This window comes from Silurus meridionalis, chromosome 21 (assembly GCF_014805685.1).
Source record: "Silurus meridionalis isolate SWU-2019-XX chromosome 21, ASM1480568v1, whole genome shotgun sequence".
Classification (NCBI taxonomy): Eukaryota; Metazoa; Chordata; class Actinopteri; order Siluriformes; family Siluridae; genus Silurus; species Silurus meridionalis.
Genome location: NC_060904.1, coordinates 15,673,204 through 15,734,151, shown reverse-complemented (window position 1 = coordinate 15,734,151; position 60,948 = coordinate 15,673,204). Strand labels below are relative to the sequence as shown.

At 37.3% G+C, this 60,948-nt stretch overlaps 3 protein-coding genes across 3 annotated transcripts; 2 read left to right on the top strand and 1 right to left on the bottom strand.

Moving 5' to 3' along the window:
- Positions 1 to 1,792: 1,792 nt before the first annotated feature.
- etfb (electron transfer flavoprotein subunit beta) lies at positions 1,793 to 7,957 on the bottom strand. The gene is made up of 7 exons (XM_046834216.1): positions 7,801 to 7,957; positions 6,419 to 6,577; positions 5,808 to 5,966; positions 5,050 to 5,112; positions 4,088 to 4,246; positions 3,331 to 3,542; positions 1,793 to 2,501 (listed from the first exon to the last, which is right to left on the bottom strand). Exons 1-6 carry the CDS (start codon positions 7,852 to 7,854, stop codon positions 3,372 to 3,374), a joined length of 765 nt encoding a protein of 254 aa, XP_046690172.1. The 5' UTR covers positions 7,855 to 7,957; the 3' UTR covers positions 1,793 to 2,501; positions 3,331 to 3,371.
- A 1,858-nt stretch (positions 7,958 to 9,815) lies between these two features.
- On the top strand, positions 9,816 to 29,245 carry LOC124375404 (upstream stimulatory factor 2). Its single transcript, XM_046833722.1, has 10 exons — positions 9,816 to 10,037; positions 12,024 to 12,067; positions 12,714 to 12,814; positions 13,900 to 13,992; positions 14,454 to 14,595; positions 15,414 to 15,501; positions 21,824 to 21,882; positions 26,002 to 26,096; positions 27,030 to 27,158; positions 28,747 to 29,245. The coding sequence occupies exons 1-10, from the start codon at positions 10,000 to 10,002 to the stop codon at positions 28,837 to 28,839; spliced, it is 882 nt and encodes a 293-aa protein (XP_046689678.1). The 5' UTR covers positions 9,816 to 9,999; the 3' UTR covers positions 28,840 to 29,245.
- An 11,330-nt stretch (positions 29,246 to 40,575) lies between these two features.
- Positions 40,576 to 42,849, top strand: LOC124375429 (hepcidin antimicrobial peptide). The gene is made up of 3 exons (XM_046833766.1): positions 40,576 to 40,852; positions 41,727 to 41,819; positions 41,917 to 42,849. The coding sequence occupies exons 1-3, from the start codon at positions 40,760 to 40,762 to the stop codon at positions 42,013 to 42,015; spliced, it is 285 nt and encodes a 94-aa protein (XP_046689722.1). The 5' UTR covers positions 40,576 to 40,759; the 3' UTR covers positions 42,016 to 42,849.
- The last annotated feature ends 18,099 nt before the right edge of the window (positions 42,850 to 60,948 follow it).

The following is a 60,948-nucleotide window of genomic DNA, read 5'->3' as shown; positions in this document are numbered from 1 at the left end:
GACCAGCTGTTTCTAAATTACTCAAAATAACCTGTGTAGCAGCAACAATCATAGTACAGACAAAAAAACAATGACCCATCCAATGCTGATGTTAAATGTAAACATGATTGAGTCTGGATAACTGCTTGAATGTGCACAGGTACATATATAAACACTTACATTTTACTCATGTTGCCTTGTATTGTCCGTATGCTAGTGTCATGTCATTTAAATGCCACTGATAGAGGAAATGATCCTCTCCCTCACTTGTAAGTAAAACCATTTTCAAATAAATAAGTCATCAGAAAGCAGAGTTACAGACCTCTGACATCAGATAATGTCATGTGCTATATTTAACCTGCCATTCACACATTGGTTTGACTCTTCCATTGGTTTTGACAGTGCCTGGAAGGTGTTTTTAATTTTTTTTAGTTTGGTCAAAATGGTAACATTAAAGAGGCTTTCGAAAGTCTATAGCCATAAACAGTATAGAGCTCTACTGAAAATGATTATTTTATTGGTTTTATGGATTTATATCACTGTACATGTCTATATACATATGTAAAAGACAGGAGGTGGAGCTAGAGGTAGCAGAGCTGAAGATGTTGAGGTTTTCGTTGGGAGTGACGATGATGGACAGGATTAGAACCGTGTTTATTAGAGGGACAGCGCATGTAGGACGTTTTGGAGACAAGGTGAGGGAGGTGAGATTGAGATGGTTTGGACATGTGCAGAGGAGGGACATGGGGTATATCAGTAGGAGGATGCTGAGGATGGAGCCACCAGGTAGGAGGAAAAGAGGAAGGCCAAGGAGGAGGTTTATGGAAGTGGTGAGGGAAGACATGCAGGTGGTTGGGGTGAAAGAGTCAGATGTAGAGGGCAGGGGGGTATGGAGAAGGATGATCCGCTGTGGCGCCCCCTAATGGGAGAAGCCGAAAGAAGAAGAAGACATGTCTATATGCATACAAATATTCATTAAAGTTTTACTAATCAGACATTACAGTCAAAATGAAATGAAAAAACAGAACATATACACTGCCAATGGTTTTTGTACTATTTATTCCTCACTATGGTCCTCACACATTTCTCATTATAGATGTTGGTAACTATAGACTTTTCAAAAGTCTCTCTGATGTCACCGTTTTGACCAAACTCTCATGTTGACTCATCTGTGTGTGTGTATGTACAGTACAGACCAAAAGTTTGGACACACCTTCTCATTCAAAGAGTTTTCTTTATTTTCATGGCTATGAAAATTGTAGAGTCACACTGAAGGCATCAAAACTATGAATTAACACGTGGAATTATATACATAACAAAAAAGTGTGAAACAACTGAAAATATGTCATATTGTAGGTTCTTCAAAGTAGCCACCTTTTGCTTAGATTACTGCTTTGCACACTCTTGGCATTCTCTTGATGCCTACTTTGAAGAATCTACAATATGACATTTTCAGTTCACTTTTTTGTTATGTATATAATTCCACATGTTAATTCATAGTTTTGATGCCTTCAGTGACTACAATTTTCATAGTCATGAAAATAAAGAAAACTCTTTGAATGAGCAGGTGTCCAAACTTTTGGTCTGTACTGTATATATAATAAATATAAACTTTTGGTCTGTACTGTGTGTGTGTATATATATATATATATATATATATATATATATATATATATATATATATATATATATATATATATATATATACACACACACACACACACACACACACACACACACACGCACACGCGCACACACGCACACGCACACGCACACGCACACAAATATATACAGAGGAAACGTGAAACACAACTGAAACGGACAGAATATTTTTTTATTTTCAGTTAGACACTGTACAATCAAAACTCAAAAGCAGATGCACACATATAAAGAGTTCATCTCTCCCGTTCTGGTCCATGCTGAGAGACCTAGTGGGCCTGTACAACCTCAAACAGTTCTTATGTGGTTTATCTACAGTTCCGAAGAGTATTTTTAGAGTTTATTTATTGGTTAGAAATGCCTATTATTTATAAAGAATGTAGGACCCAAGGCACACCCTTGTTTCGTAAAAGTCTGAACTTTCGAACATAAATGGCAGCAGGAGGGACAAATTAACGGAGAATGCGCTTCAAACTCACGTGAGAAAGGTTTCAAGTTGATTAAATTAGGATTATGCACAAAGCAACACTTCCTACATCAGCATCCTACATTTCAGCCTGAGAAATCACCCAATCATCTATTAATAATATGAAGCAAAAACTGATCGTAGATCAGAACTGTACTCTTCAACATGAGAATGTGTCCCTCAGCATTAATCTACACCAGATCGTGTAGCACAACTAGATGGACTAGAGCAGAAAATGTCCTTTAATGAACAGTGTGAAGGTTTTAAGGACCAGGAATAGAAACAGAACGGAGCAAACTCTGCTGCAGTCAGCTGGTCTGAGAATCGAAGGTTGAGATGCTGCAAGAATGTGCATGGAGTTTGAGTCTGGGTTTGTATCAATGGAAAAAAAAAGGCTCTGAAAAAGAAAGAGAGTGTCATGATCAGTTTGCCGTGTAAAAAAAAGCAACAATTTGCTTTCATACATACAACACGATCTATTACTTTATATACTTTCAAAGTAGAGATCGACCAATACATCGGTTTTTGCCGATAAATCGGTACAGTCAGTTGATTGATTGAACTATCAGCCCAAAACTCCATACCGGTAGTTTTTCCGGGTTGCGTTATAAGGTACGAAAGCGGCCTCTAGAGGCGAATTACTGACACAACATGCTGCTTATTTAAAGCGTCTACCTTATTTATTTTCTATGTAAATGTTTTAATTTATTTGGAGTGTTACTATTTGTTTCAGTTGGAATGAATCATTAATTTTCCTCAATATTTATTAATATATTCATATTTATTTTATTTAGCATATTTGAATGATTCAGTTTTTTTTGGAATAAAGTTCAATATGATTTTACATGGAGTGTTATGTTTGTTTGTCCATTTAAAAAAAAAAACGGTTGATAAATCGGTTATCGGCGATTATGATCCAACCCAGCTATCGTTAAAATCGGTCGAGCTCTACCTCAAAAGCACTGAATAAGACCCAACCACATGGACGGACTTGAACCTGAAGATTGAACCCAAGTCACTGACATCCTTACAAGATTTCCCAATGCAAAAGCTTCACATTAACACGATCAAATGATCAGTCTACATAACTTAATTTTGTATAAACAATGGAATCAATTATCTCCAACCGCCCACATATTTAGTTATAATCCCCCACACACACACACACACCCCAACACGACAATGTTGCTGCTGTAATTCTAACTTCTCCCCACACCAGCTCTTACCCCAGTGATTTTGTGCACTGCTCCACCTGCCACTGAATCCTTTATATCCTTCCTGCCTCCTTCAGTTTGCCCACCAGCTCTTCCACTGACTCCACCTTCATTCCAGCCTGCCTCTGTGGAGGCTCGTCCACCCTCAGCACCTCCACTCGGGAGCTCATGTCCACTCCCAGGTCACCAGGCTTCATGGTGGCAATCTTCTTTTTCTTTGCTTTCTATATATATATATATATCAAACATTTTAGGAACAATACAGTACTTTCAAGACACTATAATGCTTCAGTAAATAGTTACATAGCTGTCTCATAGCTTCACCGACAACATACACACCATTTTTTCTGCTTCTAACATCAACTTTGACGACAAAATGGTCACTTGCTGCCTAATAAATATATCACACCCACTAACAGGTGCTATGATGAAGAGATCGGTGTTATTCACTTCACCGCTCATAATGCTATAATGTCATAATTTTATGCCTAGACAGTGTATATGTAAAATAAATTAAAAATTATGATCGTACTCAAGTTTCTATTGTTTTAAAACAAAGTTTCCAAAAAGTCTCCTGCCCATCATACATATCTTGCGTAAGTTCTAAGAAGGGCCTGAGCCAGGAATCCCCCACACCTTATAATAACGATGTCACTTCGAAAAGTGACCCCTGATCTTTATTATATACCGGTACCCGAGGCTCCAGTGAAGCCGGGTGGTGTCATTCCCTGTAAAGTGTTAGAAGTAAGTATTAACAGAGCTCCTGTACCATGATGTTGGGCAGCGTGGCGTATCGGGGTGTGTTGAGGCGAAGGTCAGCGGTCACGACTGCAGGCGTGTTGATTTTGATCGTTTCCAGTCCTCCGTCGACCTCTCGCACCACTTTTAGTTTATCTCCCTCGAACGTCACCTCGGAGGCGAAAGTGCCCTGTGGTAAAGTCAACAGATACGCGCTTACTTTTATTTGATCGGCAGACGAGTTTGATCCCATTACTTTTCAAAACTCTGTACATTACTGAGACGACATTTACAATTTATCTCATTTACACAACTGGCCAGTTGAGGATTGAGGGCCTTGTTTAAGGGCCCCATAGTGGCAACTTTGCTGGGAACTGAACTCACAAATGTCTTGACCGCTTCCCATTTGATCTAAACAACGTTTATCTCGGTGCTTGTAAAACACTTGGGAAGCTCTACTCTGACCTCTGCTGGATGAGATGAGGAAATGCACAGGGACTTCTCTACATATGCTGATATTTGTGTCCTCAAAATCCTTACGCTTTACTGACTCGTAACGAGGAGGAAAAAAAAAATAATTCTTGCATTAACCCGTAGCAAGTGATCTTTGTACTAAACCAAAGTTTTCTGTAAAATCGTCCTGGACACTGCAGGGTGATACAGTATGGTCATCTCTGGGAAACTTCTACATTATATTTCATTACATTATATAAACATATCTACATTATATTTAAACACACAATTTATTCTTTAATACTGTCTGTGTCTAAATGATCAAATCTGATTGGTCAGAAGATGTGCAGCATTCTCCTATAAGAGCACAGGGGATTTGAGCTGTAACATGAACAATATGTTCCTACTGGAAAATACATGAGACATGCACCACAAACAAAAACAAATGTGGGTGTATGTGATCAAATTTGAGAAAATAACACACACACACACAAACACACACACACACACACACACACACACACACACACACAAACACACCTGGGGCCAGTCCAACTGAGCGGCCGTCATCTGACCCGTCTGATTACAGTCGTCATCAATAGCCTGTTACACAACAAAAACACAAAGGACGTGTTCACTTAACATTCACGCAATTCATAAAAACCTGAGAAAAACCAAAACGAGGTCATAAGCGCATTGAAAGACATAAATGACGTTCATGATCTCTTGGCCGAATTCATTCAACATGCGCACGCTGTAAAGATAAAAGTCTCCACAAAACTCTATGTCAACTCATATACCTGACGGCAGAATTCCCAGGAATTGTGTTATTTGCTATAAAGCTGTGTGCATGCACCAAAAAGTAATACCTTTATCTAATAAACCCTTATAGGTTACAAGCCATAAAACCACTTACGATTATTATTTTATCGCACATGAAGCCTTTGACCTGTCCGTCTCTAGAACTTGTGTTATCATCATTGTGTCATGAGATTCTTTTATATATACTATGAAGATGTGTTTTACTTGCCCTCAATGGGGGGATGGGAGGTTTATACAATTATTAAATAACAACCAATATATAATAAATCATAAAATAATATTCTAATTAATGCTTCGCAATTTTCAGCACCTTAAACGTCGCCTTACAGTTCGACCACGAAACCAGATGATCCAGGGTTTTGAAGCAAATGCGCCATCTGGTGGACGACACCTGGTATTATCCAGTCTACCAGTAGCTTTTGCTCTACGTCTCTCGTCACTTCCAGATTTTTCTGGAAGCCCCTTCGAAACGCTACCTGTTTCCCGAGGATGATGAGGGAGGCGTCCTCTTTCTTGGCCAATGCGGCGAGGATCTTAGATACTTGCAGGGGGCCGAGAGACTCGTAGTCCTTTCCGGAAACCTCGACGTGAATGCCGCGGTCTGCCCCCATAGCCAGAGCTGTGCGGATCGTCTCCTGAGGATAGGATTAGTTTTAAATATTAAACGAATACAACTGGCACTGAAACGTGTGAACATGATGAGCCTTGTTCATCAAACATCCCTTAATTCACATTTTGCTCCACATAATGGGTTCGGGTGAAACCCTCCAGAAAGCATTGCACAAAAGTTATAAACATTTTTGTTCGTTCATTGTGGATCACACAACCACAGTCATAACAGTTAAAACTCTGGGTTCCCAATTGGAAGGCTGGAGGTTCAAACACCAGTATAGCCAAGCTGCCACTGTCGGGCCCTTGAGCAAGGCCCCTAACCCTCTCTGCTCCAACAATGCCTAATCACAACTGACCCTTGACACCAAATAGATGTCCTTTACTAAAGCACTCATTTAATGCTTTACTGGTCCTTAGATCCAAAATGTTCATGGATTCGATTAAATGTTTGGTAGATACCCTGAATGCTTGTTACCTGCACTTGCTGAGGTCCACAGCTCACAGCCACAACCTCATTCACCAGCTTCTTCTCCTTCAGCCTCACAGCCTCCTCCACTGCGATCTCGCAGAAAGGGTTCATCGAGTGCTTCACGCCATCTGTAGCCACGCCAGTGTTGTCCGGCTTCACACGGATCTAAGAGAGAGAGAGAGAAAGAGAAAATGAAAAACGCAGTTTTCAAGTGCTCTGATTTCATTACTATTGTGGATTTCTGAAAAATGTGTACTTGGGGATTTTCTCAAGTTTCTGCGATACATTTTGAATGTAATCATTTCTCTATCTCGTCATCAAGCAGGACTGATCGACTCAGACAGTGGCAGATTGGTCGGATTGTTTTTTTTTCTATTTCCTTGTTTAAATCTTTATTCTGATTGGTCAGAAGGCATTGATTCACTTTCTTTAATTCGGATCAACTCTGATAGTGGATATTAGTGCAGGGCAAGTAGTATTAGTATTAGTACTCATTCGTAATGACGCTGTTACTACATGCTTTATGATGGGAATTAATACGTGTAATAATTGAGTGTGCAAGGAGATCAAATTGGTATAAATCAACCTGCATTAAAAAGCCGTTTCGCTGATTACCATCATAAAACCGTAAACCAGGAGCTCTTTTTATTCCTCAAATAATCACAACATGGCAGATGTATTGAATTATCTACTCTATAGTAAACACGAAAAAAATTACTATACAGCTTGAAAACAATTTTAAAATAATTGTTGCCAGGTAAACAGGAATCCCCGTCTAACAGGGACTGCTTGTGTAACAGTCTACAAAAAAATATAAATATGTATTAGTATACATAAGACCTAAGATAGACATTTTAGAATATAAATAATATAAATGAATAGGTAAGAGTTTGGCTTCACGATAAAATCGAAAGATGTTACCCGGATTATAAATCTCAATCTGGCAACTCTGCCCTAATGAACCACCTCAGCTAGTAACACTTGCTAGCTTAATGTCAGAAGTATGACATCTGAATGACAGTAAATATGAAATGCTTCTTTATGAAAGTATTAATGTTAATAACACTATATACACTATATACATTATAAGTTTAGTTCTCTTTAGTCCACTCAGTATCCGCGCTGACCTTGGTTTTAGGTTTATCTTGCCTGTGTCCGGGCAAATATAGGTTAAGCTCCAATCCCAAATAACTACCTATATGCCAAAGAAGTGCACTTCTTACACACGCGTTTAAATAGCGGAGTCTGCACACTTTGTAGTGCACTGAGCTGCTTTTGGGGATTTAACCTCTTTATAAAGCTGTTCGTCGTCTGAAAAATACTAATAATACATTCATTTTTGCTCTGACCTCTTTTAAAAAAGGTGTTAAAAATGAGAAAGCGTGTACCTTCACAGCATAATCAATAACCCGCTTAACTCCGACTAGAACCCGGCCGGTCATTGTGGCTATCTCAGGAATCACAAACGGTCCGGAACGAACGTTAGACGCGGTCGGAGGAGTATCGGTGCGACACCACAAGGGGTGGAACTACAAGAGAAGCACGCCTACCTGTCTGGCCAATCAAATATCAGGAAACAGAAAGTTCGCCAATCATGTCACGTTACCTGGTGTTGCAGACTACTGAGTTTAAAGGGAAACAACGATCTGATTTTAGTTCCGGTTTGCTATTTGGGTTAAAGGTTACTACTGAAACTTTTGTGATGTCATACAAGAAAGTGCTGATTGTATAACTGGAATAAATAAATTAAAAAAAAAAATTATTCCTGATTGCAGCCTTTTTTAAAAAAAAATAGGTAGTTCTTCTCAACAAATGTACGTTTTCTTTAATGTTAGCATTATGGTCACTTTTGGTTAATTATCTCATTAGATCATTTCATAATGGAATTGTTTAAATTTCATTTACACTTCAAATGAATGTTTTTTCAATGTAAATTATGTCTAATTGATAGTAATAAAATATATCAGGCATCTATAAACTCTATACCACCAAATGCTTATGGTTACCGGCCCATTACACTCAAATATTCATGTTGAACATCACATTCCAAACTGAATCCCTGTTTACTGTTATAATAAGCTCCAATCGTCTGCTTTCCTATAGACTTTGGAGTGTAGCAGTGTGGATGTGTGTTTATTCATTCACAAGAGCATTAGGGACTTAATGAGGTCAGGCTGATGATTCTGAGAAGTCTTCACTTCTGATTTAACCTATTTTGCTCAATATGGTTGAGGTCATGCTTCTGTAATAATGTGTTGATGAAGTTTGCTTTGTGTACAGGGACATTGTCATTTCTGGAAGTCTTTGCGCTTCCTATTGTCAGTGAAGGAAAAGCATCACATGACAGCATACGACGATGTTTACAATTGTGTGCTTTCAGTCTTATTTGGGGAAGAAGGACACATTGGGGCGTGATGGTCAGGTGATCACAAACGTTTTGGGTGTAACATTAACATTATGTTTACTTGTTATAAAAATATTATAAAATGGACAAGATTTTTGTGTTTATTTTGTTTGAACAAGTGAAGTAACACTTTCCTGGTTGATTTCCTATAATCACATGCTTTACATGTGAAAAACAGGCATAAGGAAATCATTCCTGGGTTACAGGAGCTTTCATACAAGTCTCAAATACACTCTTTCCAAAAGAAGAGCATTATCATTATAATAATGATTATAATGATGATGATGATGATGATGATGATGATTATGATTATAATAATGATGATAATAATAATAATGATTATAATGATGATGATGATGATGATGATGATGATGATGAGGATGATGATGATGATGATGATAATGATGATGATGATGAGGAGGATGACGATGATGATGATGATAATGATGATAATGATGATGCTGGTAATGATTATAATGATGATGATGATGATGATAATGATGATGATGATAATGATGATGATGATGAGGAGGATGATGATGATGATGATGATGATGATGATGATAATGATGATGATGAGGATGATGATGATGAGGATGATGATGATGATGATGATGGTAATGATGATGATTATGATGATAAAGAATATTATTATTATAATGCTGAATTATTATTGATGATTATATTATTATTATTATTATTATTTTTATTATAATGATGATGATTATTATTATTATTATTATTATTTTTATTATTATATATGATTATTATATATGATAATTATTATTATTATAATGCTGAATTATTATTGATGATTATATTATTATTATTATTATTATAATGATGATAATTATTATTATTATAATGATGATGATGATGATGATTATTATTATTATTATTATTATTATTATTATTATTATTATAATATTCGAAAGGTTGAACACTGCGCATGCGCACTATTTTCTGCATTAGGGCTGAAAACCCGGAGCCCAAATGAGCGGCTTCTTGTGCACTAAATGTGAATCAGGAAGCGAGTTGGTACACCGCCAGGGCTCCTGTGTGTGTGTGTGTGTGTGTGTGTGTGTGTGTGTGTGTGTGTCTCCGCCCTCGAGTCTCACATGACCCGAGTGTTTGTTCCCGTGATCATCATTTCCATAACACCGAGCTGTGAAGTTGAGAGCAGATGGATGTGCTGCAGCAGAGTTTGGAGTCTTCCATGAGGTACAGCATTAGTGCACTACAGAGGCACCTGCTTCTTATATCTCATAAAAAACTTATACTAACAGGATCTCAGATTTACAGGCGAGATACTGGAGCTAAACAGGTCCTTATTATTATTATTATTATTATTATTATTATTATTATTATTATCATTATTATTATTGCATTAGTTATTTGTGGAATCATTTCTGGTTTTAGTTTGTTTAGTTTGTTTTTAGCAAAACTTAATTTCTTAAATTCTGAGGAAGCAGTAAAGCTGCACTAAGATGTTGTTGATCTGAGGTTGTATTTAACTAATTTTAAGACCTAAAAAGGATAGAAGAAAAATGAATAGAGGGTGTACTTTCTTTTTCACATAACTATACACATACACACCACACACACACACACACACACACACACACACACACACACACATCTGTCAATCGATTAAAACATTCAATCAGAATTAATTGCATAATTGTCATGAGTTAACTCGTGATTAATCGCACATAATTATCTGTTCTAAATTAATACTTTTCAAGTTTTTAATACTCTAATCAATATGGACATGTGCAAATATTGATGATTTATGCAAATGTATGTTTATTATTAGTGAAACCAAACTAAACATTGAGCATGAAGACAATATATTTGTGTAAATGGTCTAAAGTAATTGTGGTGGTTTAAATTATTTAAATCATCAGGACACCAAACAGAACTTTTGCTATGTTTTGACCAGTGGTGGGTCGTGCATTTGGTACCTGGGCCTTCAGTGGGGACTTACACGACTTAATCCACCTCTTAATACAATCACGATCACGTCGCAATTATAGAAACCATCAATACTATACAAACACGCAATATAACAACACGTGGCATTACAGAGAGAGAAGAATTTCACATATGGAGGGTGAAAACCATTTTACTAAAGCAAGAAACCCAGTTAAGCCTCCAAACCTCTACACTACAACCACAACTGTGCATCTACAACATCTGGAGCAGTTCAGAATCAACATTTGTCTTATAACATGACAAAAACATTAAAATGTAAAAAAAAATACAACCTACTCAGCAGAGATGCAGACTCATAATGTGCACCGCTCCTCAGAGTCTGTAATCCAGTGGTATTCACTGGTCTGGAAGTGGAGAACAAACCCTTTCCTGGGCTGAGACAAGATAGCTAGCTTCAGGGTTGGCCGTTCTCCTCACGATTTCTAGCTTTTCTTTAAAATGTATTTTTAAGTATGTCCGAGACCAAATACATTTCTCTTCCTCCGTAGGCATAAAAAAGTCTCAGATGTATTAATATGTGCAGAGCTACACACATGTTTGACCAATTAAACTTGGCTGTAACAGTTTCCCTCTGACCAACCAATCAGAGGACGGAAAAATGCTGACGCTATTCTGGGCCAGCTAGCTGCCCTGTGAGGCGAATATGAAATCTGATTGGTTAAAGAAACAGGTTCATTGCTAATATTCTCTATGGTAAAAAGGCCAGCAGTACTGACTGTGAAGGCCCTGAGCAGATTAGACTGACATGGCAGCACATAGAGGCTGAAATCTGATTGGACAAAAAAGTCGAACATCCACATGCACGTACTGGAAACAGTGCAGCCGAGAGAAACACTACGAAATGAGAATAAACTGTTGGGAATAAATTAATACAATTTCATGAAACAAATATTAGAATTTAGGTTGTAAATGTAGGTCAGTGCTTCTGATAGTGTTTGGGCCAGCAGAGATGCTTTGCGGGCCCTGACAGCCCAACACTGGTTTCCACACGGACGGTTTTAATTGCCGGATGTGTGCATCATGGTGGATTTTGGTGCTTTTGGTGCCTCTGGACAAGGGCGTTTGCTTAATTCCACAAATGTAAATGTATATATTTGCACACTTGGGACATTCTGATTAGATCTAAATAAATTATTATAGATAAAATATATATATTTTTGAGAATAAAAGTATTATATTTATTTTAGATTTTCTATTCTCAATGGCTTTCAGGCAACCAAAAGAAGAAGAAAGGGACACATTACAGATAACTGAAGGTTTGAAAAGATCACATTACATTGACTGTTTTTTTAATGCATGAATTAGTTTCTTATATATAAAATCTATATGTAACAAAATATCAGCTTTAATGCGAGCGGTGAGGATGTGGTTAGAAACATGCCTTCCAATAAATTCGAATGGAATATAAAAAATGATAACAAAAATTAAACAAATAAAATAAATTGAATAATTCTTCTGTAATCAGAAATCATGCTGGTTTTATTTTCAGTTGCATGGATTTGCATTTTTAGTTGGTGGATTGTGAAAAAAAGATTTTATACAAAAAAGCATGCATATATACAGTAAGTACAGTATTAACATCTGGCATAAATAATATAAAAACTACTAGTAAAAATGTTGAACAAATAGTTTTTCATAAAATTAGGCAGCTGAATTAATAAATCTTATCCTAGCTTCCATGATTTAATCAGTTTTGTAAATATTTTGCAGCAAATCTAATTTGTTGTCTATCTTATATAATACGATTTCACATTTCTATTTATTATTAAAAAAAAAACAAGCTTTATGGAAGGTGTTCTTATGTAGAAAAATGTAATAAAAATCCCTCTCAGACTTTATCCTCTTGTGAGATATAAACTCAGACTGTTTTAAATTACTCATCATACTACCCTTGTGATCCAGATGCTTCAAGAGGAGGAGAAGCATCTGCACTCCCTCACACTTCAGCTTTCAATGACCAGAGCATCCAGTATCAGTTTCTCCCTGATAGCACCGGCAGGCAGGTATTTATTTTATTTATTTTTCTTAAACGTGCGCTTTGGGTCTTAAATTACCTCAGAAACGATCAGTCAGCAAAGACAGGGTACGTGTCCCGCATTGGTCTGCTCTAAAGAATAACTTTCACCACACACTTTTCATGATACAGTTAAAAAGCTGGAGTTTCTGTGTTCTTGTTCAACTCGAGGTTCTGTGTTTTTTTCCCCTCCACCTCCCTGCATAAATACTTCACAAATCTAACTATGAAAAACACGATAATATGATGGGAAGAGTGTTTAGATGCTGAAGAAAAGGATGCAGTCACTGTTGCAGTTATTGCAGGTCATGTGACCGTGTTTTCTCACTGAGACTGGAACTGAGTCACATGTCAGTCAGAAAGAAAGTCACATGATACTGTCAGACGGAAAGGAGGAGGTCGGGGGAAGGAGGGATGCTCGTGTAAAGACACTTACAAATACGTATTCTTCAGAGTGAACAGCTAGGGCTATTATTGAGCCGTAGATTCAATTATCTCACAACACACTATCAGCAGAGTTAAAGGATGACCGCGGACCCCTGACCGCACGGCACGACGCTTTGGTTTTACTCGAGTGGCTTGGCAATTGTTGTCTTTCTTGTTATATATTTTATATTTGAATATATTTTACTACTTTTTTACTAAGTCAATTTCTTTAGCATCCCGATATCTTTGAAATATAAACAAGTCCCAATGGATTTTTATCCCATTATGTAGAATTCATGCTTAGCCTTCCCTGTCATACACAAATCCCATTTCATTTCATCCAGACATACTTTTGACAGCAGGTTTTGGCAGCACAATTCAAGCCCACATGCAAATTCCACATCGTTACTTCCACGTGGCTCTTGACCAGCAGAATGTTCATGCTGCAACTGAATAGAGCTTTAGTTTTAACTGAGTTTCAGCACAAACATTAGATAGATTGAGAAGCCCTCCTTTTTCTACAGTGGAAAAAGTCGAACCATTCAGGTTTAGACATCACATGTTGTGTTGAGTGTTTAGTGTATAACATCCTGACATTGGCATACAGTTAAGTGTCTTTAAATATGTTTACCTCTTTTTTTTCTTCAGGTAACCTATCAGGTGGTCCAGTTGACTAATCAGCCACTGGTTGGTGGGGCGGTTGGCGTGGTCTCTGCTGCTTCATTTACTGGAGCCCAGCAGGTATAGAGTCAACTAACACCCTCTAACACTTCTTCTTGAATATCTTGAATGACAGGTGTCTCGTCCAATGATCGGTAAGTGTTCCAGTCTACCTTTTCTGGTTTGTCTGAATTGTCGTTGTTTTGTTTTCAGATTTATTTTGTTTTCAGATTTGTTAATGTGTTTTGCACTTCACGGCCACCGTACAATTACCCAAAGATACATAATGATTATATTATAATCATTATATATATATAAGGGATCTTATATATATGATTATATATATAAGGGATCAGGGATAATGAGTACAGACTTGATTTATTGTAATTGACCGGATGCCTATACTTTTCACAGAAGCATTGCTGATTCAGCAGATCTGTTTATACTGCCTATGCTTACGATGAAGAAGTGAAAATGTGCCTGCTTTGTGTGTGTCGGCTCAGAAAGTATAGTAATAAAATCATGGTGTGTGTGAACGTTAGGCTGTGATCCAGAGTCCCTTCAGTAATGGAGGCAGTCCTGCAGCAGAGACGATCAGCTACATCCAACCAGCTGCTGTAAGCGATGCAACAGCCGCCGGAGTTTCAGCTCATCCGGGTGAACTTACACGCTCTCACACAGCAGGTGAGACAGACAGTGTGAAGACTTATGCCAAGAAAAATAAGATCAAAAACAGGAAAATCATAAAAACAGGACAGAGTCCTCAACACATCACACACATAACAGACACATTTACTATGTTTCACGCTTATTGTTGCCAATATTCTCCTTAGCTATTTATTTATTTATTTATTTTTTTTATGATTTCATTCTTCATTGCTACAGTAACTCTTATATCTGGATGTGAGGATGCCAACAGTTTTAAAGCTGCACCCTCGAGAACTTTCTTTGGGCTGAACAGACTGCATGTGGCTCCTCAAATTAAAAAAAAAGTGGAATGATGTATGAGATTGTTCTTACCCAGCTTGCAAAGTTCTTTAATCTTGTTGGCGGTCCCGAACAAAAAAAAGCATCCGACAGCACTTTTTTTAACATTTTTTGGCTGCGATCCCCTCCCATCTTTCTGTGAAGAATCTTTTTGCTATTAATTATATTAATATTGCAGTAATAAGTGGTAATTTGTTGTACTTTTTGGTAATTATATATATATATATATATATATATGTATATATATATATATATATATATATATATATAATCTGTCTGTCTGTCTGTCTGTCTGTCTGTCTGTCTGTCTGTCTGTCTGTCTGTCTGTCCATCTGTCCGTCCGTGCGTCCGTCCATCCATCTGTCCGTCCGTCCATCCATCCATATATACAGATATATAGATATATATAGGGATGTATGGATGGATGGATAGATATATGGATAGATAAATGGATAGATAGATAGACAGATGGACAGATAAAAAAACCACAATGATTTTGTTTATTTCTCTGTCAGGTCAGTTCTACGTGATGAGCACGCCGGAGGCCCTTCAGCCAGGCGCACCATGTACTATAGCTCCCCGCACTCTTCCATATGCAGTGACGTGAGTATCTGCCACACAGGGGCGCTGTTTGTATACACGCTCGGCTTTTCCAAACCCAGCAACAGATAGAGTTTGTAAAAAAAAACAACTTACTGTAAAATGACCTATTTGTAACCCAGCCATTAGGGTTGCACAAGCCAGTGCACTCTTAGTGCCGGTCCCAAGCCCGGATAAATGGGGAGGGTTGAAGGGCATCCAGCGTAAAACGTGTGCTAAATCAAATATGCGGATCACAAATATTAATACCGGATCGGTTGAGGCCCGGGTTACCAACGACCGCCACAGGTATCGTTAGCCTACAGGGTACCGGTGGAACTTGGGCTACTGTTGGCCGAAGGAGGAGAAGGAGAGGAGGAAGACGTCTACAGAGACGGCAGAGAACGGAGAAGTGTAGGAGAGTGGAGGTTCGGTTGGGTACTTTAAATGTTGGTACTATGACGGGTAAAGGGAGAGAGGTAGCTGATATGATGGAGAAGAGAAAGGTAGATATGTTGTGTGTTCAGGAGACCAAGTAGAAAGGGAGTAAGACCAGGAACATTAAAGGTGGGTTTAAACTGTTCTATCATGGTGTGGATGGAAAGAGAAATGGTGTAGAGGTGATTCTGAAGGGAGCGTGTAGAGGAGGTGAAGAGAGTTTCTGATAGGATGATGAACATAAAGCTGGAAGTTGAAGGGGTGATGATAAATGTCATCAGTGCTTATGCTCCACAAGTGGGCTGTGAGATGGAGGTTAAGGGGTGAGTTAGATAAAGTGGTAGATGGTGTACCTAGGAATGAAAGATTGGTGATTGGGGCAGATTTCAATGGTCATGTTGGTGAAGAAAACAGAGGTGTTGAGTAGGTGATCACTGCATTGGGGAAAGGTCAGGGGTTCAAGCTCCAGCACCACCAATGGCACTGTTGGGCCCTTGAGTGTGACCCTTAACAATCTCTTATCATGGCTGATCATGAATGTCATATCAGTACACATTTTTCCCAGAACCTTCTTGCCAACCTCCAGTCTTCCAAAACCTGGTCCTGGGTCTCGACCTCTCATGTGGTAGTTTGGTGGCAGAGATGAGTTTTCAGTAGTACAAAGTCTTCCACTCTAATTTAGCTGATGTGAACTTGTACACGTGATGTCAATGATAATGATGTCACTGCAGCGGTTTGTCATCTTATAACAAATATGAGTTCAGTTTTTATTTACATCAATAAAACAACAATGAAACTATGAAACGTTTTCTGTGGAAAGGAGTCTCCAGTGTAAGTGACAGTTTTTCCACCATGGGAAAGTTATGCTGTGGCATGTAAACATAATCTTTAGACACTCTTTAAGAGAGAGAAGAGAATAGAGAGAAATAGAAAGAGAGGAGAGGAACACACTGTTATAGCTGCTATAATGGAAGTGATAAGAGGAACTAAATATTTTCATATCCTGTAACTGGATTGGATGCGGATGCCTGCAATGTGGCGTCACTGCAATTCCCAGAAATCAGCTCTCCCCCCTCCATGCTGAGTTTTTTGATATGCCACATGTCACATGTTGCTGGAATTTTCTAAAATACAAAAGCAAACAAAACACGAAGCAACGAGACAAAAAAACCAAAAATAAGCGGATCCTTGAAATCAATTAACAACAATGAAAAGACAAGCGTGAGACAAAGATGCAGATGCATCGACATAACATATAATATATAATATTTATATAAAAATATAAAATGTTTTAGGATTTTCCTTCTTGGGTAACCTTTTGCATCCGAGAATTAAATATAGATTTAATAATGAAATGTTAAATGGTAATGCTGGTGTTTGGCAGTTTTGTGTTTGGACGAGGTTCCATTTCTTTTACGTTTTTTCAATTGATTTTTTCTTCAATTCTTCATTGAAGGATGAATAGTTAAAGACCAGAGACAGACCCGAGTCAAAATTATTCATGTCGAAGTTAATTATTCATTATGTTTGTACTTGAGGGAATATACAAAGCTCGGTTTTAGTTAAAGTTGCACTCCAGCCAAACATCCTGACACGGATTTACAAAAGCCGATAAGGACCTAAGAGACCTGCGGGAGTCTACAAGTATTTAGCATATTGCTTTAATGTTAAAAAGGATCTTCTGATCACATTTTTTCTTTCAGTTCTTATCGCTAAGTTGTGGAAGCTCAAGACCAAATTGCAAAACAATCGAGATATTGTAGCTGAGTTTTTTACTTAAAAAAGCAAAAAAATTTATATAGTTGTTTACTATAAAATTTAGAAAATGTATTTTATAATTTAGTGTCTGTGAATTTTAAAATTCACTGAAAAATTAAAGCTGATATGTTTATATATTTTAAAATAAAAAATAATAAATACAATTAAAATAATGATATACAGTACAGACCAAAAGTTTGGACACACCTTCTCATTCAAAGAGTTTTCTTTATTTTCATGACTATGAAAATTGTAGAGTCACACTGAAGGCATCAAGGGCTATTTGACCAAGAAGGAGAGTGATGGGGTGCTGCGCCAGATGACCTGGCCTCCACAGTCACCGGACCTGAACCCAATCGAGATGGTTTAGGGGTGAGCTGGACCGCAGAGTGAAGGCAAAAGGGTCAACAAGTGCCAAGCATCTCTCAGGGAACTCCTTCAAGACTGTTGGAAGACCATTTCAGGTGACTACCTCTTGAAGCTCATCAAGAGAATGCCAAGAGTGTGCAAAGCAGTAATCAAAGCAAAAGGTGGCTACTTTGAAGAACCTAGAATATGACATTTTTCAGTTGTTTCACACTTTTTTGTTATGTATATAATTCCATATATAATTCCACGTGTTAATTCATAGTTTTGATGCCTTCAGTGTGAATCTACAATTTTCATAGTCATGAAAATAAAGAAAACTCTTTGAATGAGAAGGTGTGTCCAAACTTTTGGTCTGTACTGTATAAATATATATATATATATATATATATATATATATATATATATATATATATATATATATATATATATATATAAAAGATAAGTCAAAGGATGGGCATATTTCTAATTATAAAAAAAATAATAAATAATATTCAGAAATGAAAATATGCTGTTTAACCATTTATTTGTATATTATATTATTCATGGTCATGAAGGAGTAAACTAAATATCTTGGTATAAATTGCATTTCTTTACTTTTCTTGGGTGTGCAAACTTTTGCAGCACTGTATTATTACTGTATTATTACTTATTTGCAACAAAGCTAAAAATATAAAGCACCCATGAGGATGGTAAAGAATATTTTATATTTATAAGCAATTAAATAGGCACAAAAGATTTCTCTTCTTCCACGTTTCTATTCAAAGCACAATAAAGAATTTATTTAACTTGGACCTCCGATCGCAAATTATCGGCTCGGTGAAAATGTCTAAACAGCCGTTGTCATTCCGTTTGCTGGAAATGCCTGCAGGTTGAAAGCCTCGTAACACCCGATAAATCAATCCAACATAAAAGCACTGTAATTTTCCTTCAGAAAAACGAGTGAGCATTATACAAGGGTCGGACTACGTTACTACCAGCGGTCTTATTAAATCGGACGGAAAATAGTTTTGGGTGAAACTTTCAATTAGTCTTTTCTGATTCTTTAGAAATTTTGAATGCATTATTTCGAGTGAGATCAAGAGTTTGTTGGTTGGGAGAAATCCTCATGCAGTCTTAAAAATTGTAGGTGTAGGTTGTGTAAGGAACATTTAACATCTACGCTACATGAGGAACCTTTAGGTATTTCGGTATAGTGTATATAAGTTTTAGTATATTGTAAAAAAATAATTTAAAAGAGTAAAAAATAGGTATTTTGTAGAAGCAGAACCTGAAATGTGAAACAGAAATGTGGAAAATGCGTATAGATCTGACATTGTATTTTTATTCTGTGTTTTGCTCAAAGATCCAGTGTCCCAATGTACATTTACAATTTCCCAATTTTTTATTTTTATTTCGATAATTGAATGATTCGGTTTTTTTTTTTTTCGATTAATGGATTAATCGGAACTAAAAATTTATAAATAATTTTTTTAGTTGATATTTTGCTTATTATAACTATATAACACCCTAATTCAGGGTATTTATGTATAAAAGTGCACTTAAAAAAATGTTTATTTACGTTAATTCAATTCAATTATTTTATTTAATTCAAAATCTGCTTGAACAAATTCACTTATGTTGGGTTGCTTCTTTTTGTAAAAAAATAAATAAATAAATAATAAACACATTTGCGTATGCAAGGTGAAGCAATTTGTGTAAATCAACATTTGTATTGTTTTTAATAATAAGTGCAGATGGCAAGTTGACCACCATGTTTAAAAAAATAAATATAAAAAATAATACAGCATGGTTTTGACAATTTGTTTAAAAAAATACACATTTGGTAATTTGTAAAGATATAAGCATCTAGAATATAATTTAATTAATTTTGTATAATAATTAAATGATATATGCATAAATTAAATATGCAAACATTGAAAACAAGCATTTGAACCCAGTAAAGTGACGTTTAAAACGTAGTTTAGTGGACAAATGCTATAAAATCAGAATGGAATGGAGAAACGCAGTAAGCTAACAGGCTTGATAAAAAAATAAAAAAAGGAAATAATTCACATTGGTGTACAAATGCATAAGTATTCGCTCAAAATCCACAACAGTGACTAAAAGTGTCATTGTTACAAATAGTTTACACAATAGCACTTTAATAAACTCGATCCATTTTCACATGCTACAGCATCTCATTAGGATTCAGGTCAGGACTTTGACTAGGTCACTCCAAAGTCTTCATTTTGTTTTTCTTCAGCCGTTCAGAGGTCGACTTGCTGGTGTGTTTTGCATCATTGTCCTGCTGCAGAACCCAAGTTCGCTTCAGCTTGAGGTTACGAGCAGATGGCCAAACATTCTGCTTCAGGTTTTCTGAAAACAGCAGAATTCATGGTTCCATTTATCACAGCAAGTCTTCCAGGTCCTGAAGCAGCAAAACAGCCCCAGACCATCACACTACCACCACCATATTTTACTGTTGGTATGATGTTCTTTTTCAGAAATGCGGTGGTACTTTTACACCAGATGTAAAATAACACACCTTCCAAAAAGTTCAACATTTGTCTCGTCAGTCCACAGAGTATTTTCCCAAAAGTCTTGGGGATCATCAATCAGCGTGGTGCAGGGAAATGAGAAATTTGGCATAGGAGTTGTGGAACCTAGGGCGTCAGCAAATGTTCGGAACCAGTGCGAGCTGGTGCTCAAAGCGAATTTCGGCATCATTAACAGTTAGGACGTGAAAAGAAACACTTAAAGAAACACCAACACATCGATGATGTGTGTTGTGGAACGGTGCGATGAGGCTCCTCATGGTGGCAGCTCGAACAGCCTCAATATTCTCTGTTGTGCAGGCCATTTGAACACCACCTGGGACTTTTTTAAGGTTGAACTTGTTTCTTTCCCTTCCCTTCGCGCAGCACTCACACCATCACCATACTTATAAGAAGGTTTCACAGTGAAGGCTCGGTGCACACCTCCACTGCTCCATTAGGACTAGTGGCAAGGGGGCTATAAATCAGGTCACACTGGTTCCAAACTATTGCCCCGTCCCAGGGTGGCCAACTCCTAGCTTTAAAATTTCCCTTTTCCCTGCACCACCGTATATATTAAGGCAGGTATGAAGTAGTGAGTAGAGACCAGCTCAGTGCAGATCTTTGTCTCAGGTCTAGTTTAGATTTCCACCTCTGTCGCTGATAAAACTACACCGGACTTCATTGAGATGTTCTTCCTGGACTTTCACCCTTCTATACACAAACATTTCTGAAATCTGAGTGTTTATGTCCGCCGTTAAATCCTCCCTTTTTTACTCCGTCCTTGTACTTGTCCTCCCATCGAATTTAATTAAAGCGTACCTGAAAGGAGATTGCACGCCTAGAACATTCGTGTCATTAGAGCGGATCAGGGCCTCGGGCGCTGCAGTTTATTACGGGACGATTCGGCTGACACGAAAGGGCGAGGCGATATTTTCCCTCGTTCGAATGTGAAGCCACAGTCAAAAGGCTGCCATGCTGGTCTGCATATGGATCATTCCCTCTGAAGTCTCATAAACCCCCTCATATCCACCTGTGCTTTAAAGTCGGCACCCCTGTTAGCCCCAGAGCGGATGGTGGGCTTTTCGAAAAGCCCTCTGTAAGCACCGAGCTGTGCGCGCCAGCTTGTGAATCGGGGGGTGAACAGCTCGGGGATTTCGCGTTCTGATTTCTTTGATTCCGAATAAAACACGTGTGTGCATTCGGATGGAGAAAAAGGTCACGGCTGTGTTTTTGTTTTTCGTCATCCTTTCGTGTCCTTTTTGCAGGAAGATGGAAGGGCTGTGTACGCCGAGAGACGAACGCAGGAGGGCGCAACACAACGAAGGTGAGTGTATATGTGTTTTTTTAGGAGGGGTTTTATGCTGCAGATATACTTGGATGTTGTATTTGGAGCATTCCACCAAATATGGATCCAATCTAAAGGGGATTAAAGTTGCTTTTTGATGTCTCACTCAGCAATGACACAAGTCTACCACTAGAGAGCGGTATGGATTGCCTAGAATATTTGTGTTTGTGTGTGTGTTTGTGTGTGTGTGTGTGTGTCTGTTTTTTTTTTTCTTCTTTTAGCAAAACACTGCATTTCAGTATTGTATACTGCATTCTTCTTGAGTTCATGTCGCCATCTTAAAGGACTAGTCCTGGGTTGTTCAACCTAATCTATGTACCAGTGTATAGATGTACCAAAGGCAAGAATTTAAATACTTTCATGGCTTAGGATATAATAATTGACTTAGGAGGCTTAGGAGATATAATACAAATAAATGAGAAAGTCTAAGCAAAGCTATTTCAATGGAATTTTGTTCCAGCTTTCCAACACAAATGAAACACATAAACAAAGAAATCTGGAAATAATGTCCACTCATGCGCAGTGACAAAAATATAGATATATATGTACACTATATAGCTAAAAATCCCTCCACTCTTCTGGGAAGATGTTCCACTAGATTTTGGAGTGCGCTTATGGATATTTGTGCTCATTCAGACACGAGTGTTAGTGAAGGTACTGATGTAGGTGAGGTGAGGAGGCCTGGTGTGCAGTCAGCGTTCACATTCATCCCAAAGGTGTTCAACAGGTTTGAGATCTGTGATCCATAGCAGAAGATCTTTCACTCCAACCCATGCAAAGCATATCTTCATGGATTTTGCTTTGTGCACACAGGCATTGTCATGCTGGAACAGGTTTGGGTCTCCAAGTTCAAGTAAATGGAAAATCTTATGCTTCCACGTCCATAGACATTCTGCAGAATTGTGTGCCTTCAGCTTTGTGATAACAAAGAACCATATATAGCATCTATCTATCTATCTATCTATCTATCTATCTATCTATCTATCTATCTATCTATCTATCTATCTGGCTGGCTATCTATCTGGCTGTCTATCTATCTGGCTGTCTGGCTGTCTGTCTGTACATAATTATTGTACAGCATGTGTATTGTATATTCCAAGGCTCTTCCACTGGCTTTTAAAGAGAAAAAAAGCATTTTAGCAAAATAAACCTCATAGAAAATATAATATAATGACTATTATTGAAGAAAAAAAAAAAAAAAAAGCTTTATTTCATAAGCTTTTTTTTTCCGGATGATTTTTTTTTTCTGGATCTGAATTGAACACTGACTCATTACTGAGGTTATTTATTTATTTATTAGATGATGAACAGAATATTTAAAGACAAATGTACCATGAAATACCATTGCGAATCAGTTCGGATTGGCAAATGTTTTATAGCTATAACTGATGAAAAATTGGTAGTCATTTTAAGCTTTCAGCTTTCAGCTTCATTTACACGTCAGAACTTTCACTCGAATACTACTGCTATACATTTTGACTGAATGTAACAGTCAGTTCTGTTTCCTTTACACAAAGAAAAGATTACCGTAATTTCCGGACTATTAAGCCGCACCCATATATAAGCCGCACCCACTGAATTTGACAAAGATTTTTATTTTGAACATAAATAAGCCGCACCTGTCTAAACTGAAACTAATGAACTTTACACAGGCGTTAACGAAAGACAGTGTCTGTTACACGGCTTGTATCTAAACAGTAGCCTACCAAGAAAGTCATTGTTCACTGTCTTCCTCCTTCCTTTCACAACAATTTCTCTCGGGAGTTTATCTTTTGGCATTGTCGTGCGTTTAAAAATCACCATCGGTGAATCTTTTCTCCCGATGCCGTGCAGCTCAGAACACAGGTGAAGTGTGTTTTTTCATGCCCGGTTGTTTTCAGTGTGACGAATGATTCGCATTTCCTGTAGACAGCCCGAGTGAGCGGCAGGTCAAACGTCAGAGGAACATCATCCATATTAATGATGTGCTGCGACCCGATTCAGTGGGAGCGCATCTGATTTAATATAAAGAGTTTCATTGGTTCACCTGAACCCGTTCGGCATTTTCATTGGTCTAATGTTATGGGGCTCAGTTTTTTGGCTTGAAGTTTGTGAAACCGGGAAAAACCCAGGAAAAATCCATAAATCAGCCGCTTCGTTGTTTAAGCCGCGGAGTTCAAAGCGTGGGAAAAAAGTAGCGGCTTATAGTCCGAAAAATACGGTATTATTATTTTTTTGTTTGTTTGCTTGTTTTCAGGGATTCTCTCAACATGTAGATGTTACAAACCAGTGACCTTGAAGACAATACATTCAATCTATACATCCCAACCTTCCTCATACGAACATAATCATTTTTAGGAAGCTATCTACAGGTTTCCTTATTTCCACATGCTGCTATTTGCTAGTATTTTTCAATAGTGAAAATGTGTTCCAAGCACAGCTCACCTCATCCCACGCTCTAATAATGTCTATCTACTTCTCGGGAGTGTGGGTCTTTTCAGGCCTCTTGGCTTTCTTTTCAATGGATTGCACCAATTTGCAAACCTTTTTTGGGGCCTATTTTGCAAAATTGCGACCATTCATCACAATAGGATGTGAAAAGAAAAAAAAAGAAAAAACATGACCATTTGTGTAAACGGCCCGGACGCTCTACACATTATTTGCGGATGATGCCGGGAGACCAACATCGCCTAGAATTAGTCTAGTTAACTTATGCCTGTTGTTTCGTTTTGTATTTCTTTGCTCCTCTCCAAACCCCTGATGTCGTATGAAATGACTGCTTGGATAGCGAGAAATTGATTGTTTCAACATCAGAAGTTAGAAATGTATTAAGTATACACTTGTTCCATCTGATATGACTTTATTGCTAGTTAACAAGCTTGTATGACTTTGTACAAAGCTCAAAGGAAATGGATCAAATCATTTGCCACAGGAAACACTTGAGCTACATTGCTCCCAAGGTCAGACGTGTTCTGACTGAAAAAGAAAAAAAAAAGATTTGCGGTACAAGTAGTCACCTGAATAACCTAATGTTTTTTTTAAAAAGGCACCTTGTTACTGGGGTGGTACCGCTTTTTTTTTTTATCAATTCTATGTTTCACCAGGAAATGTGTATATTGTTAAATAGATATAGATTATAGCTAGATAGATCTAGATTTTGGAGGGTACTTGTGGAGATTTGTGCTCATTCAGCCATAAGGGTGTTAATAAAGTCAGGTACTGATGTAGGTGAGGTGCAGTCAGCATTCCAATTAATACCTAAGGTGTTCAATACAGTTGAGGTCAGAGCTCTGTAGCAGGCCATTCATGATCTTCCATTCTGACTTATACACTATATTGCCAAACCTATTGGGTCACCTGACCTTTCCTGCTATATGTGGTTCTTTTCCAAACTGTTACCACAAAGCTGAAGGAACAGGAGTCATTCAAACATTCACTTGAACTTGGAAACCCAAACTTTTTCCAGCATGGCGATGCCCCTGTGCACAAAGTGAGCTTTTGAAGATCCGGTTTACATGCTTTGGAGAGGAAGATCTTGAGTAGCCTGATATAAAGCTCTGATCTCATCCCTATTGAACACATTTGGGATGAATGTGAACGCTGACTGCGCCCCAGGCCTCCTTACCTACATCAGTACGTGCCTTTCATAACACCCTTGTGGCTGATTAACACAAATTACCACAAGCACACTTCAAAATCTGGAGGAACATCTTCCCAGAAGAGTGGAGGGAATTATGAGTGAATTGGGACTAAACGTGGAATGCAATGCTCAAAAATCACATACCGTACTTATGACCAGGTGACACAATACTTTTGGCAGTATAGTGTATTTTTTTTATGGAGCTGGCTTTGTGCACAGGGGCATTGCCATACTTGAACAGGTTTGCAAACACTAGTTCAAGTGAAGGGAAAATCCTTCATGCTACCACAAACAAAGACATCTGAAAGAAATTGTCCATCTTTGACTTTGTAGATTAACCACATATGGCTGGAAAAGTCAGGTGTCCCAATACTTTTGTAAATATTTTGTACTTAATAAAGGTACAGGTCAGCGACAAGCAAATGGGCCAGAACCACATTGCTAATTCATCCTTACAGCTGTTTTGAACGTTTTTGCAGTGGAGCGACGAAGGAGAGACAAAATTAACAACTGGATCGTGACGCTGTCTAAAATCATCCCAGAATGCAGCATGGACGGCACTAAAACCGGAGCGGTGAGGAGCTTCTGTCAATCTTGTCATTCTGGTCTATGATCTAGCACAACGAAATCTGTCCCATCCTAATGTCTTTTTCATTGATGTCACTCAGGGCTGCTGTTGTGCTTTAGGACACTGTGTGAATCGCTGTATCATCGTATTAACATGAACACCATGTAGCTGAACAGTACAACCGTATGAGGGAGGCAAAATGTATCAATTATTTGCCTTCATAAAAAGGAACATTGAAATTCATAGTGTGTATCGTTCATACATTAAAAAGGTGGATAACTTTAAAAAATTTTTATATTAAAAATGTCTTTAAATGCAATACAATTTGGAGCAAGTATATAAAAATTCAGATTTATTTTAATAAAAAGTCAAATAAAAGATTTGGGTGAGATAGTCCAACGTTAGCAACATTAGATTATTTAAAATAAGTAAAAATAATTGTGCATTGTTGTTTTTTTCTACCACATTATTATTGAAATTTGAATTAAAACAGCAGTTCTGACTGTAGTTCAAATTTATACAGATTGTAGTCTAATAATTCTTTATATTTAATGCTTTTTAAAGGAAAAACAGTCAAATTAATGATATAGTTAAATATAAGGAGATGTTTATATATTAACACTTTTGGAAGGAGTCTCCAGTGTCAGAGATTTTACTGTAACTTTACATTTTTGGGATGGGAAATCTTTTTTTAGGTGCTTACAGCTGCTGTAATAAAAGTGATAACAGGAACTTAATCTGAGATGTTATACAAATCCAAAAATTACTGTAAATCGCAAAAAATGTACAGTGTGTTTTTACTGAAAGTAAAAAAAAAAATAACTAAGCGGTGCAAATTTGCCCTGGTATATTTTATATTATATAAAGCTTTAGGATTAGATTGATTAGAGAAACATCCAGAATGAATTTTAGTTGATTTTTACTCACTTTCTATGTCAGAGTAAAGGAGGCATCCTATCTAAGGCCTGCGATTACATCCAGGAGCTGCGTCAGAGCAACCACAGGCTCCATGTGAGTCTCCAAGAAGTGAAGATGGTCCAGATGGACAACGAGATCCTCCGACAGCAGGTAAGCCCACCTGTCACGAGCCTGGCCCTGCCAAAAAAACACGGCCTCGCCAAGATCATGACATTCTGATGGAAGAATTACTTAAAGGAAGCAAAATCCTTGAGTACTACACAAAACATAATTAGCACTATCCAGAAATAGAGCAAAGAGTGTGTGAAGTGTTAGGTAGGATAATTAATCTCATGAGGGTAAAGCTCTTGTAGGTCTTCTATAATTACACTACTTTATAGAACATTGTCTCATGGCATCACATATTTTTTTACAGTTGTTTTTAGTTGCAATGTGATCAGAGCAATGAGGTCACAATCTGAAAAAGAAATGTCATTTTGGAGATTGGAGTACTATTTTTAGGATTAGCTTTAAAATGCTCTGTCTGCCAAGATGTTCACTTTTGTAGCATTTGCTTCTTTAGTTCTGCACCAGAGCTTACATTATTTCAATAAAAGCATCTCACTCATGCTTTTGCTTTAACCACAAAAGTGGAAAAGTGGTCATCCAAAATGGCTGCTGCAAAATGTGTTCCAGTCTTTAGATACACTGGGATGTTCGATCAAATGTATTTGTACATTACAGACTAAATCAAGTCAAACCAACAAGTCCTGCTATTGTTACTGAGAGGCTGAATGCATTAAAAGGTGGGATTTTGGTAGTTTATTTTTATTTTTTTGTGCCAATACTAGTTAAAGAAAATATAAAAAAAAAAAAATTATCTGAAGTTGTCTTGAATGACTGAAAAAATGTGTGAAATTTTTATTTTATTTTTTATCATTTATGGATTGGGAAATGTGCCACCAAGTTATGTTTTTTTTATTGTTTAAAATTAAATTTTAAATCTAGGACACCATTTCCAATAAGACAGCCAGACAGACAGATAGACAGATAGTTAGGCCAATTAATTTGTACATTTTAAATGTATATTATATTTCTGAATTTCCTAATTCCATATTGGATTCCATAAGATGGACCTCAGTTAGTTAACTTGAAACCAAGTACATTGTTTTTTAAAAGAAAAAACAATAACAAAAGCAAAAAGCACACATTATACTTATGTTGATGATTCTCACACTTTACAGATTTACTCCTCACCACAATTTCAGGTTAATATAATGTTAGCCTAACTGTAAAACTGAATTTTTAGTGCTAATCAGGATACTTTGGATGTTTAGAAACAGTTTGTCACTGACACCTGAGGTAAAAAAAATAACAGTTTAGTAAATATCATGCTTTCAGAGGAGAAATCATCATATGATGGTCAAATTGAAACTCTGTTGGCATATCAAAGAACGAGGGAGATATGTGTGCTGATATGCTAGCATACAATTGTGCTAACTAAATTGTGAATCTGAGGAAGGTTTGCCTGAAAAACTGTAATGTACTGTGTAATGAAAAAAAAATGAATAAATTATAATTGTTTCTTTTTTTTATCTTAACACTGTGTGCTGAAATGTGCAAATGTGTACTATTTGCTGCTAACACTGAGGTGAACTTGTACTTTATAAGCAGAAGTAAACAGGCAGCATTTACCTTATTAAAATCAGCAGTTTTTTGGATTCGAACTCCTGAAGTAATTGACACCTGCTGGTTTCAGGTGGAAGAGCTGAAGAATGAAAACGCTTTGCTCCGAGCTGAGCTCCAACAGTGCCGAGCCCAGGCACAAGTCACGGACGTGTCATCGCATTGAGCCTGAGGACACTCTTTAACAAATAAAGGACGCATTTTTTCACGGTAGCGAATTTTGTATATAAACGTGGACCGAACGAGAAACAGGACAGCATTTCAGACTGATGTTCCGAATTAAGAAAGAGCTCCTTGATAAATATTGAAGAAGTGAAAGACTGGGTGAGCTGTAGAAACTGGACACCTGCTTTGGTTTATTTTTGTCTATTTATTAAGCTTTTCTGTGAGAAATGTTGTGATTTCTCAGTCTTTAGTGACCTTTTTTACTTGTTGCAGCATTTTCTTTTTTTTTTATATAACTTTGTTCACTATTTTCATTTTACTTATGATCTACCAATAGCTTTGTCCACTCTTTGTTATAGCACTTTTTTGGTTAACATACTTACATTAAATTTGTTCAGTATACTATATTACAATTAGAAATCATTTTGAAATATATATGTCTATTACAGGAAATCTATCTATCTATCTATCTATCTATCTATCTATCTATCTATCTATCTATCTATCTATCTATCTATCTATCTATCTATCTATCTATCTATCTATCTATCTATCTATCTATCCATCTATCTATCCATCCATCCATCCATCCATCCATCCATCCATCCATCCATCCATCCATCCATCCATCCATCCATCCATCCATCCATCCATCCATCCAAAGCCAGCTCTATGAACATATGGTTTACATGTGTTGGTGTAAAGAATTTTGAGTGGCCTGCAATAAACAACTTTGGGATTATTTGGAACCCTGACTGCACCCCAGGCCTCTCACCCTGTACCTGACTTTACTAACTCCATGAGCATTTACGTAATTTGTTTTGTTTGTTTGTAGTAGGGCAGAAGAAATTTGTGGACATTTTGTTCTGTGCACATAACACCCATGATACAAACACAGTAGATAGAAATCAGGTTAAATCTTTGAAGTAAATCTCAGTGGACCAAGACGCACAAACAACAGAAGCAATAATAAAAAAATAAAATGAATTCTTTAGAGGTAAACTCCATGTTACACAAAAGCGTCTGCATGAAGCCATCTGAAAGGGCACGGTGATGAAGGATAATGAGCCATGTGTAATGAAACACACTCTCACGCTATAATGGGCTAAACAGTCTGATTTGTCGCTAAAAAGTCACACATTTCATGTGTGGGGAAAAAAAGTTTACAACTGAGGGATCTGTTACATTTCTCGACGCCGACGAGCCTTAAGGCAATCTGGTTGCGGTTGGAGCCCTTTTTTTTTTTATTTAGTCATTTTAGTTCTGCAGTATCAGCGAAACCAGCTTTCTACACATGCTGAGACCTTTAAAGAAACAGTTTGGCCAAAAATGATTTCCTTTACCCTGGAATTATATGTTGGAAATGATTTAGATGATTATATTGTTCATTAATTTATCATTAAACAGAAAAAAATTCAGTCTTATTCTGGAATTTGATCAAACTGTTTATGTACAAAATGGATTTATTGATCCAATCTATTCTTTGAAAGAGTCTGTCTTTTGAAGATTACGCATGCACTTTGCGTAATGGCACGCTTGAGGCGATGTGCTTCCATTACTTGTTATCTACATTAGCCTCAGAATGGTGGAGCAAAAATTAAAAGAGCAAACATCAGACAAAAAATATTTCCTGGCTGACTGACATTGGATCATTAAGCGAATGTTATTTTTGGCAAAATTCTTCCTGTCACTGCTGTATTTAGGTCGATCAAGCGGGCATCAAAACATTGGAAACTAAACTTTCTGGCCTATAAGAATATACCTTTAGTTAATATTTAACATTTATTACGCTATGAATTACATTTATATACATTTATTCATTTTTTTAAACGCTTTATCCTTGTCAGGGACACGGTTGAGTCAAAGTCTATAATGGGAAAAACTGGGTGAGAGAATTCATTCTAGATGGAATATTAATGGAGCAATTTGGCATAGCCAGTATATCTGCCATCATGTTTTCTGGAAGTATGGAGAAAACTAGGAAACCCAGATGAAACCTAAACAAAGTGATGTGGAAATATGCAGAGGAACACATAGTATGAGTTTAAGATGGACGCAGGGACCCTAGATTGTAAACTGGAAAGTGGTACAAGTTGTGCAAAAAATACAGGCACTTATTAATTGAGTCATGTGATATAGAAGCAGTAGCTTCTGAAAAACGTAGTCTCATTGCATAGCCTGGAAAAAGAAGGATATCCAAAATTGCTGTGATGCTAAGTGAGCCTCTAACTGATGGTAAATTTATTTATTTAATTTCAGAATAAAATAATGACTAAAATCGCTGAGGTACTGAGTATTGGACAAATATTGGTCTCAAACACTGGATCAGTTATGATCGCCCAAGTATGACCTAATCTGATCAGATTTCTTTGGTACATAGTTAAATAGTTAAGTAGCTAAAACATGATCCATCCATAGTTCAGCATTACCTTAAAAAAATTATCCCAGGCATAAAACAAACCTCGGACTGAATATATGTATTGCACCGGAAATGAAATCAATTGAAAAAGTACCAGTTACATATGGCAACTAGCAAGCAGTCCTGTGATTTAAACTCACAACCATCTGAAATACTACTGCCCCCTTAAACTTATCGAATTATAGACTACCTACATGTATTCTAGCCTTTTTTTTCTGGTTTACAAGAAGCTTTTCAAATCTCCTGCACTAGTGGCCTTGAAGCAAGCTATAATAAAGCAATAAAACAAAACTTTACACCGAAACCGCACCGAGACATTTGTGTGTTTGGGGCCATTGTAACTGTGGGAAACAGCTGTTTTAATAAAACATGCTTCGTAGGTCTCAGAGTATCTCATTAAAGAAATTACATTAGTTGCCTTCTGGGCACAGTTATATCAGCAGAGTCCCTTATCTACCAGCACTACCTTGAGCATTTGAGCTGATAAAGGAACAGAACAGCATAAAAAAAAAAAAAAAAAACACTGCAAAGGATATCTTGAATATGTGTACATTTGTTTAATATTTCTCTTTACTAGATATCGCATTTCTTGCTGCTTTTACTCTCGTTTGATTCTTTTGCCATATATCAAGCATTATTTTTATTGGTTATTTTATATTATCTTTGTATTATTTTTATAATGCAGCATATGGACAAAATGTTTGTGGGCACCTGACCTTAAGATTGCTTTTTAAACATCTTATTCCACATTAAGTCCCCATTTTCTGTTACAGTAACCTCCATAATTCTAGGAAGGTGTTCCACAAGATTTTGTCGAGATTTCTGTTCATTCATTCACCAGGGTGTTAGTATAATTAAGAACTGATGTAGGTGAGGTGAGGAGGCCTGAGGTGTACTCAGAGTTCCAATTCATCCCAAAGGTGTTCACGAGCTCTATATTAGACCATTCAAGGCCACTTCACCCCATGTATAGCAGATCTTCATGGATCTGGCTTTGTGCACAGGAGATTTATCATGCTCGAACAGTTTTGGGTTTTCTAGTTTAAGTGAAGGGAAAATTATATTCTACCACATTCAAATGGAATCTTATACAGCTGTGTTAGTCCAACTTGGTGGGGAACCACATATGGCTGGAAAGTCAGGTGCCCTTATACTTTTGTCCATGTCCATGCTTAGATTTATGGTAGAAAATATGTCCATAGACATATAGAGATAGACTTTATAGTCCCAGAGACAGACATAATGGGCTTATATTTGCAAAACATTTTCTAATGAGAAATATGAAATCATGATCATTTGCAAAGATATGATTTTTTTTGCATTCTAGTGAAATGACATTTTAACAATTTTCCCCAATTGACATTTGACTTCTGATATTTTATAATTCAATTATTAATTACATTGAAGTGTCAAATTATGTAGGCAGAACAACTTTGACATTTCCGTCAATGTACGTGCCATGTTTTTGCCATGGAATCCAGCATGCTGAGACTCAGTGATGCTCAATACCATTACTTTTTTTGACCATCTATTTATCTTATAATACTGGAATTACTGTGAGAATGCGTTCTTGCTTCGTTATTAAAAACCACAATATCTTTGAATTAGTGAACGCTATTTACTGCCACGGCCCTTTCCTCGAGAGAAACCCCTTATAGATTGCAGCTCTGCTTATAAATTATCTTTACATGCTGCTGGAGGAAGAGGCTCGTTGTAGTTATAATGAACGCTAAATGAAATGACTTCGGGGAGTCTCAGCTCAGTTCGTCACAGCTAAACCTGCTCGGTCTGATCCGACGTTAGCAGTCTGAATAGACGGTGCACGACTTGTGCATGTCATAAATCTGCTCTGTCATGTTGCAGCTCATTGTTCAGCTCATGCACCTGTCTAGCTGTCTTCTCTAGTCTGTGTTGCTTTTTTTCTTGCCTCATTCAGCTCATCCAGTTTTTATTCAACAATGGCTCACTTTCACTTTCTATCCTCTATTTTTTTCTCCTCTGCCCTGTGCGTCAGCCGCCAGTCAGACAGACTACCATGTATAGACAGGTACATTCAGGCGTCTGGGTGTCCCTTGTTCTGTTTGACTGATCTCTGAACCCTTGTTGGGCCTTTACACTTTTCATAAGTGTTTACTGGCTCAGGATTACTGCAACCACATGGCCTTCAGCTGGGGTCTATCGGGTGTCATGGCAGAAGCACTGAGAGTGCATGCAATATTTATTTTTGAAGAAATTGCTGTTACAGTGGTGTATTTCCATACCTTAAAAGCCTTCTTAAAAGCACTTGCTATTAGCCGTAACAGCATTAAGTTCTGACTGTAGATAATTTGCTTATTTTTGTGCTTTCTACATTAGATGCTGTCATTAAACATAAGCTAGCTAATAACAAAGCTTAACAGTGTAGCTAGCTAGTATGTAGCCATTGAACCTTTTTACATAACAATGCAAAAACATAGTCAAATTCCTAATAAAATGAATCCACCAGGAATATCAATATCTTCCTTAGCTGTATTGCATAGATTTTTACAAAAAGACTTCCTCATATAGTATGTTTAAACTTTCCATTGACTAAAAGCTGACCTCGCATTTCATTCTCTTGTTTTGAGAAACCTTTTAAACCCACCGAAAACAAGTCAACTCAAGGCTATCAGGATATATTCCATAATTCTGCACAGGAATGAGTTTCTTATAACTTCGAGAAACACACAGCTCCATAGGAACATAAATTTAAACTTTTAGCTATGTGCGGAGGAAAGTAATTGTTTAGTCTACTTCAATTTCTCAAAAACAATAACTTTCCACTGCGTCTGCAGGAGCACATAGGAATTGTTGCACCTGACAAAAAAAATATTTCTCTTTTTCAGACAGTACAGTCCTGAATATATGAGTGCTTCTTAGAAAACTCTTTTAAAAATAACCAAGGGAGTACATGCGCTATAAAATCGCATTTCATAACGCGCTTCAACACTTATTAGTCTAGGTGCCAAATCTGAATCGTAGCTAAACCCGATATTTTTCATACATTTACTATTAGGTTTATTTATTGGCAAGACAGAGGATGATGGAAAAAAAATAAACAAATTCTATCTGGACATTATAAAAAACAGTCAAGCATGAAGAACACATTTTCCTTAAAAAAAAAATTCAGCAATCTGAGCGAGTTAACATTTTATATGCTGATCAATCTACATATTTGTACTTTTTCTTACTTTGCCCCTATTTCAACCTACAGTATGTAACTTTTGCCACACTGCCTAACTTCCCTATTTTCATGTTGTGTTGACTTTTACACTTTAGAAATGATTTTTAAATGGATGTAGCATGACATTACTGTCTGTGTGGCTTGTGTGCATGGTTTTTGTATGGAGGAATATTGCCAGGCTGTTTGCTGCTTTTATTTATTCAAACAGGTTCATCCTATTACACCACAATACCTCTCATCTAGAGCTAAAGTGTGCAATCCTGCTTTCCTTCCACTATTCTCAAATAAAGGAGTGATGTGCTCCAAGATGATACACTTTCCACAACTAGCATACAGGAATATGAGCAGAAAGCAATTGCCTCACACACTGTTTGGGTTTCACAGGGCTGGAGAGCAGGAATACGGTTGGGATATCCTGGGCAGATTGGCCATGTAGTAAAAGTGCAGCTGTAAGTGAGAAATGTCTGGCATTTCCACTAAAATGAGGGTTAGCTTGGCTGGTTGGCCCCAGGGTTTGCAACAAAGTTTGTTTGAATCAGCTAAAACAAGGGTTTTGGGATACAGGGTTGACTATGTGGGGTGTGTTGGGTCAAGGATTTGGGGTGATTACATGGGATGTGTGAGTATTGGGTTGTGAAAAGATTGAATGTGCTGCAAAGTAAAGGGAAGTTCCTGATTGACATAGGGACTTGCGACAGGGTTAAGTTGGCTGGTCCAGTTTGGAAGAAGGTTAGCTTTTTGAGAAGCTAAGCCCTTTTACATATGGTGTGTTGTCTATGGGTTTGGCTTGTTGGCCGTTTCATTTTGGGACATAATTAGCTGGTTGGTGTTGACCCTGAGGTTTGGGATTACATTTTTACCACAGGTTTTTGTGACAGGTTTGCTTGAACAAGGTTTTGAACCGAGGCAGTGCTAGGTTGACTAGTTGGCTGTTTAGTCTGTAGTTTGTTGATTATGGTTGAGGCCGTTGAGTTGGTAACAGATTGGTCTTATTGACTAGATGGACCAATTATCTTTGGGCTCATAGTTTAAAATAGGGTTATCTGGTTGTTCTGGTTGACTTTACTATTTGAAACTGGGTTGTTTTATGGAACAGAAATTGTTATTTACAGGTCTGACTTTTGGACTATATATTGTTTGAGACATGTAGGTTTTTGGACCCAGGTTGGTGTAGACCAGTGGTGGACAGTAATGAAGTAAATGTAATTCGTTACTGTTCCTAAGTAGCTTTTTCACGTATTTGTAATTTAGTAGTTAAATTTGGAGAGACTTTCACTTTAACTTTTTAAATGACACATTTCAAATGCAAATATCTCACTTTTTACTACATTTTGCGAAATCATTTGTTCCTTTTTATTTATGAGTGGATAAAAAATTAACTGGTCGAGCACACAGCAAGCCACCAATCAGGGTCGAGCTCCGCTTTGTTTTTAACTTGTTTTGATTGGCACTTGGTGGTATCTACTTATCACCAACATACAATTCAGCATCAGTTCAACAGCAAACAGAACATTTTGAGAAAAATAAACTATGGAGAAACTCCTGACCCGAACTCGCCACAACACCCGCAATCTTGATATTTTTGAAGTAGTTAAAAAAAAAAGTTTTGGGCTCATGAAAATTTGAATAGATATCGATCAGTGTTTGACTAATTATTATCATTCATTTAATAGATCGGTGTGCTGAGAGCAATACTAGAGTCTTTTCACATAAACTGAGTTGATTAAGCAAAGAATCATGTCAACAATGATAATAGGAACATATATATAGCCATAATAAAGTCAATCATAGTACATTGGATACTTAAGTGTATTTGAAGAAATACTTTTGTACTTTCACTTAAGTAAAAGTTTAAAGAGAGCTTTTACTTTTACTGAACTGATATTTTACAGAGTGTATCTCTACTTTTACTCAAGTACAGGGTTTGTGTACTTTGTCCACCACTGGTGTAAATCCAGGTAATAGAAATTGGTGAATGATGGGCTTTTAATCTTAATGTCTGAAAGTGTTAACGGTTGATCTGATTAACTCTGTGGTCTGGATTGATAAATTGACTTGTTGAATTATGAAACAGCATTAAGTGTATGATACTGTTGCCAGTATTGTTCTGTTAACTGTATAATTTGGACTTGTTTTGAACCAGGGTATAAGTAAATATTATATAGCTTATATGTTTAAATATATCTATATAATATAACTAAAAACAGGGTTGCACAGCATGGTTGACATTGATATGATCACATACATGCCAGGGACTAAAAATCCTTTTCTAGAGCTTAATGAAAACTTGAAGGCCTTATCCTTTTCTAAACATTGAATTAACACATGTGCCACATATATTTGAATGAATGAATAAACAAGTAAATGGTGTCGCATTGAAATGTAAGCCGAGAGTGCACACAAGTAATTGAGTAACTCCTGCAGCGTGAATGGAAACTGCGGGCGTGACAAATGATTTCCTGTCATTTTTACAAATAAGCATGTCTTCTGACCTGGTTTCATAACAACCCAGTTTGTTTCTGGGTGTTTGTTTTTTTCAGATTGAACCAGTTAATACCAACCATAGTGCCTGGTTGTTATGACCATACATAGTCTAGGAAGTGTAGTAAAGGGGGAATCAAAGCATTAAACAGAGCTAAACACATCAGGGAGGAATTAAAGGGCAAAAACATGTGCATTAGTATTAGTATAAATACTAGATAGAAAGAGACAGGAGAGGTCACTGGCCTTAGTCCAGGAGGGGGGGAGTGAGGGGGAGTGTGGTGGAGTGGCGCCTGTCAGGGTGATAGTGTGTGTCTCACTGGTGCCAGCTTCTGTTTGACCAGAAGATCCCCTACGATAGTGCTGGCGTCCCTTCCTCGGGGACACACAGATACAGACAGACACGTACGCCTACAAATGGAAAAATGGCCGACGCATCTCAACAGTGCACGTGCACACGTTTTTCAGTAGGCATCGAAAAAATAATGAATTCTTAGATGTGTTGTAATAGAAGAATTCCGCATTGATGCACAAAAGGTCATAATCTGACTTTTACACGCATTATGCATTTTTTTCTCGAAAATGTCAACTGTACGAAATATTTCTAATGAAAAATGAACTCTTTTGGCTTGGGTTGTCAAACACTTTAAGAGAAATAGGATGAAAGATTGAATTAGTTGCAAAATTGAGTATTCAAATGCACTAAAATAAATAATTTATTTATTTATACTGTCGCAAAACAAAATGTAGGCCTACATTACCACTAGTTTTAGACTCTTTGTATCAAACAAACCATATAGGACAGAAAATTGCGACTTTCTTGAGCTAAAGAAAAAAATGCTAAGAGGTAGTATCATTTGATCATAAACTATAATGGTTCAGAATGATTTATATCCATTTTCCCCGACAGTGATGCTTTGTTGTCAGTGATGTTTACCATTTTCTTCTTTTTTTTGTTTTTTTTGCTTTGTATTTAGCCTCCAGCACAGTAAGGATAAATCCAATATGGAACAAGACTTGAATCAGTGCCTGGAAATTGGTCTAGTGTAATATCACTTTTACTTTTCATGCAATACGTAATTCATTTTAAATATATATATATAAAATTATAAACAAATATTTTGAGATGATTTTTCACAGGTCACAATATCACAGGTGATACCTCATAGTTTTTTCCTACATAAATCATTTGGATGAAAGGTTTACAAAGCATTTCTGAAGCTGTAGATCTAAATCCCTAGTTGAAATATTAAAAAAATTATGATACATTTTATAAAACAAACCAAAACAATCAAGATATTATAGTTAAAGAAAATATATAATATATGCCATCAAAATCAGAGACCGCTCATGCCGCTGAGGATGAACAGCTTCCATATACACAGGCTTCAGATCCATTAGATAGCTATAGTTTGTTAAACGCTCATCAGTGATCAGTTGATAAACCCAAAAAAGATTGAACTACGATAAATATATATTCGGTGTCACCCAGATAAGAATGGGTTCTCTTTTGAATTTGGTTTCTCTCAACGTTTCTTCCATGATACCATCCTTGTTTTTTTTTCCTCGCCACAGATTCGTTCGTTAGAAAGAAACAAATTATACAGTAGGGATCAATAATATTTATAATCAAATAATAATATTTGTCATTATTTCATTCTGTAAAGCTGCTTTGGGACATTGTTAAAAGCGGTATACGAATAAAATTACACTGACGTGGAAATCCGAGATGAATATACATTAAGGGATTCATTTGACATTTCACCATGACAATTTGAGTAAAAATCTATTAAGAATACCAATTTTTATTCCTCACTAAAATATAAAATAATCCCCAAAATACACATTGTAGTATTATTTCTAGATTTCTAATCGATAGATCATTACACATCTGCTATATGATTACTGCTCTGGCTGAATTATGGAACGATCTCACTCTGTACCATAATATGTGCCATATGGCCAAGATAATATTGTGCTTTTTATGCAAATATAATAAAATGCAGATGATTGCAAATGCCTTATGAAAACAAATAATTATCCCATTAGGGCATTGGTTTCGGAATGCAATTATTAATTTAATGCACAGTTTTTGCTGAAAAAAAAAACAGCAATTCTGATTAAATCCACTTAATGATCATTGTGTCCATGACAACAGGACATAAAAATATAATGACCCTCTGTTCGGATATAAGCAGAAGCCATTCAGGGTTATATTTATTGACTCGGGTTTGTCAGCGACTCTGAGTCAATATGCAGTGGCAAAAGGTCATCGCTGAATGAGACAGCCTGACGCGTGGACTTTTTCATGACTCAAGACTGAGGGACAGTAGCGCAAAAGATTCTTAATCATGACTCAGCACTGGAGCTGAAATTTGTGTTTATATGTAGTAAGATGGATATTTTGTGTATGATCATAATTTATATTGAAATTTGCATAAAAACCTGAACTTTACCTGACATATGACTTTCACTGTTTATTTATTTACAATGTCATTTTTAATTAGTTGACAGAAAACCCAATCTTGAGGTCCAGATTATACCTCAGTATTACATTCTGGGTTTCTTACATTGTTTTATAATTCCAAATTCATCCATTGTCTTATGGATGAAATGTTATTCTGAAAAGAAATAAGGAATCCCGAGTGGTTCAAGTATGATTGAGCCTCTTCTTGCATTTAGACATTGGGATTCGCTACTGAGCAACATTTTCAGAATCATTCAGAGTGCAGAGAAAAATGCAAAAAGACAAGCATCTTAATTGATCTGATTTCTTTCACCTGGCGATGAGACATACACTAATGTGTGTCCTACAGGTTCGTACAGTTGCCATGTAAAAGACAAGTTGTTGTCAGGATGTTATCACTATTACTAATATTAACACTAATAGCTTTCCACACTTCATTCTCAGTTTTCACAAGATAATTACATCGTTTACATATTAAAAACAAAAACACACACCATATAACCCAAAATAAAAGCAGACGGTAAACTTTGTGGGATGTTTCTTAATAAATTATCTAGAATCAATTCCAGGATCTTAATATATTATTTAAAAAAAACATTTCTTTGTATTTCAGGAATTATAAGAGCTGTAAAAACATCTAGATTTAAATGCATTTAAATAAAAAAAAGAGGATGATAAAATTACTTTGGCATTACAGTAAAAATAAAATTACATATATATTTGTAATGTAAAACAATGAAATTATTATTCAATTAAACTGTAATCAATGGAAGTATATGATGAGAGATCTTTTTTTAATATAAAATCAAAGAATGACTTTAAATGTGGTTCAATATGTATGTTTTTGCACATGTATATAAAATTAAAAAATAAAACTACTGTTTATAAATATAATCAATATTATATTACATACTTTTACTGCAGGTTTTTTGTATTTTTACTTTATGGTATTAAAGCATGTCTAGAACTGCATTATATTTTATTATATTATATTTTATTAAACAATTCATCATTTGTATTTAGTTATTCCTTTTTTTTGCATCTTAGTTCAAACTGGAATTTTTTTCTGGATTTTCCGGGCACGCGCTTGTCGGGAAGGGGCGTGGCTTATGCTAAAAGTGGGCGTGCGTAGCGGACACCGCGCGCGCATAAAACGCAGGTCGTCGCAGGTTTTCAGGAGACAGAAACCTGGAGCGAGAAACAGGAACCTGAAGAGAGAAAAACAGAGCTGAGGGAAATTTAAAGAAAGTTTAAAGAAGAACTTTTGATTTATTTCAGATACAGGGGCAAAAGTTTGGGAAGGTTTCTAACTTTCTTTTCAAACACTGAAATCTTAAAGAAAAGAAGGAAAAATGAAGCCAATCAGCATCGCGTGCGGCGTCGCCGTCATCATCGCGTGCGTGTGCGTGTTCCAGAGTGCAGGTGTCCCTCTGACTGAGTCTCAGGTAAACTTTTCATCTTTATTCTATTCTTTATTTTATTATTTTAATCATTTTAAAACCTACTTAAATATCTATCTATCTATCTATCTATCTATCTATCTATCTATCTATCTATCTATCTATCTATCTATCTATCTATCTATCTATCACCTCAATGTCTGTCTGTCTATCTATCTGTCTGTCTGTCTGTCTGTCTGTCTGTCTGTCTGTCTGTCTATCTATCTATCTATCTATCTATCTATCTATCTATCTATCTATCTATCTATCTATCACCTAAATGTCTGTCTGTCTGTCTGTCTATCTATCTATCTATCTATCTATCTATCTATCTATCTATCTATCTATCTATCTATCTATCTATCTATCACCTCAATGTCTGTCTGTCTGTCTGTCTATCTATCTATCTATCTATCTATCTATCTATCTATCTATCTATCTATCACCTAAATGTCTGTCTGTCTGTCTGTCTGTCTGTCTGTCTATCTATCTATCTATCTATCTATCTATCTATCTATCTATCTATCTATCTATCTATCTATCTATCTATCTATCTATCACCTCAATGTCTGTCTGTCTGTCTGTCTGTCTATCTATCTATCTATATAATATATCTAATATATATATATTAGCCGTATTTACACTTTTTTCTTGATTAACAGGGTAAAACAAACCTCAGGATCTAATCTTTTAATTTGGTTTTTAGCCTTTTTTTATTTCCTTACATCTGCAATGATATGAGATGAACTTCCATATTTATTATTTTTTTAATCTTCATTTATAATTTTATTTTTAGATCTCTAAATATTTCATTTGATATCTTCTCAGACTCTGAATAAAATTCGGATTTAATTGAATAGATTTTTCTCCTGATCCTCAGGTGCACCTCGAGGAACCGATGGAGGAAACTGAGGCAGTGCAAAGTCTTGATCAGGGCGAGGTATCATCGTTGGCGAGAGAGATGAGTCCCGAGGTACTGACCGCTGAGTACCTACTCTACACTCTTATTCTAAAATGAGTCATAAAAGAGAGATGAGACGCTTACAGCTTTTTCACTCTTTTTTTTCCAGGTGTTGTTCAGGACGAAGCGTCAGAGTCACCTCTCTCTGTGCAGATACTGCTGCAACTGCTGTAAGAATAAAGGCTGTGGGTTCTGCTGCAGGTTCTAATAACAGGAACCAAATACAAGTTCCGCTCATGAGCCTGGGGGGGGGCATTAACTTATTTATCCTGCTGGACTGATTTTATTTCTCTGTAATGTCGAACTTCTCCTGCTCAGATGTCTTCACCCGCTGAATGGCTCCAACGCTATTGGTTGAAAAGAGGACACTTTGTTTTCTCCACACCGAGACTGAAAAGGATTGACGTTATGATCTATGATGTATGAGATCATTGTTCTGGGAATTTCACCCAGAAGTTACGCTTTTTAGCTTTACTCTTCTGCATAGTGAAGGAACTATTTAACATATTTAATAAAACGTCTGATCAAATATTCACAAACTTGCAAGAAAAATTGACAAATTAGCTAACTGATTAGTGAGTTCGGCTTGCTAGGTAGCATCAGCAAGCTACTCCTGGAGAACTATCATTTATATCTGAGCTAGCATAATCACAATTCTTTGTATAGGTAGGTCACTGGCTCATCCAGTGTTAATAAATGTTTCTGAAGTGCGATTGAATCCAGAATGACAGTATATGCTAAGCATAGTGGCAAACCTAGTAACTGATAAAAATGAGGTAATAGTGGCATTACATGATGAAGTCTAAGATCTTCATTAAAACTTGGTTCTTGTGGACCAAAGGGATGTTTGCCAGGTTGTGTTCCTTTTTTAGCAATGAAACTTGGTGGAGAAAATGTAAAGGAACAAATGCAAACTTCATCTCAAGCTCTACATTTGTGGGCGTTTATGTACAGTATATCCCTGATGTAAATATATGTCAAGTTGATCATTATTAATACACTTTTTTTTGTAATACATTTGTAATAAACAAGTTTCATATGATTCATATGTCTGCTGTTGTGTCTTATGGTTGTGCGTAAACACGATGCTATAGATGGCAACGCTCCTTCACTGTTATTAAGTCTTCAGATAATTAATAAGCAGCTTCACGACGTTAAAACGGTTGACGTAAAAGCCGGTAAACCAACTCCAAGCAGACAGGAACTAAATCAGGATCTGCATCACCGCAGACTTTTTTGGAGTACGCTATTAATACTGTTCTCCGTATGGTGAAGTGCGTGGAAGATCAAGATGTCATTACAGAGCCTCTATTAAAGCTTATCCTTGAATCGTGCCTGACCTACAGCTCTGCGTCCAAAAGACAAGCAGCCATCATCCAGAGGAAATCAATTATAAAACACAAAACAAGTAAAAGGTCAAGGGGAGGAAATGGGTTTAATCAGGAACTCGGAATTAATTGGGAAGTTTAAGGTGATGGGTGTAGAGCGTCTTTACAGAGGCGGCGGTTAATAATGTAGCATACAACAGGTAAACACACAATTAACACACAATTAACACACATTTCACCGCATCCTAGACCCAGTTTAGTTTCTCTAGGATTTGATTAGCATGATTTTCATTAGTGTTTGATCACCATTTCATGTCTTTGGATACACTATTTTAGGGTTACTGGATTCCACATGGGTTTAATGGTTTCCCCAAAAGTACAATCAAAAAATCACCAAAAGTTCAACATTTTCAGTATTTTTTCTTCATTTTGTGCAAAAATAATACTGTGGGGTAAAAATTAGGCGATTGGGGCGTTTCCTTATTAGTGTGAGCATGTGGCTTACATGTTGCATGCTTAGTGTTTCTCTGTACTATTTATTCATTTTGCCACTTTTATACATGTTAAGGAAAAGTTACAGTACATTGCCAAAGTTGAGGTTGTAGCTTAGTGGTTAAGGCTCTGGGTAACTGATCAGAAGGGTCGGGGGCACTCTTGGAACCCCTGAGCAAGACTCTTAAACCTCAGTGCTCCAGGGGTGCAGTATCATGGCCGACCCTGTTCTCTGAACCTCAGCTTCCTAATATCTCTGGGATATGCGAAGAATTTCAATGCTGTAATGTACATGTGACAAGTATAGCACACCTTTCCTTTCCTTCTTTAACTTTTCTTTCAAAGGTCTGCTGACACCTGAACATCTCACTTATAGCAAATATGGACGCATACAGTTGTAGAGAATGTCTTTGTATACCGTAACAGAGCTTTACAATGTCCATTCACTGGAAGTGCAAAGCGCAAACCTGTGCACAAGGCGAGTCTCTTGGAGGCGTGGTTTGTCAAGGTTGATGTCCGAGAACTACACTGAAATCTTTATACTGTACCGATTATACCTAACATCGTTCTTACCCGACGTTTATCACTCGCATGCCACTCGCAGCATGATCCGACATTGCGAAACGACCGTAATACCGTCTAACAGCTGAAATAAATAATATAATAAATAAATAAATAAATGTTGGAGTGGAAAGTCTGCACTAGATTTATAACAGTCTCCAAAAACTACAATGTAACTGTAACATCCAATAAAACAATCATCTGTCTGCAGATATTATTAAGGATTACTTTATAACAGGGTCAATCATATGTCAGATCCTCAATGAAACCAAATCCATATCACTTATATTGGTGATCTGTTTCCCGTGGTGTTTGGTACTGGTGCTGGTGCTGGTGCTGGTGCATGTTAACTGAATAACAACATACAGCAAAACTATTATGTTCCCAAGTAATCGACCGAATCCAGATTCAGAGTAGAAAAACTGTCAGTAGAATGACTTCCTACAGTATTTTTCCATGATTAGATCTGTGAGCGCTATTCAATTGGACCAGTATGCCTAAAGGCACTGCATGACGGTCATCAGTTTGGACACCATTTTAAATCTGGGCATCAAGGTTATGAAAAGAAAAACAAAAGTGGTTCATAAATGATAGAAGGTATGCTTATATCACATATATGGACTGAAGACTGTTTCCAAGGGCTTTAATATGCATATAAGGCTTAGGTGTTAATGGTTTTCCATGAAACCACTCGACTGTTTTCTTTCAGTCACGGCCTCTTCGTCTGTCACGATTTATAATTTGCATTTAAATCACTGCTGAGGTAAAGCCGAAAAAAAAAAAAAGAAAGAAAAACGCCAACCTTGTGCAAGTCGATACTTTTGAAACTCTTAACGACAATGGATGGAGCAATAAAAAAGGCAAACTTGCGACACAAACTAGAGTCATTAGTATAAATTAGCATTGGGGATTATTGGTTTCTTCTTGAGCTTTCTGATTTCTTTTACTCTCCCACACATTCACCACTAACTGCATCTTTTACAGCACATTGCATGATGAATAGTACCAACATTACCTTGTTTTACATTCACACATTTTTCTAGTCAGGTAGAAGATGCTTTCGATCCACACTTGAGCTTTGGGGGCCTTGCTCAAGGGCCCAACAGTGCTACAGTGGCATGCACAAGTAATTTTAGAATTCTTCCACATTTTATACTGCTACAACCTGAAGCTGAAATGGATTTCATTAGGATTTTGGGTCATGAATGTCATGAATAATAATTGGAGTTGGAGGAAGGAATCAATATAGTTTGCAAAATGATGTACAAAATAAAAGATGCAGTAGTGCTCAGTTATGTAATTACAGGAATGCAATCCAAACCTTGTGCCATGTGATCTCTGTATGAATACTCCAGTTTCTGGTGACAGAGTTCTGAAAAAGGTGTGTGTGTGTATTTCAGAGTAGTCAATGGGCAGCTTGTATAGCAGATTTACTGTCCTATCAACTCAACATACAGTCATTATTGTATAAATAACTGACAGCAAAAGTGAATACACTCTTAGTGAACATGTCAAAACCTGGGCATAGACTTTACCAGAGCTGCACAGGTTGTTGCTGGGATCCTCTTCCATGCCTCCATAATGGCATCACGAAGCTGCTGGATGTTAGACTCACACACTTCTCCACTTTCTGTTTGAAGATGCCCCACAGGTGCTCAGTAGGGTTTAGGTCTGGAGACATACTTGGCCTCTTCATTAACTTCACCTTCAGCAAGGCAGCTGTCATCTTGGCAGTGTGTCTGGGTTTGTTTTCATGTAGGAAAACTACGGTTCGGCCGAGTTTCTACATGAAGGGGATAATTTTCTGCTTCAGAATATCACAGTACATGTTTGAATCCATGTTTTCCTCAATAAACCGCAGCTACCCAGTACCAGCAGCACTCATGCAGCCTCAGATCATGATGCTACCACCACCATGCTTGACTGTAGGCAATACACAGTTTTCTTGGTTCTCCTCACCAGGGCGAGACACCATCTGAGCAAAACAAGTTTATCTTAACAGTAGAACATGGTTCCAGTAATTCATGCTCTTGTACAGGTTGTCTTCAGCAGGCTTTTTTGTGAGCCAGCTTCAGAAGAGGCTTCTTTCTTTGATGGACCCTTGTGAGACCTGTTCCCGAGTGGAACCCGTCTTGGAAAGCTTCTGTATGACCCTGGCTATTGTACTGTATCTCAGTTACATGATGCTACAGATCTTCTTATAGCGTAGGCCATCTTTGTGGAGAGCAACAATACTAATTCTCAAATCTTCAAAGAGTTCTTTGCCATGTTGGACATCCAGTGGTCGGTATGAGAGAATTGTACCCAAAGTACCAAGTTTTAACTGCTCTTATACAGGAAACACAAATATGTATGGTCCTGTCAAACAGACAAAACATGAACATGATAAATAGGATGTGTAGCTTTGCATGGTTAAGCGATATACAGCTGTACTATCTTTTGGTTGCCAGTTATTTAGAAAATAATTTCTGTATGTTGAGTTATTTTCAGAGGACAGTAAACGTGTACTGCTATACAGCTGCACATTGACTAAAATATATCCAAGTTTTATTGCTGTAGCATTGTCCCTTTAAAATAGTTGTTTAAATGTGAGGGGTTTACTCATAAAGGTGAGTAAACCCCTCACATTTAAACAACTATTTTAAAGGGACAATGCTACAGCAATGAATCATGGACATGGGCATCATGGACAGCAAATTAGAACAAAGAGAAAACTTGAAATTCTGTGTAAAAACGGGCAAATCTGCTGCAAAGATGTTTGACATGACATACGTTTGACATACGGTTATGCTGCAATGAGTTGTTCATAGTGTTTTGAGTGGCACGCTTGCTTCAAGAGCAGGAGAACATAACTGGAAGATGACAAGAAATCAGGAAGACCTTCAACGACTCAAATGCCAAAATGACGAAACAACAGAGAACAATCCACGCAATCGCAATTCCTGCGAACTTTGGCCTCTTCCCAAAGATGAAGGTTCAGCTCAAAAATCACCGTTTTGATGCCATTGCGAAGACTTTAAAAAGAAGACTTCCAGGACACATTCCAGGAGCGGCAAAAACTCTGTGAGCGCTGTACTAATGTGAAAGGGGACTTTTTTGTTGATAGTGTGTAAACAGAACTAGTTTCAAATCAGGGTTAAATTTAACAGGATGCAACCACCACCATGCTTCACCCCTGCCGATTTGGTTCCTAACATTATGCGTAATAACGTATTTCTACCAAATGTCAGACTTTGCACCAGAATTTCCAATTCCGATCCAAAATCCGTGGATATTAACGCGTGGATATTAACTGGCTCCATGATTATTTTCCATGGTGTTGGTGTGTTTCTTTTCTTTTTTTTTTTTTTGAAAAGCAAGTCACATCCAGTGATGATTCGTAATGCTCTGTGCTGCAGCGCATCCTGCTGTTTCGCAGAAACACACCCAGAGGCCGCTTTAGTCGAGGCTTCCTGCTGTCTTTATCGCATTTAATATTCCCAACTCTATTTGAAGTTCTTTTTGCTCTCATCCAGACGCTCGAGCCTGTACACATCCTCCACACTGCATATACTCTGCTTAAAAAAAAAAACCTCACTAAAGCTGACAGTATTCAGCCTGATCACAAAAGGACCGGGTTTTCAATCCGCACTCATCATTTTCATTTGTATGCGAAGTCGTATTTGTGTTACACTGACTGAAAATGTATTTTTTTAAATATATTTTTTTGAAACTAACTTAATTCCTGAGCAAACTTATTCTGCTTGCTCTGAAGAGAGACAGGGCTCAGCTGTAGAGATTAAAACATTACTTTTGACATGTACACTTTAAGATTTTTCCATCCAATGTGGTAGAAAGATGGTGGCCATTCCTGCAGATGAAATAATACCCTGTTTCCTCATGCATAATTTTGTACATTGCAGTGTGGAGTATATTCCCATAAATCCTGCTGTGTGGTATTTAGACTATCACCCATGGGAGGCGAGTGCGTTTTCCCATAACGTTGTGCCAGGACTCTTATTATGCACAGCAGGCCGACATGCATCGCATTGTGCTGTGGAGCAGCCAATGGACAACTTTTTTTTCAGAAATGTTTGGAGCTGAGCATCAGTGATATTGCTCCAACAATGTAGATTCAAAGGCCTGACCTGTTTGCCAAGACTATAAAGGCGATAGATAGATAGATAGATAGATAGATAGATAGATAGATAGATAGATAGATAGATAGATAGATAGATAGATAGATAGATAGATAGATAGATAGATAGATAGATAGATAGATAGATAGATCGATCTTTGCATTAGACTTGCTTGTGCCAAGGCCATACAGATGAAACTGAATGTGCAATGTTTTATTTACAGTGAGAACACACACACACATACACATGGCTGCCGTGGCCATCTTCTCAAAGTGAGGATCCCTGGTCCTGCTGAGTTTTTCTTCAGGCGAATGTATGCAAGGTGTAGTCACACTGCTGCACAGCAAACGTCCTTGGAGTTTCGAGACAAGCTAGGGTGCCAACTCCTCCGCTATTTTTGCTCCTTCTTTCTATAGCTACTGTATATCAAGATGAGTCTGATTTTCAACACAAAGCCAAGCTTCATTTGAAATTCGCTCGTATGTATACAGTAGTAGGGCATCTTCAGGTGCCGGAGGCATTTATAAGCCATTCATTCACGAGTCGATTCTTTGCTATGGATCTTTCTAAGAGTCGACTCGTACAACTGAATGGATGTTTGTTAAATTCACATAAATCCCATGTATGAGTGCTTGAACGTTTGTATAAAATGGAGCTGTATCTCCTTCAAATGCTGCTTTTAAAAATCAAGTTAATAATGAAAGACTCAATCTGCTTGTATAGAGGCAGAATTTCCATCGCTTGGGTGCATGCATTGCCATGTCTTTTTCAATGCCGCAATCACTGTGAGCGGTCCCAGGTTTTTTTTCTCCCTTTTTAAATAAAGGTACAGAAAGCTTTAGTGTAGATATGTGCAGTTCCAAGAAGACGCAAATTTTTCACATCATCTGAAACGCTTCAGTTCAGCTTCACTGTGCATTCTGTATTCAAACTGTTCTACAGTAAAGATACTATGAATCGCAGGACTAATAATGAATTAATACCACATTTAGTCTTCATTTGCTGTTATAACCTTCACTCTTCTGGAAAGATGTTCCACTGATGTTGGTGAGGTAAGGGTGAGGTCTGGGGTGCAGTCAACATTCCAATTCATCCTAGGAGGCTTGAGGTAACAGCTCTATAGCATGATACCCAAAATCCATTCCAAATTTCATTCCAAACAATGTAGACCGCATCTTCATGGTGGTAGCTTTGTGCACAGGGGTACTGTCATGCTGGAACAGGTTTGGGTCTTCCAGTTCAAGTGAAGGCATAATCTAATGCTAGGTCATTTAAAGACATCCTATAAGAACAGAATTAGGAAGAACCACCTATGACTGGAAAAGTCAGATGTTCCAATACTTTTGTGCAGTTAGTCCCATTAATAGTTATTGCAGAGAATATTTAGAGGAAGGGAATTTGGAAAATGTCCAAATTATGAATAATTATATTGTATATATGCATGCAATTCGATATCAAAATACTAAAAAAAAAAAATATTTTTTGTGCATATTCCATTACTTTTATTTGGTGATTTTAATGGAAATCTTGATTGATGTTTGACCAACCTTGGGTTAATTATTTTTTACTCTTTTTACAGTTTTTTTTTTAAACAGAGCCAAACAAAATCGTGCATGACACGTGCACGCGAATATAAAAAGTTCAAATGAGTACACAATAAATTCTTCTGAAAGACAGCAGAACTAATAATGAGCAGCACGAGAAAAAGCGAATGCTCTTAAGAGGATGCAAATGAAGCCGTTTTGTATTATGCGCAGTCAATTCCGCCTCAATAAGTGGTGCTTTACAGTACAAAGAAGCGACGAGCCTTGGCTCGCTTGACATGTACGATAGGGACGAGTCCTAATTACAGGCCTGTTTTTGTGTTTAGCATTTATTCCTTGCTGTGTAGTCTGCCACCCCACATCCTCTTACGCAATTCCCGTCAGATTTTCTTTCAAAGCTAACAAGAGCGCATCTGAGTATGCAGCTTTAATGCCAAAGCAGCGATGAGAAGAGCGTGTTGCATTTTTTTTCCAAGGAGTGCTGTCAGTGCAGTTAATGCATTGGAGCATATGGACGATGGCGTTAGGTGAGCCAGGCTACAGCCGGCTTGTCTGTGATGACTCAGCGATTCAGGTGTGATTTGCATGATCAATATCAGGATTAGATGGAGTGGACAGGTGTGTGTGTGTGTGAGAGAGAGAGGCTTGTGAGTGTGAATTTTAGTCTTATTTGTCATGCCTCAAGGTCAACAGTAGACCTCACATTGTATCTATTGTTATAAATCTTTTACCAGCCCTTTCACACAAGGAGTCCAGCAGAGTGCGGTAAATGGTCTGCTTCTATTCATGATATATATAGTCTACTTCCCGCCGAGTGCACAGTATAATACAAAACTTTCTACCGTTTTTGACTTGAAGGCGATATTTTATGCCATCTTCTCTTATTGTGTTTATTTGAGATATTTAAAAGCAATTTTTAGTTATGAAACACTCAGGAAACAGTCAACTCTATAGAAAAAAAGATAGTGAATGATGTGCTGCAGTTGTTCCTGATGTCTGGCTTGATGGAGTCATCTAATCTGATCCAGGGTTTTTTTTATTCATACACAGTATATGGATGTAAGCAATTTCTGAGATTTCAGTGTGGACGATTAAATTTGTTTAAATGTGTGACGATGGGTTGCAGGCAAATCCAAACGCAACTGTCTGGCGCTGTCCATTCAGCACCACTGTTGTGTAAAGCCAGAAAGCCCATGGAAGGAGGGCGAGGTGAAAAAGGGGACAGGTCTTACAGCCACCAAAGAAAACTGCTCCGGATTCAATTGCCAGCATGGTGCTGAACGGACAGCTCAGTTCAGCACAATGTTGTGAAAGACCAGAAAGCACATGGAAAGAGAACACAGCCTCACTCCCAACTCGTCACATATGGACGCGTTTGTCAGGATCCATTTTGACACACTGGGTACCCCTCTGGCATAATTGTTCATTGTGCAGGGATTCCCATAGACTTCTATAAAACTCTGAATTGGAGCCTGCGGCATTGAAATTGTACCTGTTAGGTAAGCAGACTGTCTCGAGTTCATATTTTTCCATCTCTCCAATTTTTTTATTTTATTTTCAAATTCACTTCCTGTCTGATATCGAAGTGCCCTCTGTGAAACAGCATTCAGCAACACATTCTCACTACTAACCCTAACCCTTTCTCCCTAACCCTAACCCTGCGCGTTGAAAAATTACGCCAAAGGGGTACCCAGGGCATCAAAAAGTGATGCACGGGGGATTCTGATGAATGTGTCCATATGTGACAATTTGGGAGTGAGAATGTATAGGAAAAGAAGGCTAGCCAAAAAAAGTGGAAATGGCTGGTGGCAAATAATGAGCACAGGAGCTCATTGTGGACTAGAGGCGAGATTATAAAAGGATGCCGTGGGGACAAAAAAGAAGAGAAGCTTAACCTCCTTCCTAATGTTAGTGGTCATTCCTTTTCACTCTCTTCAGGCAGCAGCGAGGATGACACTTCCGCCAAGCTAGTCGAGGATACTTCACCTGGCAGATACTTCAGTGATTTCGCTTGGGCTCAGAACCCCAGATTGCGGCCATCCCGCCCCTCCCCTGGTTCCACTTACAACTCCCCTCTCACGCACACTTCTATACAAATCACAGACCTTTACACCGTTCCACACTCAATCTTCCCTCATTCACACCTAGAAAACCTAATAAAGACCACATGTGAATCCCAATTGTTTTGTGTCTAGTGCCATCACTGCAGCGGGATGCGACAAATAAAATTAAAAAATGCAGGGTTTTTTTTATCAGTTTTATGCAGTGGTAGTACAACTGTTAAATCTCTGAAGTGCATATTAGAAGGGTGGGGATTCAGCACTATGCTGTTTCAAGGCTGATCTTGTGATGTGATAAATGAAGAAAATATTCTAATTGTAGTGTAAGGTATATATTACAAATAAGAATTTCTATCCCTATTTAAACTGAAAAAATTAAATAAAATAAACACACACTGAAACACTACCTGCCTTAGATTATAATTTCTTTTTTCTTTTTTTTTTCTTTTTTTTTTTTTTTGGTGTATGTGAGGCAGGTTTGGGGAAAGCAGTCAGCTGTGTTGTTGGCCGAATTCTGGCCATTGGCAAAAAAAAACAAAACATAAAAATAAAAATGTACCTAAATTATATTTGAGATTTAAATTTCTTAAAAATCATAATAGCTTATATTTCATCAGTATGACAATTAAAAAATATTTTATTTAATTTTATTTAAAACTTTTCACCTTCCTGCAACGGTTGTGTTCCATATTGAGTCAGTTTAACACAGGGATAAAGGCAATCTTTCCACCGTCTAACTTTGCTAGATAAGTGTGATTACTTCATGCAAGATGTTGGATATCTACAGTACTTGACATTAAATTGGCTTAAAACTAATCAATTCCATTTAATGAGCCTCATCAATAACTAATTGCATAAGAAATCTCAGATTAATCTTGAGGTTTTTCCTCTGGGTGTTTCTGAGCCAGAGATCCCTGGTGTTCTTTTGCTTGCTTCAACCGAAAATGTAGTGCAATCCACACCAAATGTGGAAGAAAAACTCCTACCTGGTGTTTCACTTTAATTAACGTGATATACTATATGGATGAAAGTGACCTGACCATAGGATCCATATGTGCTTCTAGGGACATGTTCCACTAGATTTTGAGTGGTTTTTGTAGAGACTTGTTCTCATTCAGCCACAAGGGCATTAGTAAAAGGTAAAGTCTGGTATCCCAGTACTTTTGCCCATATAGTGTAGTTTCAGCTGGTTAATTGACATCGTGTTACAGGTTCACTGATGGTTGGGAAAGTAGAGTAGACAGGACCACTAAAGGAGACAGGACCTCATATATTTTAAAGTTTGAACAAAAAATTGTTTTTAATTGTTTTTGTGTTGACTTTACCTCAAAAAGACATGCCATGCATCTAAAACATACTATATATTACCACTTAAGTGTTGGTACTACAAAAAAAAGAAGAAAGAAACTTAAAAAAGACATTGATGGCCATCATTTTGATAACCCATGTGCAAGAAAGTGACAATGTGAAACAGATCTATGTTACAGAAAGCATCTTTTTTAATAAAAGTAAACTTTCTCCCATGCAAGCCTTAAATCGAAGATAGTCAATGTAAAAAACAAACACACAACTCCTTTTCCTGATCCCCGCTATTTCAGTACTCGTCTATCAACTCTAAACAAACTGCCACTATGAGACATTTCTGTTCCATTTTCTCTCTCGTTTGTTTCAAGCCTTTTCTAAAAAAAACTTTTTCTTCCAACACCTTTTTTCTTGGCTTGTTTTCTTTCTCTTCTTCTTATTTTTGAATGTAAGAAAGCATGTATCATTTCAACTCATTTAACCAAAAAAAATGGAATAATCCTTCCTCCTCATTCAAGCTTAGAAGGCTTTCATATGCATGTTTGGAACCAGCTGTTCATAACGTTTCTCGTTTTCCTGTCATCATCTAGTCCTAAAAAATGCACTCCTGTACAACAGAATCATCACAAATAATCAATGGAACGAAGAGCCACTGAGGAACCACCCCCTTTTTTTTAAAGGTCAGAGCTGAAATCAATAACTTAATCATATAGTGTAAGACACTAGATGAAAGGTTGAATTTTTTTTTTTTCATTCCTTCATCATGAAGAACAGGAACAAAGAATAGTGCTCTTTGGGTAGGCTTTTGTTTAGGTTTTGGTGATAGATAGATAGATAGATAGATGGTGGTGGGGAATAATTGCCTGTGATGGCAACCCATCATTGTCTAGATAACATCGGACTATTAATTCATTAAAGCTTCACCATTGTTGATGTTATCAAAAAAGAAGCCACATTAGATGATTAGTTTGTGATTTAAAGTTATTTAGACCATCAAAACAGTCCAACCCACGTATATTGACTATTTATGATTTTTATTTATCAGCAATTACTTTGTATTGCTATGTATTTATGTAACATTAAACAACATACTTTGACTAGACAGCTGTAGCACCTTGGAACAGAATAGGATTTTGAGCACATTACAAGGTACATAAACATATGAACATTTTTGTTTCCAAGTGTAACTCTCGTACTTTTCACAGTTCCACTTTCGAAGCCAATTCAACATTATGATTTTTGGACTATTTGAGCCTGACCCAGATATAAATTTCTGGTCGTTTATTTTGGAAGATTATACACAAACTGAACATTCAAATTGTCGAACATTTGAAAAAATCCGCAATTATTAGGATTAGAAGTGAATTTTGTCATGTTTTCAGGACACCCATCTTATCAAACCAAATGACCCTGGTCTATTGATGTAGCAAAACAGATCTGTCACTAGGCAACTGCCAGGGATCTTACTTCAACATTCATAGTTTGCCTTAGTTCGCTGCTAAACAGTCAGAAATGTAGTTTTCAGCCATTCCTTGTCAATTGGTGCTACAGTGGTGCAACCTTATATTTTCATTTCCTTGCTTGTTTTATGTTTGTAATTTCATTCTGCTTATTATGGCTGTTGCATTTTTATTACAGAATTGTTCGGGTAGTATTTGATTAGGATTAGTTTTCCGGTATTGTAGCCTGCAGCATTTATAACGAGAATTAGTCATTAACATACAAGATACATAAACGATACCGTACTAGAATAAGTACTTCTATATTGAATATACTTTTTTTTTAACAGCCGATAGTACTGTCAAAGTTGCTGAAACCTTCGGGACAACTTTGGTACAAACACAACAAACAAAAGGTCTGACCGTGAACAACCTGCATAAAAAAAAAAAAAGAAGAAATGTAGACCTATTGCATATACCCATAAGCACACTGTAAATATTCAGCCCAGTAAACAAAGTCAAGTCACTGAATCTTTGCTAATGTCTTGAAGCTTGCCCATGGCTACCGATTTTTCAAAAGTGAAACAAAACATTGGACTTTTTTTCCCCCTCACACAGCATAAAACCTAATTCTAAACCCGAGCTGGTCCGTTTCACTTATATAAACACGTAAAGTACATCTTCCTACGCTTTCTGACTCTGAGCACAATGCAGCATGGAGCTCTTTACTTGTCAAAGAAACATAAAGGAAAGCTTTAACATGAGCCTTTTGTATTCTGCAGCCACTCCGGCTTTAGTGGGTTTTTACAAAGAGTTTCGTTTTCAAAAGAAATCTCTCTTGTTCTCTTCCTTTAAGGTCTCTGTCCCTCTCTCTTTTCTGCCGCTCCTGCATTTGAAAACCCCACTAATGTCTTAAATCCACTCCTGATGGCACGCGCCAAAGCCCCTGCCGCCCTCCTTTCAGGTTTTCGATGGAAGGATCCGGACGGTTTTTGGCTAGACTCTTTGCTCGTTGCCGCATCGATTCGCAAACTGATTACAGATTTGCACTTTTTTTTTTGCTGAGAGATGCAGAACATCGTGAGGAAGGGAGGGCGACAAGATTGGGAAGGGAACTGAGTGTGTGATTCAGTTGAAGCTGACTGGTAGAAAGAGAAAGGACGATTTGGAGTAGGAGAGCGGATGAGTAGCGAGCTTGAGAAAAGCATTATATAAGTCAGGGCTGTTCAGCAAAAAATGGGGAACGATTCAGTCATATACACGCCCTCGCTTTAGAAATGTCTAGACGATTACATAAATACTTAACTTTTAATGATAGACTGATGGCTATAAGTAAAGCTATTTGTAGCAGTTGATTGGATCGGTACAGGCAACACACTGACTCTAAACACAATGAGATTCCAGCGAACAGCAACAGTTTATGTTCAAAATAGAGAAACAAGTCACCATATACGTTTTTTTTTTTTTGCCATTTCTGTTAACCACAGCTATGTACGTGAGGTGTTTTTTTAATGCAAATTCAAACCCTACTGATAGACAGAATTATGTACACAACAATGCTGCTCTTTAGGTTGTTGAGATTAAAATGTATTCGAGTATTAAGTATTTGTGCAACTTAGAAACACCAATATTCATTCAACACTTCCCAGCCCTGCCCTTTCCCTTCACCATTTTTTCCTCTTCGAATCCAGAACTCTGATTTACCAACACAATTACCTTCTTAACCACCAAAAGTACAGTAGATCTACAGAGTATTTGGAATTAGGAGAGAACACACCTTCAATAGAACACCAGGCATTCACCATTTTCAAACTCATTTCACTGAAGTAAACCGCCCATCATTGTGTAGAGGAGGTGGGAGGAAAATGGATTACCTGAATTACAGAGAACAATCTCGGATCAAAAGACCCTACATAATAATAAGTACAGTAAGGATGGAGATGATCACTGGGTTCTCTCAGAGATTGGAAATAATGAAGTACAATTTTGTTTTTTACTTAAGTAGATTTTTTGGTATCAGTACTTTAATGAAATATTTTTCTTTCAGACAACTTTTTACTTCTCACATTTTCTCGTGAATGTCGTTCATTAAGTCTTGTTACTTTAGTTTGAATCTATTTGGTCACATGATCAATATCTTTTCTTCTCATTGTGTGCCGTTTTGGTAAGATTCACAGATTCACATCGGTGCATTGGCAAAAAAGTTGCATCAAAATAAAACTATTGTACATCAGCTACACGTGGGCTTTTGTATCTTTATACATCTTTTATAAAGGTTCCCTGGTGGTCTAGCGGTTAGAATGCGGCGCTTTTACCGCTGCAGCCCGGGTTCGATCCCGGTCAGGGAACCTACCCCAGCCATTAGGGTTCCACAAGCCTTAGTGCCGGTCCCAAGCACGGATAAATGGGGAGGGTTGCGTTAGGAAGGGCATCCAGCGTAAAACATGTGCCAAATCAAACATGTGGATGGTCCACTGTGGCGACCCCTGACGGGAGAAGCCGAAAGAAAGTTTATTCATCTTTTATAACAGATTCGCATCGGTAAAAAACTATTTATTTACATATAATTATTAATTCAATTCAATTCAATTCATTTTTATTTGTATAGCGATTTTAACAATGAACATTGTCTCAAAGCAGCTTTACACAGATAATGTGGTGATAAAAAATGTTCTTTATAAGTAAGTTTGTCCCTGATGAGTGAGCTGGTGGCGACTGTGGCAAGGAAAAACTCCCCGAGATGAAGAAGAAACCTTGAGAGCAACCAGACTCAAGAAGGAAACCCGTCCTCATCTGGGTTGCACCGAATGTCCATTTATTAGTAGATGCACTATACTTTTATTATTTTATTTACATTGAAAGTGACCGATAATTTGTGACCAATGTTTGATACGTAGATTGATTTCTCCTCTATAAACTTTTTTCCGAGCACGTTGTCTCAGCTGTTACATGAAGACGTATGATGCATCGCAACACCATGGAGATCGAGGCGTGTCCTGAGAGTCACATAGAATACAGATTAACATGGCAGAGGTAGAGCTGTAACTTCCCGGAGACACAACAGGAAAAGAACATCTGGTTTGAATTCATCTATTTTTTAGTACTACAAAGGTGTGTGAAAGGGCCATGCGTTAGAGGTCAGAAGACACTTAAGTAAAAGTATGATTTGCTGTCTGCCTTAACCAAAGAAATAAAAGTGTATTGTACATATTGTGCATTGTGTTAAATCAAATCGGATTGCGCTGCATCGTAATAACGGTGAATTGTATCACATATTAGCAGCTGCTTCATATGTATTTTTAATGTATCGTATCATTGGCTATGCAAGTTATGAAGATGCACATCCCTAGAGGACACACAACACACTTTAATGCTGAACAAAGCCATGTTTAAATGTAAAATATTTATATTTATATATAACTCATTTCCACCATCACACAGCTACTGTACTGGTCAGTGCAGGTTTTGCACACACACACTTTATGTAATGCTCTAATTAGTTTTGTTTTTGCATCTTGTGTTATTTTAGGTTGATTTATGTAGCACCTTAGCCCTGGGTGAACCTTGTTTGTGCTCTGTACTCTAATGTGGCTGAAATGATAAAAACCTACTTGACCTGACGTACGACCCAGGAGCCTGAAGGGAGTCTTTTTTTGTGCCACCTAACTACATTACCTCAATAGCAAAATTGAAGAAGCATAAATTAGACACCAAATGTGTCATGGCTGATGAACTGTACATTGGGTACTGGCCAAAAACTGTCTTTCGCATTTCAGCGCGAGTGAAGTTCATTCAACGAGCCTGTGGATAGACGTCCAAAAGATTGAGTCAGCATTGTGGACTCAAAGCCGGCTAGCACTCTATCGAGTCGATAAACAGTATGTGTAGGGAATCCGCTTGCTCATATTCCTTCCATCTCTCAGCCCCTTTCGTAATGGTAATGAGGAGAATTCGATAGAAAACTGTATGAACACAAGGTAATACTATGTTACATGACTAGACATATTGGACACGAGATCCTCAAAGGCACACTACATGTTTCTTTAGCTTGTACACATAGTCCAGAGGTTGCCGATAATTCACCAGAGGGATCCAGAGAGCATGGAGGCCACACAGGTGAAGGAATCGTTTTCCTGGTTTGTTTAGAGACGCTGCCAGGTGGAAGGGGGGAAGATGGATGGAGCCTTTTTCCCCCCCGGCTGTCTGCTTCTGATCTGCCAGCGCTCAAGGTCAGCCAACTAAGAGTAGGACGGGATGGAGGGAGGGGGGGGTTGGTGCTTGTAGTGTGGAGCATGCACGATCAGAGGTTTGTGTTCAGACCGAGTCGAAAGATGAGAGTTACATGGAAATAGATGGAGATGGGGAAGGAGGACCATGTTAAAGCGCTTACGTGCCTTTAATCTTCACTTTGGTTACTTGTTATTGCAGTGTGCTGGGATAGAAGGTGAGCTTGAAGCCTGCAGTGTGTTGATTTTTGTGGCAAAAAAAGGCGTCCATGAAGTAGGCTTTAATAAAACCATCAAACATTTTGCATAATTTAAAGTTTTCGTAAAGGTCACTTTCAGGTCCATGTTCTCGCCAGGGATTGCTTTATAATCTAGAGTGCTTTACACTTGTTTTTTTCACATGCAGTAGTTTTAGAAATGTATGTATAGTATAATTCAATGTTAGTTTGAAATCAAAGTATGGAAATGAGCATTTGTTTTTGTGCTAACGGCCATTTTTTTTACATACTGTACTAGCTAGGAAAGAACATGGGTCTGTTTTGCATTTATTTATAAATTGGTGTGAAAATTCAAATCACCTCTTTAATATCTCCAAAACTAAGGAGATTCACTCCTACATTAATCAATGTGGAGCAAATACAATCAGTCTCAAAATACAAATACCTTGGTATAATGCTGAACCGTAAACGTAGGTAGGATGCATGGACTGATTATGTAAGCAAGAAGCTTCGACAAAGAAAATATTTCTTAAAAAATTTACTTTCTTTTAATGTCCATAGCAGAATGCTTGCTCTATTACGTTACGGTTGTCTTATTGAAAGCATTATGACATTTTGGGTGATTTGCTGGTTATGAAAACGCTTTTGAGGCTCAGAGGAAGTCACTGGGGAAGGTAGAAACAATCGCAGGTAAACTGTTAGGGATAAAGTTACAAAGCTTAGAGAATATATATATATATATATATATATATAAAGAAAGAGTGTTGAGTAAGGCTAATGTCAATTCGAATGATATACAGTAGGTAACCTTTATCCTACACTTTTGATTGTTACCATCTGGCCGACAATATTGAGGCAAAAGTACACACATTCTTCACTTAAGTAGAAGTAAAGATACTCCTGTTTTAAATACTCTGGCAGAAGCATTGACTATAGTTTTTTTACTTGAGTTTGGGCTCCGACATGTACTTAAGTAAAAAGTAGCCATTTCTACCAACCTGTTTTAGTGTCACACTGGTAATTGGACCTCACATTATATCAATATAAGGGTTGTCAATCGATACAAATATTCAATTGTGATTAATCGCATAATTTTCATGAGCTAACTTACGATTTATTGCAGCTAAATCGCACATTTTTATCTGTTTCAAATGTACCTTCAATTATTACTTACTAATCTTTTATCACTCTAATTAACATGAGTATGAACAGATATTGTTGCTTTATGCAAATGCATGTTTATTATTAGTGAAACCAAACTCAATATAGAGCAGGATTACAAAATATTCTTGTAAATGTTTTAAAGTAATTAAATTGTTTTAAATTATGTAAATCATCAGGACACCAAAAGGGGGCCTTTGCTGTGTTTCCACACGGACGGTTAATGAGGCGATACCGAAGATTAGATTACAGAATCAGAGAATATTGGTTTATTTAAATGTAGGCATTTTAAGCTGTTTATTTTTATATTTATCATTTCTGTGAGGCAAGTAGTCACTGAGATTCAGGTTGTTCTATTTATGTGTCTGTGAAGAGAGATGACAGAGATGGCAGATGTTGTTATTATGAGTGTGAATAAAAAAAGAGAAAACCCTTAACAATAAAAAAAAAACAGGGTAATTAAATTTAAATTAATTTAGTTATGAGGAAAATAATGCCACAAACCCGCCAGCAGGTTTGTCGACCCCAGAGGGTTTTGATTGTGTGCATCATGGGGGATTTTGGTGCTGGTTTGAGACTTGGCGTATTAAACGTTTACTGATTAAAAGAATTTTTCTGTAGAGTTGAAATATTTTTCTTTTATGAGTAAAGAAAGGGCGTCGTGGATAAATGTGTTGCACCTAAGTTTTTAA

Coding starts and splice junctions, on each gene's coding strand:
- LOC124375404 (XM_046833722.1), top strand. CDS start 10,000: ATGGATGTGCTGCAGCAGAGTTTGGAGTCTTCCATGAG. Junction 12,815..13,899: donor CTGATAGCACCGGCAGGCAG/GTATTTATTTTA, acceptor TTTTTTCTTCAG/GTAACCTATCAGGTGGTCCA. Junction 21,883..26,001: donor GAGGGCGCAACACAACGAAG/GTGAGTGTATAT, acceptor ACGTTTTTGCAG/TGGAGCGACGAAGGAGAGAC.
- etfb (XM_046834216.1), bottom strand. CDS start 7,854: ATGACCGGCCGGGTTCTAGTCGGAGTTAAGCGGGTTATTGATTATGCT. Junction 6,578..7,800: donor TTATTGATTATGCTGTGAAG/GTACACGCTTTC, acceptor TCTCTCTCTTAG/ATCCGTGTGAAGCCGGACAA. Junction 4,247..5,049: donor CTCAGTTGGACTGGCCCCAG/GTGTGTTTGTGT, acceptor ACTTTACCACAG/GGCACTTTCGCCTCCGAGGT.
- LOC124375429 (XM_046833766.1), top strand. CDS start 40,760: ATGAAGCCAATCAGCATCGCGTGCGGCGTCGCCGTCATCATCGCGTGC. Junction 40,853..41,726: donor TCCCTCTGACTGAGTCTCAG/GTAAACTTTTCA, acceptor CCTGATCCTCAG/GTGCACCTCGAGGAACCGAT. Junction 41,820..41,916: donor CGAGAGAGATGAGTCCCGAG/GTACTGACCGCT, acceptor TTTTTTTTCCAG/GTGTTGTTCAGGACGAAGCG.